Here is a 72,089-nt window from a genome sequence, read left to right on the forward strand (position 1 = left end):
CGGAACACTTGTCTCGAAGGCTGTAAGAGATGCTGGCTGGAACCAAGGTCACATTCCCAAAATGGAGGGGCAACATTGCTGGTATGCGGTGCGTGTGATCCAAGAAGGAAGGGAGCAGGATGAATCCTTGCAAAATGAATGGGCCTGGGAGAGTCTCCTCGAGGCAGCTTGAGACGGACTATCCTTGGGGTTCCCCACCTCTTATGTGGGAGCAGGCGATGGTGCAGGTGACACAGGGGGCTGTCGCCCATTTCTACATGTTAGGGGCTCCGGCACTACCCAAAGCCGGGGCACTTACAGCCCAGGCACCTGGGAATTGGGCTCTAGGAAGCAGGTGAGGCCACCCCCCCAGGCTCCTAAGGAAGCAGAAGAAGAAGCGGACACCTGGCGAGGATTACTGTATTACCCTCCTTATAATTTTTTCCTGGCACTGCACTTTGTGCAAAGCCTTTGAGTGTAGCAGTAAATCAACTATACTTACAAAATATCTACGTTCAAAGAATTTTCTGGATTCAATTAGTTATCCATACAGTTTAACGTGCTTTGTGTAAAATTACGGTGTAAAATTTTTAAAAACCACTAGGCATGGTGCAGTTCACAAAATATTTTTGTTCAAAAAATTTATTATTGTCTAACATACTGAATAACCTGCTTTGGTTGAAATTTCATTGGTTTGAAATAAAAACAAAAATTGGCCTCCTACAGGTGTACAGATTTGGTCCCTCGATACTCTGTCCCCAGCTGCCACTATTTCTTCCCGTGTGGCGTCCTCGGTTTATGCCAGCACATGCAGGAACATCACCTGTGCCCTTACCAATACGGTTACTATGATTGTCCACTTAACGACCCACACGTGGGCAAGCGCTTGTAGCCAGGGACGCTACATCTCTCTGACTAAACACTGCGTGAACATTCTGGAGGCCAAATCCCACCCTGGCATAGCACATGTGCCACCGACGACGCGGATGCCCTACTTCTATCAGGTTTTCCTCCACCCCCTACACCAGTGCCTGCATCCCCTCCTGCTCCTCTTCATCCTCCATCTCCAATGTGCTATTTCAAAGCAAGTCGTCCACAACAGCTGGAAGCTCTGCAGCACTGCCTGAGCGAGGCGGCAACAGGCTCTGCTGACGTTAATTTGTCTTGGAGATAAACTGCTCACTGCGTCAGTTATTGAAAGGAATAACATACCAGACAGATCTGTGGCTTTTGCTGCTGAACCTCCAAACAGGCATGGTCGTGTGTGATAATATCCGTAACCTGGTGGCTGTGAAGCTTGTTCATGGTTGGCCCACGTGTTCAACTTGGTAGTTCAGTGGTTTCTTAAAACCTACCCAGATTTGCCAGAGCTTTTGGTCAAGGTACATCACATCAGCACCCATTTACGCAAGTAAGCTACAGCTGCCACCACTGAGGCAGAGCTCCAGAAGCGCATGTAAGTGCTAGCTCACTGACTGGTGTGCGACGTCACCACAAACTGGAAAGCTTTGTGAGCAGCAGAGGCCAGTTGTAGAATACCAGCTCCAACACGCCCATCGGTATTCTGATCAGCCTCCACACATAACAGCTGTAGAGTGGGCATGGATCTCTGGATTTGTGCGGTTCTCCAAGACTTTGAGGACTCCACAAAAATGGTGAGCGGCAATGACACAATCATCAGTGCAACAATCCCACTTCTGTGCCTACTTAAACAGTCGCTGCTGAAAATTAAACATGAAGCTTTGCATGCAGTCCAGGTGGAGATTTAGGAAGGCATGAGACTGGGAGATACTACCCAGCCCAGCCTCATCTCGTCTGTTCAGCGTAGATTAAGTAACAATGAGGAGGTAGAGGTTGAGGAAGAGGAGGAGGAACAGGAGCTGGCTGATACCCACACAAGCTTCATCCCGTCTCTCCAAAATGGATGGGCTGAGGAGGGGAATGAGGAGGAAGAGATGGAGGAGGAGATGGAGAGTACTCATTTTAGTGGAGACAGGGAAGTGTTGGCTGTAGGGACTTTGGCACATGTGGCAGACTTTATGTACCATTGCCTTTCCCGTGACCATCACGTTACATTCATCTTGGCCAAAAAAGATAACTGGTTGTTTACCCTGCTAGATCCTTGCATCTCTCCTTCCTGAGGCGGAGAGATGCTTCCTGAGGCTAAAATGGTGTTATACCAGAAGGCCATTGTGGAACATATGTTGAAAAAATTCCGATCAGACCACGCTGTCGGCAGGGGTCAAGCTTCCTTGCCTGACCAAGGAGGAGAGGCGAGGGAGACACACACCAGGTAAAGCAGAGGCAGGGGTACACTGTCAAAGGCCTGGACCAATTTCGTGACACCCTCCCAGCGTCCAAGCCCTGATAAGCATTAAGAATTGCTCAGATCGATTAACGAGCGTCCAAGCATTTTAGTCCTCGCTCATCCCTAATAATGGCATCACATAATACCTTTGAGAAATCTGTCTTCCATGGCACAGTCTCAATGTTTCCACTATTGTGTCTTGCTTAGTGGTGGTTGGGCAAAAGCCTCCTCACCTCGGCTGTGTCTCTGAGCCCTGAACACCTTGTACTTCTGTGTCTTGCTCAGTGATGTTCGGGCTCAGCCTCCTCACCTCAGCCGTGTCTCTGAGCACTGAACAACTTGTACTTCTGTGTCTTGTTCAGTTATGTTCGGGCTCAGCCTCCTCACCTCGGCCATATCTCTGAGCACCTGGTACTTCTATGTCTTGCTCAGTGGTGGTTGGGCTTGGCTTCCTCACCTCGGCCGTGTCTCTGAGCACTAGACACCTTGTACTTCTGTGTCTTGCTCAGTGGTGGTTAGGTTCGGCCTCCTCACCTCGACTGTGAGCATTGAACACCTTGTACTTCTGGGAGTCAGCAGTTCTGCAATATTACAGCACTGGAGGATAATGGCTTCTTGGTCGCCAATGATTATTGCCAGTAAAGCTTTTGATGGTTCTGTGATCAACCCAATATCTGAACAATTTCAGGAGCTGTGTCCTCTGCAAGACTTGTAATAATTTGTGACTTTTCAAAGTCAGATAAATCTCTTATTTGGCCCATTTTGCCTGAGAAAAACAAGCTGCCTAATAATTCTGCACACCTTGATAAAGTTTGTTGATTTTCTTAGGCCACAACCTCCTCATCACACAAATACACATCACTTGATCTGCTTCATCCAATAAGCATTCAAGTTTATACAGCTTGGCATTGGAAATTTTGCATTAACCCCATTCCGACGTAAGGCGTAATAATACGTACTTGGGCCTTATTGACCAGGTACGTATTATTACGCCCCATGTTTAATGCGGGACCGCGACTGTCGCGGTGATCAAATTACATTTCCAACGCCATCTTACCTCAGGGTAGATGGCGTCGTCATCCTGGGGGGTGTCACTGCCCCCCCGCAACCACGATCGCTGTGATTGGCTGTTCAATTCTGAACAGCCAATCACAGCATTTCTGAGTGTTTCAGGCAATCAGATTGCCCGAAACACTGATGTCCAGCCTAGAATCGTTTCTCTAAGAGCAGCGATCCTAGGCTGGTGCCTGCCAACGCCAGGCCTAGCCCCAGCCCGCTCCGATTACACCAATCAGAATGTGTGACCGCGCTGTGACCGCCCTATGACCCACCTGTAACCACCCTGCAGATCCTCACAGTTGCTGAGGATTTGTACATGGAGGTCACGCTGCTGATCTTTCCTGTGCTGGGCCTTGTGGTGCCACAGAAGCTTGTGCACATCGTACAAATGGCAATGTACAACGCTTTCCAGCTATCACGATATGCAGGCCAGACATCTACTTCGTACCTTCAGTTCCAGGAGGTAGTGATCAAGGCGGGCCCCAGTACTTCCCGACATGAAGGACCTCAAATCGTACCAGGCCAGCATTTTTCGGTGGAGGTCCCTCAAAGCAGAAAAAAAGGTAAGTCACAAAAGAAGTGCTGAGTGTGTTACAAAAGGGGAATACGCAAGGACACCGTTTAGTTTTCTCCCACACATGGGGGTATCAGCGTACTCAGGCGAAATCGTACAACAACTTTTGGGGTCCAATTTCTCCTGTTACCCTCGTGAAAATAGAAAAATTGCAGCTAACAGATCGTTTTTGTGGAAGAAAAAAAATTTTTTTTTTCACAGCTCTACATTATAAACTTTTGCAAAACACTTGCGGGTTCAAAGTGCTCACCACACATCTAAATAAGTTCCTTAAGGGGCTTAGTTTCCAAAATGGGGGGTTTCCACTGTTTAGGCACATCAGGGGCTCTCCAAACATGACATGGCGTCCGCTCTCAATTCCAGCAGGTTTTGCGTTGAAACAGTCAAAGGGTGTTTCTTCCCTTCCGAACCCTGCTGTGCACCCAAACAACAGCTTTCCCCCACATATGGGGCATAAAAATAAAAAATTTAAAAATTGTGAAATTTTCAAAATTTTCTCCAAATTTTTGATTTTTTTCACAAATAAACGCAAGTGATATCGAAGAAATTTTACCACTATCATAAAGTACAATATGTCATGAAAAAAACATTCTCAGAATCAGGGGGATCCGTTGAAGCGTTCCAGAGTAATTACCTCATAAAATGACAGTGGTCAGAACTGTAAAAATTGGCCCGGTCATTAACGTGCAAACCACCTTCTGGGGTTAAGGGGTTAAAATGATGATCTGGTCAAAATACTCATTGCCTAATAATTCTGTATTCAAATATTTTTTTATTACATTTTCAAGTAGAATGAAAAAATAAAATATATATATAGATTTCATACAAACAGTACATATATCGTGAAATTGAGGTACACAAGTAAACAAGGTGAATACCGTCGTAAACCTGAAATTATTCGGTTGGTGATATGATTCATAGCTTTAGATACGTAAGCTATATCTTATAGGTGCATTTTATAGACAGGTAACTTGGTTGACTCGTTCATAACAATAAGTTGCCAAGGTATACAAAGATAACTATTTACATATTTGGAAGTACACAGAAATGTTTCAGGAAAACAAGGGGGAAGGGAAAATCGGATGGTGATATTAAGACACGATATGCCCGCTATGACTATCCTGTAAGTTAGATACAATTAGATGAATGAGGATGATGAGTCAAGTTAGATTGAGAAGACTAATATAGTCTTAAACAACGCTAAGGTCTCTATGGTGAATGTTTTGGAATCATAATAGAGTTCCAATCCTCCCATTTTCTGAAGTAATTTTTAAAAGATTGTTTCTAAGGGCGTATGTACAGTTATATGAAAAAGTTTGGGCACCCCTATTAATCTTAAGCTTAATGTTTTATAAAAATTGGTGTTTTTGCAACAGCTCTTTCAGTTTGATATATGTAATAACTGTTGGACACAGCAATGTTTCTGCCTTGAAATGAGGTTTATTGTACTAACAGAAAATGTGCAATCTGCATTCAAACAAAATTTGACAGGTGCATAAGTATGGGCACCCTTATCATTTTCTTGTTTTAAATACTCCTACCTACTTTTTACGGACTTACTAAAGCACTTTTTTTGGTTTTGTAACCTCATTGAGCTTTGAACTTCAGAGCCAGGTGTATGCAATCATGAGAAAAGCTACTTAAAGTGGCCACTTGCAAGTTGTTCTCCTGTTTGAATTTCCTCTGAAGAGTGGCATCACTGTGACCAGTTTTCCAGAAAAGGGGAGTTTGTGGGTATTTGAACATCTGAGCTAGATTTTGAGGGAGAAAAAAGTTTAGGTTGTGAGAGTTGAGGATGTTTTGAATCTTCTTCCATGATTTTCTTCTAGAATGTTGAGTTTGAATTTATCTCTAGGAGATTGAAAAGGTATGAGCTGTTTCTTGTCATCCATTATATCTGAGATAAATTTAATGCCTAACTTCTTCCATGAATCTAGTTTGATTCTTGAGGATAACAGTTCAAGAATATCTACAACTATCCAGGTTGGAGAAACCGTGGGGTAGCTTTTGTGAGATAGTTTTAGTAGTAATCTCCAAGAGAGAATTGCAGATTTAACTGTGATTTCTTCTGGAAGTCTCTTAGTTTTGTCGCATAAGTAGGAGAGGGTTATTAGGCTAAGTCTGCCACTGGGTTTCAAAGGTTCTTCTACGGCTATCCAGGTCGGCTTTTCTTTTTCTGCCCACCAATTCTGGCTAAGTTTGACTAAGGTGGCGTGGTAGTAGGCAGTTAAGTTGGGCAAGGCGAGTCCACCTCTTTTTTTGTTCTTTTCTAGGACAGACCTAGCTACCCTAGGTTTCTTTTTAGCCCAGGTAAAGGTGATCAGCTGTGTATGAAATTTTTGTAGCCACTGAGTTTTGGTAAAAGGCTCATTTTGTAGACATTAATTTTGCCAAGCCAGGAGACTTCTAGTTTAGCTATATGCATAATGTCGATCTGTATGGTTTTGTAAATCTCATTTAAATTTGTGTCTATGATTGATGTTAATGGTTTGGTGAGTTTTATTCCAAGATAGCTGATATTATTATTTTCCCAGGACAGTTCAAACTCCATTTTAAGAGTTTCCAAGATTTGTGGATCAAGGTTTAGGTGGAGGACTTGGGTTTTAGTCAAATTTATTTTGTAATATGAAATTTTGGAGAAGTGTTTATTTGTGTCCAGTAGATTTCTAATTGAGTTAAGTGGGTTTGAAAGAGTTATAAGAATATCATCTGCGAACAATGAAATTTTGTATTGTCTCTGATGTATCTGGATACCACTTATTAGGGGATTTGCTCGAATTTTCTCAGCCAGAGGTTCTATATAGAGATCGAAAAGGGTGGGAGAAAGGGGACAACCTTGCCTCGTGCCATTGGTAAGTGCAATTCCATCTGACAGAACATTGTTGGTCAGAATTTTTGCTGAGGGGCAAGAATAGAGAGATGTGATAGCATTTAAGATGTTTCCCTCAAATCCAAATTTTTTTAGAGTTTGAAAGAGGAAGCCCCAGTGGACTCTGTAGAACGCTTTTTCTGCGTCGACAGCGACCACTAGGGCGGGAGTTTTAGTTTTTTCAATATAGGATAGAAGATTAATGGCACGTCTAGTAGCATCAGACGTTCCCCTTCCAAGGATAAATCCCACTTGAAATTGAGGTAATAGTTTTGGCGATGATTTTTAGGTCTGTATTTAGAAGTGAGATAGGGCGGTAGTTGCTGACATTCTCGGTGTCACCCTTGTTTTTGGATATCACCGTGATTATTGCCTCCTGCATTTCTGCTGGGAAGGCGTCTTGGCATGTAGTGGAGGAGTTGATAAGTTTAGTAAGGAAGGGAGCAAGAGAGTTTTTAAAGTTTAGGTAATATTCATTCTGTAGGCCGTCTGGGCCGGGAGATTTGCATTTTGCTAATGAATTGATTGTCGCCAAAATTTCTGTTTCAGTAAAGGGGGAATTGAGAAAGTTCAAGTCTTCGTTTGAAAGAGAGGGGAGTTGGATAGAGTCTAGGAATTTGTCTATGTCAGACTTTGAGGAAGAGATTTCTGTTGGGTCTTTTTTCAGATTATAGAGCTTTCTATAGAAACTGGCAAAAACATTCGAGATGTCTTTCGGGCTTTTATGTATTGAGTTTTGCTTATCTTTGATTTTGAGGATTCTAGTTTTGTGTCTATGAATCTTAATTTTGTTGGCAAAGAGTTTAGATGGTTTGTCCATGCAGTTGTGGAAATTGCTTTTGATAGTACGGATGTATTTGTCATATTCAGATGTTAGCAGATTCTTTAGTTGAACTCACAGTTGAAGGATTTCTGTGTGAGTTTTATCATTAGGGGACATTTCTAGTTGGATCTCTAAGTTTTTGATTTTTTTAATAATGTTTTCAGAATTTTTAATGTTGTCGCATTTTAGTCTAGAGTTGAGTTGAATTAGGTGGCCTCTTATTACCTCTTTATGAGCAGCCCAGAGGGTTGAAATTGCGATGTTTTCTAAATCGTTCTCCTGAAAATAAAGATTTATAGAATTTTGTATTGCTTCTCTATATTGTGGGTGGTGGAATAGGTAAGAGTTTGCTCGCCAGAGCTTTTTTACAGAGTGGGTGGGGCCATGGGTGACTTCGAAAATGATTGGCGACTGGTCAGACCACGACCTGGAAAGGATATTAACAGATTTAATGTTTTGAAGTGTATGGATATGAGTTAAGAGTAGGTCAATTCGGGCAAATGATTTATGGGTATCAGAGTAGTGGGTGTACTCAATTGAGGAAGAATTAATGCAGCGAAAGGCGTCAAAAAGTTCCTCTCTATTTAACCAGGGATCGAGTGAAGTGTTTAAATTCCTAGATTTGTTGGAAGAATCCAAGGAAGGGTTAGGTACTGCATTAAAGTCTCCGAATATGAGTAACTGTCCTTTTTGTGATTCATGTATAATTTTGATTAGTCTTTTTAGGAAAGTAATTGGTCCCTTGTTAGGGGCATACACGTTGACTAGGGTGTAGCATGTATCATTTATTTTGCAGATGAGAATTAGAAAGCGGCCATCTTCATCTTTAATTAAGTTGATTTTTTCAAATTTAACAGTGTCTTTGACAATGATAGCTACCCCTGCCCTTTTCTTTTTATTAGAAGATAAAAAAATATTTGGGTAGTTTTTGTTCATGAATTGAGGTGGATTATCAATTGAAAACGTAGTTTCCTGTATGCCTGCAATGTCAATATTTAATTTTGTAAGTTCTTTCCATATTAGGAATCGTTTCTGGGGTGAATTTAGACCTTTAATGTTGTAGGATAAGAATTTGTTAGCCATAGTCTGAGTCAGGTGCTTGGGTATTGCCTAATAATTCTGAACACAGTGTCTTCCAAAAATTCTACCTTTGATTCATCAGCTCATAGAATAGTATATCAAAATTCTTAGGGGAGGGCATCTAGATATTTTTTTCACAAGTATGTGATTGCTACGTAAGGATCGTGTACACGCGGTTCTGCTTTGTAGACCAGGGGCAGCCATATCATTGGTAAAATCTGTGCGAGAGCCCATTTCTACCTCCAAAGCAGGTGCACTTTTGCATTTTTAGAAGCTCTCGGGCTGCAAAGGGCCCATATATGGTTATTGCACTGGGGCCCTTTTCTGTGTTACCCAGTGCTGTACACACTCCGCTCCCTACATACACCTTGCACATGCACGGCTCCACTCCGTACACCTCGTACACGCATGGCTCCACTCCGTACACCTCGTACACGCATGGCTCCACTCCGTACACCTTGCACACGCTCGGCTCCGCTTCGTACACCTCGCACACGCACGGCTCCGCTCCGTACACCTCGCACACACACAGCTCCGCTCTGTACACCTCGCACGGCTCCGCTCCGTACGCCTCGCACACGCGCAGCTCCGCTCCTTATGCCTCGCACACACACGGCTCTGCTCTGTACACCTCACACGGCTCCGCTCCGTACACCACGCACGGCGCTCCGTACGCCTCGTACACACGCGGCTCCGCTCCGTACACCTCGTACACACGCGGCTCCACTCCGTACACCTCGTACACACGCGGCTCTGCTCCGTACGCCTCGTACACGCACGGCTCTGCTCTGTACACCTCGTACACACGCGGCTCCGCTCTGTACACCTCGTACACACACGGCTCTGCTCCGTACACCTCGTACACACACGGCTCTGCTCCGTACACCTCGTACACACGCGGCTTCGCTCCGTACACATTATACACGCGCGACTCCGCTTCGTACACCTCGTACACGCGCGGCTCCGCTCCGTACACCTCGTACACGCGCGGCTCTGCTCCGTACACCTCGTACACACGCAGCTCTGCTCCGTACACCTCGTACACGCGCGGCTCCGCTCCGTACACCTCGTACACACGCGCCTCCGCTCCGTACACCTCGTACACACACGGCTCCGCTCCGTACACCTCGTACACACAGGTCTGCTCTTTGCACGCTTTTATGGAATCCCCTGACTCCTCCCCCTTCATGTGACTGATCACATGACTGTGACCTCATCACAGGTCCTGTGCGCACAGAGCAGCCATATATGTGGTGGCGGCTCTGCAGGTGGAGGTATGTGGAGAGTCCCCGTTATTCTCTCTGTGTATTATTTATTCCTTTCCCTTCTATATCGCCGCCATACTCCGCAGTGCTGTACACATTATTATAGCACTCACTACAGTCCTTATTCACACCTGTGATTCCATTTTGCGTCTGTGAAGTGATTGCCTTTTCTTCTGTGCGGTGATCTATATTTCATGCATTTTTCTATTCGATTAACCCCATTGGACCCAACAATTTTCATTTTTGCCCTTTTGTTTTCCATTGACATATTGTGCGGACGCTCGTTTTATGCCGGATGAGTTGTAGTTTTAAAAGATACTGTTCATTGTACCACAATATGTACTGATACATGGGAAGAAATTCCAAGTGCAGTGAAACGGTGAAAATCCCCCCAGAGTTTTGCAGTTGTTTACGTTTTTGGGCTTCAATCGTCTAGTAAAAGTGACACGGCAGCATATTTCGCCTCGTTTGTACGTTATTTCTCTAAACTCCTCAAAATTTAAATTGCAACACCAAGAAGGAAAAGTGGTGGAATTATGGAAATATCATGACGTGCAGATATGTTACTGATATGATGAAAAAATGGAAGCAAAATTTTCAAAACATCTCAAATTATTCAGTATCAAGTATGAGCCACACACAGAAGTCCCAGCATTTACAACTTCGTCTCAACGCACTTGGGCAAATCATCAGGATCCGCTGCTGGCAGCTCCCTTTACAATTGTCAATCAACGACGTCCCCGATGTGCTCGATGGGCGATAAGTTGGGAGACGCTGCAGGCTGTGGTAGTACGTTTAGGCCATGCAGGCTTTTGGCCTGCTGTTGTACCATTGAAAATTGTCTCCTAAGACACTTTGGAAATATAGCCACACCACTGGTTACACAACCAACTCAATGTTACGCCGAGCTGTTAAGTGTACGTAGAATGAAAACTAAAGGGGTTGGTTATCGTATATTATGCCACCCCACACCAGAATCCCAGGAGTAGGACTAGTGTGACATTCCTTTGTGAAGGCCTCTTCATGGAATTGCCGAACTGGTGTCGTCAGATTCAAAGAATGGTGCGTAGTGAACTATTTTGTACTGAAAGTGAAATTAGACATCACACACCAAGCCTAAGATATCAAACAAGATCTACAAAAACCATCAAAAAGGGGTTTGTATGACCTTGGGCTACGAGCTATATGTCGAGCTAGATGCCCATTGACCTCAGACAACCGCTCTGAAAGGCTATCATGGTGCAGGGCAACACAAAAGTGGAGGTCTATCCTCTTCAGTGATGAGTCTGATAATTGTCTCGGATGCAATGAGAGCTGGAGATTAGTTTGGAGAACATGTAACAATGCCATGAAGAGGCCTCAATGATTGATCGTGAAAGTGCCCTAGAAACCTTTATAGAACATGACAATGCGAGGACACATGTTGCTCATACTACCATGAAGCAGCTTGCATTACTTAAATTTGCTACCATGACCTGCAGTACGTCCAAACTTGTCTCACTTCTAGCACATCTGTGACTTCATTGGTTGGTAATTACATCGGTAGCTGCCAGTAGTGGATCTTGAGGACTTACCTGCCCAAGTACATTCAGCGAGGCAGAACCTTTGGACCTTCAATGGTTCTTATTACCACCAGCTCGGGTACGGCTATGGGTAGCCCATGTGCGCCCTCATATGCCAACCTGCGCCTGGGCTGTTGGGAAGAGACTGTTGTTTATGGTGAGAATTACATTGAGGATACCAACAAAATCGTCCTGTGGTCACGCTACATTGATGATGTTTTGGTCATTTGGAGAGGTGACTCGGCTTCACCAATTTTGTCACTAAGCTTAACAACCTTACTCTTGGTCTGTTTTTTACATTTAAGAGTCACCATTCTGAACTTCAACCCTACAAACCAAAACCTACAGAAAAATCATATCTTCATATGCCCTCTTATGTTGGGATGTCACCACCCTACTCCTCTGTTAAGAGGAATTCCTAAGGGCCAGTATTTAACCCCTTCACTCCCCAAGCCTGTTTGCAATGTCATGACCAGGCCAAATTTTACAATTTCCATCAGTGTCACTTTATGAGGTAATAACTCTGGAAAGCTTCCACTGATTCTGAGATTGTACTTCATGAAAGTGGTAACATTTCTTCAATATGACTTGCGTTTTATATGTAAAAAAAAAACAGAAATTTGGCAAATTTTGCAATTTTCAAGCTTTTAATTTTTATGCCGTTAAATCAGAGAGTTATGTCACACATTTAACTCTTTTTCACAAAAAAATTACTTTGGACCCAAATGTATTTTTTTTTTTGCAAGGGTAACAGGAAAAAATAGATCTCAAAATTTGTTGTGCAATTTCTTCTGAGCATGCTGATACCCCATATGTGGGGGGAAAACTACTGTTTGGGCTCACGGCAGAACTTGGAAGGGAAAGAGCTCCATTTGACTTTTTGAATGTAAAATTTGGTAGAATAATTAGCGGACGTCAACGCCATGTTGCATTTGGAGAGTCCCGGATGTGCTTAAACAGTGGAAACCACCACACAAGTGACAGCATTTTGGAAACTAGACCCCCTCAGGGAACTTATCTACATGTATGTTGAACACCTTGAACCTCCAGGTGCTTCACAGAAGTTACTAACATTGAGCCATGAAAATAAAAAAAATCTAATTTTTCACACAAAAATGTTTTTTAGCCCCAAATTTTGCTTTTTCACAAGGGTAAAAGGAAAAATTGCACCATACAATTTGTTGTGCAATTTCTCCTGAATCTGCTGATATTCCATATGAGAAGGAAAACTAATGTTTGAGCGCACAGCAGGGCTCGGAAGGGAAGGAGCGCAATTTGACTTTTAGAATGCAAAATTTTCTGGAACAATTAGTGAATACCATGTCGCATTTGGAGAGCCCCTGATCTGCCTAAACAATGGAAATCCCCCACAAGTGACATCATTTTGGAAACTAAACCCCTCAGGGAACTTATCTAGATGTGTGGTGAGCACCTTGAACCACCAGGTGCTTCACAAAAGTTTGTAACGTTGAGCTGTGAAAATAAAATAAATCAATTTTTTTCCACAAAAATATTGTTTTAGCCCCAATTTTTTTTATTTTCACAAGGTTAACAGGAGAAATTGCACCATACAATTTGAGGTGCAGTTTCTCCTGAGTATGCAAATATGCAATATGTGGGGGAATAATACTGTTTGGATGCACGGCAGGGCTCCGGAAGGAAGGAGTGACATTTTGGAGCGCAGACTTTGATGAAATGGTCTGTGGGTGTCATGTCACATTTGGACAGCCCCTGATTTGCCTAAACAGTGGAAACTACCTACAAGTGACCCCCTTTTGCAAACTAGATCCCACAAGAAATTTATCTAGACATGTGGTGAGCACCTTGAATGAACCCCCAGGTGCTTCACAGAATTTTACAAATTTGGTCTGTGAAAATGAAAAAAATATACATTTTTCCTTCAAAAATGTTGTTTTAGCCGCAATTTTTTTATTTTCTCAAGGTTACATGGATATACCATCTGTGGTCGAAAACTACTTTTGTGGCACAGTGCAAAGCTCAGAAGGGAAGAAGCGCCATATTGGAGTTTCAGTTTTACTGGAATTGTTTGAGAATACCATGTCTCATTGGCAGAGCCCCTGAGGTGCCAGAACAACAGAAAACCCATATGTGACCTCATTTTACAAACTACATACCCTAATGAATTCACCTGGGGTTACAGTGATCATATTGACACCACATGTGCCTCATAGAATTTTATAGCAATGGGTGGTGAATAAATTACATTTTTACCACTAGAATGTTGTTTTAGCCCCAAGTTTTTATTTTTTCTAAGGGCTAATAAGAGAAATTTTTACAATAAACTGAGGTCCATTCTTTCCGGAGTGCGCTAATACCCTAAATGTAATCGGGAAATACTTTTTAGTCACAGTGCAAAGCTCAGAAGGTAAGGAGCGCTATATTATGGTGCAGAGTTTACTGTTATGGTTTGCGGGTGCCATGACCCACTGTGAGAGCCCCTGAAGTGCCAGAACAGTAGAACCCCTTCAAAAGTGACCCCATTTTACACACTACACCTCTCAAAGAATTCATCTAGGGGTGCAATGATCATATTGACACCATGGGTGTGTCACAGAATTTTATACCATTGGGCAGTGAAGAAAAAATAATTTCATTTTTACCACCAAAATTTTGTTTTAGCCTTAAATTTTATATTTTCACATAGGAAAGTGGGTAAAAATGGTACCAAAATTTGTCCCACAATTTCTGCTGAATGTGGAAATGCCCCATATTTGGCTGCACAGTACTACTTAACCACTCGGCGAGACTCGGGATTTTCCTAGAATAGTTTGTGAACTCCATATACAGAGCCCCTAAGTGCTAGAAGAGCAGAATCTGCCCTCATGTGACCCCATTTTTGGAAATTACACCCCTTTGAGAATTTATCTACAGGTGTAGTGACGATTTTGACTCCATGGGTGTTTTCCAGAAACAAGCAGCAGTGGATGTTGCTGAGTGAAAATTGCAAAACTGCCATTGTAGTGACCAGTACATTTCAGTGCCCAGCTCGTGCTTCTGGAAACATGCACCCGTAAAGTAGGTGGGCTCTCATTGCTACAGAAATGTCAAACATGTAGACACTAAATGTGGTTTAGGCACACTGTGGGGCTCAGAAGGGAGGAGGGCATTTGGATTTGGAAGCGTAGAATTTGTTGGATTTATTTCGGGTTGTAAAGAGCTGTAACGCTTTTCCAGATCCTTTATACTAGCAGTAACGTCAAAGCGCCCTACATTTCCATTATCAGATGACGGATCTGAGTGGGGATTTTTATGGTGGATTGAGTTGAAGCTTTTGTTGGGAACATTTTATATAAGATTTGAAATCACATTTATCCGGCACTGTATGCTGAGCACGTACTTCGGGGTTTCTATCTAAATCTCTAATTTACATGATTCAGATAAAAGCCCCGGGGGATCCATTCCCTATAATGAAGCAGCAAAGTTACTCTGGACTCCGTCTGGCCTCTATTCAGCGGTGTTCTTCTTTTCAGAAGTGCACAAAATTGTGGGCGATGGCACTTTTATGCATGCCTCCATTTGTCTCATAGGGAATATTCCACCGGGGGTTCCGTCTGAATCACGTACAATATTTCAGAGATTTACTCGGAAACCCTGGTGTAAGCGCTCAGCCCAGACCGCAGGATAAATGTGAGCCGACCCTTACTGTGATCTTTGGGAGGCGCAATGAACAAATCAAGAACAGGTGAAGAATTGGTTATTTAATTTTTTATTATTTATTTATATAGCGCCTTTGATTCCATAATGCTGTACATAAGAAAGGGTTATATACCAAATACAGATATCACTTACAGTAAACAAACTAACAGTGATAGACTGGTACGGAGGGAAGAGGACCCTGCCCTTGCGGGCTTACATTCTACAGGAAGGGGAAAGGAGACAGTAGGTTGAGGGGTTGCAATAGCTCCGGTGTTGTTGAGGTGGCAGCAAGCAAGGTCATGGCAGGCTGTAAGCTTGTTTGAAGAGATGGGTTTTCAGGTTTCGTCTGAAGGATCCAAATGTGAAGGCTAATTGGACTTGTTGAGGTACAGAATTCCATAGGATGGGAGATATTCGGGAGAAATCTTGGAGGCGATTGGGTGAGGAACGAATGAGTGTGGAGAAAAGAAGGAGGTCTTGGGAGGACCGAAGATTACGTAAGGGAATATATCGGGATGGCTTTGTAGGTCAGTGTTAGTAGTTTGAACTGAATACGCTGGGCAATTGGGAGCCAGTGAAGAGATTTGCAAAGGCGGGTAGCAAAGGAGTAGCGAGGTGAGAGATGAACCAGTCGCGCAGCCGAGTTGAGGATGCTGCGCCACTGGTTCATATGCTGTTATTCATGCGGCATAATTGAGTAGACAACTTTATTCTTCAGGTCAGTGCAATTACAGCGATATCAGATTTATATCGTTTTTTTTTATGATTGGCTGTTGTGACACACTAAAAGATGCTTTTTTTTTGCAAAAACAATATTTTCAGAGCTATAATTTTTCCATATTTTGGCAGAAAGAGTCTTGTGAGGGCTTGTGTCTTGCAGGACTTACTTGACTTTTTTTATTGGTATTATTTTTGGGCACATGACATTTTTTGATCACTTTCTATTGAGATTTTTGGGAGGCAGAATGAACAAAACCCAGCAATTCAGGAATTGGTTTTTTTTTTATGCCGTTCTGCGTGTGGTAAAATTGATAAGGGAGTTCATTCTTTGGGTCAGAACAATTACAGTGATGCAACATTTCTATCAATTTTATATGTTTTGGCACTTTTATACGATAAAAACTACTTTATAGAAAAGACAATTATTTTTGCATCGCTGTATTCAGAGGCCTATAACTTTTTTATTTTTCCACTGATTGAGCTGTATGGCAGCTTGTTTTTTGCTGGACAAGATGACGTTTTCTGCATGACCATTTTCATTTACATTCATCTTTTTGATCACATTTTATTCTACATTTTGTTTGGCTGTGTGATGAAAAAGCATCGTTTTCTTGGCCTGTTTTTTTTTTATATGGTGTTCACTGAAGGGGTTAACTACTGGGACAGTTTTATGGGGCAGGTCGTTCTGGATGCGGCGATACATGTGCCGTCTATGTAAGCCTGATAACAATGGTCAACTTCCCGGAAGAAGTTTTGGTGAAACGGCGTCTGGGTGGATAGGATACTGCTCCACATTCTCACAGGTGGCCGGCTGATCCTCATAGGATTAATTATTTGGATAGTTGGCCATTGTTATCAGGCTTACATAGATGGCACATACAGTACAGACCAAAAGTTTGGACACACCTTCTCATTTAAAGATTTTTCTGTATTTTCATAACTATGAAAATTGTACATTCACACTGAAGGCATCAAAACTATGAATTAACACATGTGGAATTATATAATTAACAAAAAAGTGTGAAACAACTGAAAATATGTCTTATATTCTAGGTTCTTCAAAGTAGCCACCTTTTGCTTTGATGACTGCTTTGCACACTCTTGGCATTCTCTTGATGAGCTTCAAGAGGTAGTCACCGGAAATGGTTTTCACTTCACAGGTGTGCCCTGTCAGGTTTAATAAGTGGGATTTCTTGCCTTATAAATGGGGTTGGGACCATCAGTTGTGTTGTGCAGAAGTCTGGTGGATACACAGCTGATAGTCCTACTGAATAGACTGTTAGCTGCTTTTTTCTTGCCGCCATAATACAAATTCTAAGTAAAGAAAAACGAGTGGCCATCATTACTTTAAGAAATGAAGGTCAGTAAGTGCGAAAAATTGGGCAAACTTTGAAAGTGTCCCCTAGTGCAGTTGCAAAATCCATCAAGCGCTACAAAGAAACTGGCTCACATGAGGACCGCCCCAGGAAAGGAAGACCAAGAGTCACCTCTGCTTCGGAGGATAAGTTTATCCGAGTCACCAGCCTCAGAAATCACAGGTTAACAGCAGCTCAGATTAGAGACGAGGTCAATGCCACATAGAGTTCTAGCAGCAGACACATCTCTTCAACAACTGTTAAGAGGAGACTTTGTGCAGCAGGCCTTCATGGTAAAATAGCTGCTAGGAAACCACTGCTGAGATCAGGCAACAAGCAGAAGAGACTTGTTTGTGCTAGAGAACACAAGGAATGGACCTTAGATCAGTGGAAATCTGTGCTTTGGTCTGATGAGTCCAAATTTGAGATCTTTGGTTCCAACCACCTTGTCTTTGCGCAATGCAGAAAAGGTGTACGGATGGACTCTACATGCCTGGTTCCCACCGTGAAGCATGGAGGAGGAGGTGTGATGGTGTGGGGGTGCTTTGCTGGTGACACTGTTAGGGATTTATTCAAAATTGAAGGCATACTGAACCAGCATGGCTACCACAGCATCTTGCAGCGGCATGCTATTCCATCCGGTTTGCATTTAGTTGGACCATCATTTATTTTTCAACAGGACAATGACCCCAAACACACCTCCAGGCTGTGTAAGGGCTATTTGACCAAGAAGGAGAATGATGGGGTGCTACGCCAGATGACCTGGCCTCCACAGTCACCAGACCTGAACCCAATCAAGATGGTTTGAGGTGAGCTGGAACGCAGAGTGAAGGCAAAAGGGCCAACAAGTGCTAAGCATCTCTGGGAACTCCTTCAAGATTGTTTGAAGACCATTTCCGGTGACTACCTCTTGAAGCTCATCAAGAGAATGCCAAGAGTGTGCAAAGCAGTCATCAAAGCAAAAGGTGGCTACTTTGAAGAACCTAGAATATAAGACATATTTTCAGTTGTTTCACACTTTTTTGTTAAGTATATAATTCCACATGTGTTAATTCATAGTTTTGATGCCTTCAGTGTGAATGTACAATTTTCATAGTCATGAAAATACAGAAAAATCTTTAAATGAGAAGGTGTGTCCAAACTTTTGGTCTGTACTGTATATATCGTGCTGATTTAGATGCTGGTTGTGAATGGTTAGTACCTAGTAGCACCCTCTTTTGCAAGTATCACAGCCTGTAAACACTTTTTGTAGCCAGCCAAGAATCTTTCAATTCCTTGGTCATCTTGCATGCACTGCTATTTTGAGGTCTAGCCACAGATTTTCAATGATATTCAGATCAGATGACTGTCAGGGCAATTGTAAAACCTTCAACTTGCGCCTTTTGAGGTCGTCTATTGTGAATTTTGACTTGTGTTTGCGATCAATATCCTGTAGAAGCAATCCTCTTTTCAACTTCAGCTTTTTTACAGATGATGTTATATTTGCATCAAGAATTTGTTGAAACTTCATTGAATCCATTATTCCCTCTACCCATGAAATGTTCCCTGTGCCATTGGCGGCAACACAACCCCAAAGCATGATTAATCCACCCCCATGCTTAATGGTTGGTGAGATGTTCTTTTCCTGAAATTCTGTGCCCTTTTTCCTCCACACATACACTGCTCAAAAAAATAAAGGGAACACTAAAATAACACATCCTAGATCTGAATGAATGAAATATTCTCATTAAAAACTTTGTTCTGTACAAAGTTGAATGTGCTGACAACAAAATCACACAAAAATCATCAATGGAAATCAAATTTATTAACCAATGGAGGCCTGGATTTGGAGTCACCCCCAAAATTAAAGTGGAAAAACACACTACAGGCTGATCCAACTTTGATGTAATGTCCTTAAAACAAGTCAAAATGAGGCTCAGTATTGTGTGTGGCCTCCACGTGCCCTTATGACCTCTCTACAACACCTGGGCATGCTCCTGATGAGGTTGCGGATGGTCTCCTGTGGGATCTCCTCCCAGACCTAGACTAAAGCAACTCCTGGACAGTCTGTGGTGCAACGTGACGTTGGTGGATGGAACGAGACATGATGTCCCAGATGTGCTCAATCAGATTCAGGTCCGGGGCACGGGTGGGCCAGTCCATAACTTCAATGCCTTCATCTTGCAAGAACTGCTGACACACTCCAGCCACATGAGGTCTGGCATTGTCCTGCATTAGGAGGAACCCAGGGCCAACTGTACCAGCATATGGTCTCACAAGGGGTCTGAGGATGTCATCTCGATACCTAATGGCAGTCAGGCTACCTCTGGCGAGCACATGGAGGGCTGTGCGACCCTCCAAAGACATGCCACCCCACTCCATTACTGACTCACTGCCAAACCGGTCATGCTGAAGGATGTTGCAGGCAGCAGATCACTCTCCACGGTGTCTCCAGACTCTGTCACGTCTGTCACATGTGCTCAGTGTGAACCTGCTTTCATCTGTGAAGAGCACAGGGCGCCAGTGGCAACTTTGCCAATCCTGGTGTTCTGTGGCAAATGCCAAGCGTCCTGCACGGTATTGGGATGTGAGCACAACTCCCATCTGTGGACGTCGGGCCCTCATACCACCCTCATGGAGTTGGTTTCTAACCATTTGTGCAGACACATGCACATTTGTGGCCTGCTGGAGGTCATTTTGCAGGGCTCTGGCAGTGCTCCTCCTGTTCCTCCTTGCACAAAGGCGGAGGTAGCGGTCCTGCTGCTGGGTTGTTGCCCTCCTACAGCCCCCTCCACATCTCCTGGTGTACTGGCCTGTCTCCTGGTAGCGCTTCCAGCCTCTGGACACTACGCTGACAGACACAGCAAACCTTCTTGCCACAGCTCGCATTGATGTGCCATCCTGGATGAGCTGCACTACCTGAGCAACTTCTGTGGGTTGTATAGTCCGTCTTATGCTACCACGAGTGTGAAAGCACAACCAACATTCAAAAGTGACCAAAACATCAGCCAGAAAGCATTGGTTCTGAGATGTGGTCTGTGGTCTCCACCTGCAGAAGCACTCCTTTATTGAGTGTGTCTTGATAATTGCCAATAATTTCCATCTATTTTCTATTCCATTTGCACAACAGCATGTGAAATTGATTGTCAATCAGTGTTGCTTCCTAAGTGGACAGTTTGATTTCACAGAAGTTTGATTTACTTGGAGTTATATTCTGTTGTTTAAGTGTTCCCTTTATTTTTTTGAGCAGTGTACATACCTTCGATCATTGTGGCCAAAGAGTTCTATTTTAATCTCATCGGTCCACAGGACTTGTTTCCAAAATGCATCAGGCTTGTCTTGATGTTGTTTTGCATATTTCTGATACTGAATTTTATAGTGAAGAATAAATACCCCCTTCCGCTCATTCCGGAATTATTTGACCGTCTGAGGGGGGCTAGAATCTTCACCAAGCTGGACCTCCGTGGGGCGTATAACCTGGTCCGTATCCGTCAGGGGGATGAATGGAAGACGGCATTCAACACCCGGGACGGCCACTATGAATACCTGGTAATGCCCTTCGGTCTCTGTAACGCTCCCGCCGTCTTTCAAGAGTTGGTCAATGACATCTTCCGGGACCTTCTCTACTCCTGCGTAGTGGTGTACCTGGACGACATCTTGGTCTTCTCTCCGGATCTTCCCACACACCGGAGGGATGTTCGTCAGGTTCTGCTCAGGTTCAGGCAGAACCATCTCTACGCTAAATATGAGAAGTGCCTCTTTGAGCAGACCTCGCTTCCGTTTCTGGGCTACATAATCTCTCAGACCGGCCTACGAATGGACCCTGAGAAACTGTTTGCCATCCAGAAGTGGCCCCGACCGGAGGGGTTGAAAGCTATTCAGCGGTTCCTGGGTTTCGCCAACTACTACCGTCTCTTCATACCGCACTTCTCTTCCCGGACTGCCCCAATCTCTGCGCTCACCCGTAAGGGCACTAATCCCAGAGAATGGCCGCCCGAAGCAGAGGAAGCCTTTCTTTCCTTAAAACAGGCTTTCTCTTCCGCCCCGGTGCTGCATCGTCCGAACGGCAACAAACAATTCTTCCTGGAAGTTGACGCCTCCTCCTCTAGGGCCGGAGTGGTACTTACCCAAAAGTCGCCTTCCGGAAGAATGGTAACTTGCGGCTTCTCCTCCAAACTCTTCTCCTCTTCTGAGCGCAATTATTCTATAGGAGATCGAGAGTTCTTGGCCATTAAGCTGGCACTGGAGGAGTGGCGTTACCTGCTCGAGAGGGCTCTTCACCCGGTAATAATTTACACGGACCACAAGAACTTGGCTTACCTCCAGAGCGCCCAGAGACTTAACCCGCGCCAAGCCCGGTGGTCCTTGTCTTTTGCCCGCTTTGATTTCGTTCTTCATTTTCGCCCGGCAGACAAAAACATCAAAGCTGACGCCTTGTCCCGATCCTTCCTGGTGTCTGATCTAGAGGAGGAACCGAAGCACATCATTGATCCCGCCAGAGTAATGCAGGTGGCTCCCGTGAATCTAAATCGTCTCCCTCCCGGTAAGACGTTCGTAACAGTACCTGATCGGAAGAAGGTCCTACTCTGGGGTCACTCGTCTAAACTAGCTGGCCACGCCGGTCAGAAAAAGACCCTCCAGCTTATTACCCGGCATTACTGGTGGCCTACCCTGCACAAGGATGTAATAGACTTTGTTTCAGCCTGTGTATCCTGCGCCCGCAACAAAGTTCCGAGACACCTGGCAGCCGGTCGCCTCCTTCCTCTTCCAGTACCTGCTGCCCCTTGGCAGCATATAGCTATGGACTTTATAACGGATCTCCCTGTCTCTGCCGGTTGTACGGTCATTTGGGTGGTCGCTGACCGCTTTTCCAAGATGGCGCACTTCATTCCCCTGCCGGGTCTCCCGTCTGCACCCGAACTGGCTAAAGACTTTATCCGCCACATCTTCCGTCTCCATGGCCTGCCCCTCCACATCGTGTCGGATCGTGGGGTTCAGTTCACCTCACGCTTCTGGAGAGCCACATGTAAGCTGCTTGACGTCACCCTGGACTTCTCCTCCGCTTACCACCCACAGTCCAATGGTCAAGTGGAGCGGATCAATCAGATCCTGACCAGTTACATCCGGCACTTCGTTAATGCCCACCATTCGGACTGGGTGGATCTCCTACCATGGGCCGAATTCTCTTACAATAATCACGAGAGCGAATCTTCCTCCAAATCCCCTTTTTTTGTAGTCTTCGGTCAGCATCCTCGGATCCCATTTCCCGTCTCCACCTCGGTGGACAATCCGGCTGCGGAATCTCTCATTAGCGAATTCTCCTCCATTTGGGAGAGTACCCGATCCGCACTCCTTCAGTCGTCCGAGCGGATGAAAAAACACGCTGACAAAAAACACCTGGATCCTCCACAATTCCGTCCTGGAGATAAAGTCTGGCTCTCGTCCAAGTATGTCCGGCTCAAGATTCCCTCCTACAAGTTAGGGCCTCGGTTCATCGGCCCACTGGAAGTTATCAAACAAATCAATCCGGTGGCCTATAAATTGAAACTCCTGGCCAACTTACAGATCCCTAACTCCTTCCATGTATCTCTCCTCAAACCCGTGGTACTTAACTCTTTTTCCAAGTCTACAGGTACGCCCCCTGCTCCGGTTTCCACTGAGAACGAGTTTGAGGTAGAGAACATTCTGGCCACCAAAAGGGTAAGAGGAAAGACCTTTTTTCTGGTAGATTGGAAGGGGTTTGGTCCTGAGGAGAGAACGTGGGAGCCCCGGGAGAACATCCATGCCCCTCTCATCCTTGATAAATTTCTCTCTGGCCTAAAAAAGGGGGGGCCTAAAGGGGGGGGTACTGTAGCGTCGGCGTCCCTGCCTCCTGCTAGGCAGGGACGCTGTTCCCCTCACCTCTCCGCTCCGTGCCCGGCGTCCTCCTCTCGCTCTGCTGGCAGCGCGCGCTGCTTCCCGGCCACGGTGCTTAGGGCGCGCGCGCTCCCCCTCTCTTAAAGTGGCCGCGCGCGTCGTCCTAAGGAGTCCCCGGCCAATGGCCGGAGGACTTCACCATATATAAGGCACCTCCTCCAAAATGGAGGTGCCCGAGCAATGCTGTTGCAAAGTCTTCACTCTGCTTCAGTCCTCAGGTTCCGCTACCAGTTATCTGCCAGTCACCTGCCAGATTCCTGCCTGTTACCTGCCAGTCACCTGCCAGATTCCTGCTTGATACCTGCCTGATATCCGCTTACCTGCTTGCAAGCCTGCGGTCCGACGGTCTGCCTTCCGGCACCTGTCAGTCTGTCTATGGACCAGCCTGCCCGCTCACCTGGGAGCGCTCACCTGCTACCTGCCTGCTAGACTACCTGGAGGCTCTGCCGTCACTTGCCGTGACCACCTGCCCGTCCAGAGACTCTTGCCCGCTCACCTGGGAGCGTCCACCTGCTACCTGTCTGCTAGCCTACCTGGAGGCTCTGCCGTCACTTGCCGTGACCACCTGCCTGTCCAGAGACTCTCGCCCGCTCACCTGGGAGCGCTCACCAGCCACCTGCCTGCTGTCCTTCTACCCAGAGACTGTCCCTGTCACTTGCCGTGACTACCTGCCCTTCTACCCAGAGACTGTCCCTGTCACTTGCCGTGACTACCTGCCCTTCTACCCAGAGACTGTCCCTGTCACTTGCCGTGACTTCCTGCCCGTCTTCCCTGGGAGCCACCCGCTTCCTTACAAGGACCGCCCCCTTGTATAGTTGCTCAGAGGTTCCACCTCCCAGACCCGTTACAGAGGTCTAGTGTGATGTTTCCACAACCAGCCAGTGATGGTTTTGGGGAGCCATGTCATCTGCTGGTGTAGGTCCATTGTGTTTCATCAAGAACAAAGTCAGCGCAGCCGTCTACCATGAAATCTTATAGCACTTCACGCTCCCCTCTGCCGACAAGCTTTTTGGAGATGGAAATTTCATTCTCCAGCAGGGCTTGGCACCTGTCCACACTGCCAAAAGTACCAATACCTGGTTTCAAAACAACAGTATCACTGTGCTTGATTGGCCAGCGAACTCGCCTGACCTTAACCCCATAGAGAATCTATGAGGTATTGTCAAGAGGAAGATGAGAGACACTAGACCCAACAATGCAGACGAGCTGAAGGCTGCTATCAAAGCAACCTGGGCTTCCATAACACCTCAGCAGTGCCACAGGCTGATCACCTCCATGCCACGCCGCATTGATGCAGTAATTGATGCAAAAGGAGCCCTGACCAAGTATTGAGTGCATTTACTGAACATACATTTCAGTAGGCCAACATTTCGGATTTTAAAATAATTTTTCAATCTGTTATAAAATATTCTAATTTACTGAGATAATGACTTTTGTGTTTTCGTTGTCTGTAAGCCATAATCATCAACATTAACAGAAATAAACACTTGAAATAGATCACTCTGTTTGTAATGACTCTATATAGTGTATGAGTTTCACTTTTTGTATTGAAGAACTGAAATAAATTTACTTTTTGATGATATTCTAATTTTGTGAGAAGCACCTGTATGTGCAAATGAGAATAAGGCTGATACTGATCAACACTGATATGCCTTTAGATATTTCTAGACCGCTAAGAAAGTTTGGCCTGTTTGATGCCACCAAGAAAAAAAGCACTATTCTTAAAGACATCGAAAAGTAGAAACTAGAGTGATAAAGACTTTGACTTACCAGAAAATGTCATGTAGAGTAGGTGTATACAAATATACCGTTACCATATTTTATTGGCTGTAGAAAGACTATTGAGTTATATTGTGAAGTATCCCCAAAATTATCTGAATTTATTTATAACTCCTGTAATCCCAAATAGCACTTACAGCGAGTTAAGTATTGAACATGTCACAAATTTTCTAAGTAAATATATTTCTAAAGGTGCTATTGACATGAAATTCTCACCAGCTGTCTGTAGCAACCCTTCCAATCCACACAGGAAAAGAAATCAAATAAATCAAACCACAGATGTCCATAAATTTAGATATGTGTAACAATGAAAAATGACGCAGGGAAAAAGTATTGAACTTGCTTACTGAAATTTGTTTAATACTTCATACAAAAACCTTTGTTGGTGATGACAGCTTCAAGATGCCTCCTGTATGGAGAAACTAGTCACGTGCATTGCTCAGATGTGATTTTGGCTTATTCTTCCACACAAATACTCTTCAAATACTGAATGTCCTGTAGGCTTCTTCTATGAACTCTGAGGTTTAGTCAGATGATTGGCTGGGTCATTCTAGCAGCTTTATAACGACGGCCGTTACGCGAAACGGCTGTCTTCCTGGTCTCCCTGCATGTCTCCCCTGCACTATCGATAGACCGCTGCACCTTATTGTCCAGAATGATATGAAATAAAGGACTTTTAGCCGAAGGACTTGGTGAGTGCTGATATTCGATATTCTACTACTCTTCGTTAAATCTCTAGATGTATGAAGTGCTTTACCACATTATTGCTTTAAAACTCTAGTAATTGTATTTTTTGCATGGTGTTTTGTATGTTTTTACACCGGCTCATCTTCTTTCCATTTAGGTTCTTACTATATTGGATACTTATAATTGATCTATATAATTTTCCTGACCCATCAAGGATGGATGGGGACAGAGACAAGATGGCGGAGAGGATATTACACCTCACCCTAGAGATCCTCTTCCGGCTTACTGGAGAGGTGAGAGATTCTGATGACGTCACATTACATCATTCTTATCTATGGGAATAACAGATGGACAGAACTGGAGAGGTGAGGACTCTGGAAATGTTTGTTGTGAGATTTATTAATGTGTCTCTCCATAACCAGGATTACACAGTAGTAAAGAAGACCTCTAGTGAGCACTGTCAGGATCCTGTGTCTGAGGGATGGGGAATAACTATGAACCCAATCACAGGGCCTCCACCTCTCCCCCTGATACACGAGGACTTTAATGACCAGAAGATCCTAGAACTCATCTACAAGATGATTGAATTGCTGACTGGAGAGGTGACACTGCTGGGAATGCTGGGACATTATACAGTAATGCTTTGAAGGGATCAGGGGGTGACTGTATTATTGTATGTGTCAGGTTCCTATAAGGTGTCAGGATGTCGCTGTCTATTTCTCCATGGAGGAGTGGAAGTATTTAGAAGGACACAAAGATCTATACAAGAACGTCATGATGGAGAATCCCCAGCCCCTTACGTCAACAGGTAATAGACAGGACAAAATACACACCACAGCCTATAATTATCTGTATGTAAAGAATGAATTCAGTCCCTGTATATGTTTCCTCCAGTTCTATCCAGTAAGAGGACAACACCAGAGAGATGTCCCAGTCCTCTTCCACAGGACTGTAAACAAGAAGATCCCAATGTTCCTCAGGATCATCAGGTAGATTGAGAGAAAGTGACGTGAGATCTCCCCTATGATGTGTAGACGGCTGTGAAGGTCTTGTGCTCAGTCTTGTTTTATCCACCAGTATTATATGATTTATACTTGTGTAATGAGAATGGTGGAGATGGCAGGATTAGAGCTGATCATAGATGTGACTTCTTCATCTTTCTGTGACTTATACAATATTTGTTTCAGGGTGAAGATCTGACCCATATTGACGCTACAGAGACATATGTGAGGGGTGATGAGTGGTGTAAAGAGGAGATTATTACATATGACTACCCAGGTGAGTAGTGACCATTAAATACAGAGAAGTCACAGATTCTTTTAATGAGAATATATATATATGTATGTTCTGAATCATCACTAATTATTATTATTTATTTTTATAGCACCATTGATTCCATGGTGCTGTACATCTGAGAGGGATTACATACAAAATAGAAATATAAATTTAAATGAACAAACTAACAACGACAGACTGGAACAGAGAGGATAGGAATTTGCCCTTGTGGTCTTTCAGTCTACAGGGTAATGGCGAAGGAGACAGTCGGTTGGAGGTTTCAGCAGCTCTGGTGGTGGTGAGGAGGCAGCAGGGTCATTGCAGGCTGTAAACTTTCTTGAAGACATAGGTTATCAAGTTCCGTCTGAAAGTTTCAAATGTGGTGTACAATTGGAAATGTTGGTGCACAGAATTTCAGAGGAAGGGGGATACTCGGTATAAGTCTTGGATGCGATTGGTTGCAGAACGTACTAGTGTGGTGTAGATAAGAAGGTTTGGCAGGACCGGAGACTACAGTACAGACCAAAAGTTTGGACACACCTCATTTAAATTTTAATTAAATTTAAATATTTTTCTATATTTTCATGACTATGAAAATTGTACATTCACACTGAAGGCATCAAAACTATGAATTAACACATGTGGAATTATATACTTAACAAAAAAGTGTGAAACAACTGAAAATACGTCTTATATTCTAGGTTCTTCAAAATAGCCACCTTTTGCTTTGATGACTGCTTTGCACACTTTTGGCATTCTCTTGATGAGCTTCAAGAGGTAGTCACCGGAAATGGTCTTCCAACAATCTTGAAGGAGTTCCCAGAGATGCTTAGCACTTGTTGGCCCTTTTGCCTTCACTCTGTGGTCCAGCTCACCCCAAACCATCTCGATTGGGTTCAGGTCTGGTGACTGTGGAGGCCAGGTCATCTGGCGTAGCACCCCATCACTCTCCTTCTTGGTCAAATAGCCCTTACACAGCCTGGAGGTGTGTTTGGGGTCATTGTCCTGTTGAAAAATAAATGATGGTCCAACTAAACGCAAACCGGATGGAATAGCATGCCGCTGCAAGATGTTGTGGTAGCCATGCTGGTTCAGTATGACTTCAATTTTGAATAAATCCCCAACAGTGTCACCAGCAAAACACCCCCACACCATCACACCTCCTCCTCCATGCTTCACGGTAGGAACCAGGCATGTAGAGTTCATCCGTTCACCTTTTCTGCGTCGCACAAAGACACGGTGGTTGGAACCAAAGATCTCAAATTTGGACTCATCAGACCAAAGCACAGATTTCCACTGGTCTAATGTCCATTCCTTGTGTTCTTTAGCCCAAACAAGTCTCTTCTGCTTGTTGCCTGTCCTTAGCAGTGGTTTCCTAGCAGCTATTTTACCATGAAGGCCTTTTGCACAAAGTCTCCTCTTAACAGTTGTTGAAAAGAGGTGTCTGCTGCTAGAACTCTGTGTGGCATTGACCTGGTCTCTAATCTGAGCTGCTGTTAACCTGCGATTTCTGAGGCTGGTGACTCGGATAAACTTATCCTCAGAAGCAGAGGTGACTCTTGGTCTTCCTTTCCTGGGGCGGTCCTCATGTGAGCCAGTTTCTTTGTAGTGCTTGATGGTTTTTGCAACTGCACTTGGGGACACTTTCAAAGTTTTCCCAATTTTTCGCACTGACTGACCTTTATTTCTTAAAGTAATGATGGCCACTCGTTTTTCTTTACTTAGCTGCTTTTTTCTTGCCATAATACAAATTCTAACAGTCTACTCAGTAGGACTATCAGCTGTGTATCCACCTGACTTCTGCACAACACAACTGATGGTCCCAACCCCATTAATAAGGCAAGAAATCCCACTTATTAAACCTGACAGGGCATACTTGTGAAGTGAAAACCATTTCCGGTGACTACCTTTTGAAGCTCATCAAGAGAATGCCAAGAGTGTGCAAAGCAGTCATCAAAGCAAAAGGTGGCTACTTTGAAGAGCCTAGAATATAAGACATATTTTCAGTTGTTTCACACTTTTTTGTTAAGTATATAATTCCACATGTGTTAATTCATAGTTTTGATGCCTTCAGTGTGAATGTACAATTTTCATAGTCATGAAAATACAGAAAAATCTTTAAATGAGAATGTGTGTCCAAACTTTTGGTCTGTACTGTATGTGTTGGAAGATTAGTTTGGAGCAGGGCTGTGGAGTCGGTAAGCCAAACCTCCAACTCAGACTCCTCAATGTCCATGACTCCGACTCCCTCATACATGGCTCATGTTTAAGTGATAAATTTACTGTAGCACAGATTAATCTCAGCTAAAAGTCTAGACCCTTAGATCAGGAATAGGACAGACATTAATAGGACATTTCATAATTTTCCCAAATTCTTATGAAAAAATATTCTCCACAAACGGCATTTAACTACTGTACCCAATTTATTATATATTTTAGGAGTCTGAGTTGGTCCATTTTATACCGACTCCGACTCCCACCAAAATGGGCTACAACTCCGACTCCACAGCCCTGGTTTGGAGATATATATATTTATATCTGATTTTTCCCATCTCACTCTAGGGACAGTAATCGGGGTAAGCTGTCTCCATGGCATTCCAAATGAGTTCTTGTCACATGACACAGTTTACTCTTTATTATAACACAGAAACAACAAATAATAAATTGAAGACTAGCAGAAATTCTTTTTAAATTCTTCCCGACATCCGTCATACATGTATAGCACAGCAGGCGACAAGCAAATCACTAAACTGTACATGTACTTTTCAGTGATGGAGGCAGCTCAGGAGAAGAAGACTGTACTTGTCAACTGTATATTTTGGGCTCATACTCATCTGCGTTTAAATCACGGACGAGTGCAATTCGACAAAAAATCAGGTTGCACTCTGACTAATGTTATTGAATGATTGTGTATCTGTGATTTTTTTCTCAGCTCGGATCGGACTGAGAAAAAAATTACAGCATACTGTGAGTGGCCGCGTATATCGGACGAGACTCGACAATGCAAGTCAATGGGTGCGAGAGAAAAAAAATCACACTGCACATGGGCCATGTGTGTGCCGTCTGATTTTTAGGCACCCATCTCATAGGAAACCCGACATTTCATCAGCTAAGTACAGTAAATTCACATCTCGAACTGTCCGAATAGAATAGATTAAAATAGATATATACATAGAATAGATATAAAGATGTCAGTGACATATAATTAGTGCAGTGCATGTGTACATTACTATACATGTATTTAGCTAATAAATAAATTAAAGAAAAAAATGGCATGGGATTCCCCTTACTTTTACTAACCAGCTAGGGGCTGGTGTTCTTATTTTGGGACGGGGCCACTATCCATGGATTTTCCCAGCTTATTAATAACAGCTCCCAGCTGTCTGCGTAGCCTTTACTGATTATAAAAAAGGGGGAACCCAAAAAAAAATGACATTGGGCGCCCCCTATTTTTAATAACCATCAAAGGCTAAACAGACAACTGCGGGCTGATATTAATAGGCTGGGAAGGGGCCATGGATATTGGACCCCCTCGAAGATTTATAACATCTACCCTCAGCTGCCCCAGAAATGTATTAGATGCGCCAATTCTTGCGCTTAGTCTCAGCTCTTCTCACTTGCCCTGGTGCTTTGGCATATGGGGTAACCGTTTTAGGGTGGATGTCCGCTGACATCAAGCCCAGGGGTTAGTAACCCCGTAGTCAAAATGAATAGACTCACACACAGAAAAGTCCTTTAATTGAAAAAAAAACCACTCCCTGACCATTTTTTACCCATTTATTAACCTAAAAATAAAAAAGCAAAGTAATCCTCACCTGTTCGCTGTTAATCCATAATAATGATGTCCCAAGATGATCCCCAACTCTGCTACATCCGGATGGTGTGCTGAGCGGAGACGTGAGAAATGTGACCGATCAGCACGCGGGCTGGAACACAGTGAGAGTAGCGTGTGAACCTTGCTGGAATGATGAGCGGTGACCTAATTAATGTTACCGCCGGTAACAGGCAGCGGTTCTTATGGTAAGCTCTGTGTGAGCCGGCCTGAGAACTGCTTTAACCTTACTGACGTCACCGCTTGCAGCTTGAGAACGTTCTCAAAACTATTACCCCACTTGACAACGCACCAGGGCAAGTGGGAAGAGCTGAGGGTTAGCGCCAGAATTGGCGTATCTAATAGATGCACCATTTCTGGGGCGCCTGAGGGCTGTTATTAGTAGTCTGGGAGGGGACCAATATCTATTGCCCCTTCCCAGCCTTTAAATATCAGCCCGCAGCTGTCTGTTTAGCATTTAACGGTTATTAAGAATAGGGAAGACTCCCACATCATTTTTTTTTTTTTGGTCCCCTTTTTTTTTTTTTTTTTAGAACCAGTAAAGGCTATGCAGGCAGCTTGCAGCAGTTATTAAGAAGCTGGGAAGATCCATGGGTATTTTCCCTTTCCCAGAATAAGAACACCAGCCACCAGCTGTCTGCTTTCCCTCAGCTGGTTAGTAAAAATAAAGGAGATCTGATGCCATTTTTCATTCAAAAAGTATTTATTTAATATGTTTTAAAAGGGTAAACATCCTTTAGTGCCACATGAATGGCAACAAGGGGTGCTAGTTTATTATATGACATTTAATATCTACAGGACATCTCTCATATTTATTCTATTTATCCTATCTATATATAAGATTGTTTTATTACTTAAAAAACTAGCTTTAAATAACAAAGAATGCCAGTATGTAAAAGCTAATGTTAAAAACGAATTGCATACGCATGTCACACGGAAGCTACTTGATAAAAATCATATTGTACTCGCATGACACTCGTCCTACTTTTCAGGAACAACATCAGAGTAATTTTATTTACGCTGAGGAGTGCGAGCCCTTAAGCTGACACTTTTCTGCAACCACCACTATCGATGCTACTGATAATAGTAACAGTGGCATCTTATTGTTTGAAAGAAAATGGGGACCCCTTTTTTTTAATTCCATCAGTGACCCACTCACAGGGGGCTGACTGCTGCTCTGGCTATCCTGCCAGTTACAGTGGCCTGTTATGACCTGCTAGACCCTTCTTATAACAGGCCCTATCTCAGTGTAAAACAAACAGGTATAATGCAATGCAAATATTTTAGGCCAGTGATCAGCCTATTCACTGTTCAAGTCCTGTGCTGAGACTGAGAAAAAAGTTAACCACTTCGCACCAGAGCCTGTTTTTGCCTTCGTGACCAGGCCAATTTTTTCAATTCTGACCACTGTCACTTTATGAGGTAATTACTCTGGAACGCTTCAACGGATCCCCCTGATTCTGAGATTGTTTTTTCGTGCCATATTGTACTTCATGATAGTGGTAAAAATTTCTTCGATATCACTTGCGCTTATTTGTGAAAAGAACGGAAATTTGGCGAAAATGTTGAAAATTTTGCAATTTTCAAACTTTGAATTTTCATGCCATTAAATCAGAGCGATATATCACACAAAATAGTTAATAAATAACATTTCCCACATGTCTACTTCACATCAGCACAATTTTGGAACCAAAATTTTTTTTTGTTAGGAAGCTATAAGGGTTAAAAGTTGACCAGCGATTTCTCATTTTTACAACAAAATTTACAAAAACATTTTTTTAGGGACCACATCTTATTTGAAGTGACTTTGAGGGGCCTTTATGACAGAAAATACCCAAAAGTGATACCATTCTAAAAACTGCACCCCTCAAGGTGCTCAAAACCACATTCAAGAAGTTTATTAACCCTTCAGGTGCTTCACAGGAATTTTTGGAATGTGGAAGAAAACAATGAACATTTAACTTTTTTTCACAAAACTGCTACTTTAACCTCAAATTTTTAATTTTCACAAGGGCAGCCAGAAAAAATGGACCCCAAAATGTGTTGTGCAATTTCTCCTGTGCATGCTGATACCCCATATGTGGTGCAAAGCCACTGTTTGGGCGCACGGCATGGCTCAGAAGGTAAGGAGCGCCATTTGACTTTTGGAATGGAAATTTGACTGGAATTGATAGCGGACGCCATGTTGCATTTGGAGAGCCCCTGAGGTGCCTAAACAGAGGAAACCCCCAACAAGTGACCCCATTTTGGAAACTAGACCCCTCAAGGAACTTATCTAGATGTGTGGTGAGCACACTGAACCCCCAGGGGCTTCACAGAATTTTATAATGTTGAAGTGTGAAAATAAAAAAACACATTTTTAACACAAAACTGCTACTTTAGCCTCAAATTTTTAATTTTCACAAGGGCAGCCAGAAAAAATGGACCCCAAAATGTGTTGTGCAATTTCTCCTGAGCACGCTGATACCCCATATGTGGTGCAAAGCCACTGTTTGGGCGCACGGCATGGCTCGGAAGGTAAGGAGCGCCATTTGACTTTTGGAATGGAAATTTCACTGGAATCGATAGCGGACGCCATGTTGCATTTGGAGAGCCCCTGAGGTGCCTAAACAGAGGAAACCCCCAACAAGTGACCCCATTTTGGAAACTAGACCCCTCAAGGAACTTATCTAGATGTGTGGTGAGCACATTGAACCCCCAGGGGCTTCACAGAATTTTATAATGTTGAAGTGTGAAAATAAAAAAACACATTTTTAACACAAAACTGCTACTTTAGCCTCAAATTTTTAATTTTCACAAGGGCAGCCAGAAAAAATGGACCCCAAAATGTGTTGTGCAATTTCTCCTGAGCACGCTGATACCCCATATGTGGTGCAAAGCCACTGTTTGGGCGCACGGCATGGCTCGGAAGGTAAGGAACGCCATTTGACTTTTGGAATGGAAATTTCACTGGAATCGATAGCGGACGCCATGTTGCATTTGGAGAGCCCCTGAGGTGCCTAAACAGAGGAAACCCCCAACAAGTGACCGAATTTTACAATCTACTCCTCTGTATAAATTAATCTAGTGGTGGGAAAATAAGTAGATAGGTAAATGGTCACTAAACCCATAGATGAATTCCCAGAGAGGTGCCATTTCCAAAATGGGGTCACTTCAGGGGGGATTCTGCTATTCTGGCACTTTTCAGAGGCGCTAAGTACCAGAATTAAAGAATCCCCCCTGAAGTGACCCCATTTTGGAAATGACACCCCTCTGGGAATTCATCTATGGGTTTAGTGACCATTTTAACTCAATGGATGATTTCCAGAAACAAGCACGCAATGGAAGGTTTAGATTCTGGAGAACCCCACCCACCCACCCCTGGAAATTAAGTGAGCTCTACTCGAATGTGTCATTCACTAAATGAACCAAATGTTTGAATGACAAATTGGTATACATTTTTACAGTTTAAAAACGTGGTTCTGTGTGGAAGATTTTAAAGCAGTCAGTGACGCATAAGGCTGGCAATGATGGGTATTGTGGGCAATAGTAGCGGGTATCACGCCTCATTCCTCTCTTACATACACGACATCTTTTCTGGGGGTTCCTTCTTGTTTCCGCTGCTGGAATAAGTGCAATAAAATGTCGCTCAGTGAGTCTTTTCACATCCTCAGATTCTAATGGATGAGCGGGGCTAACACTTTGAAAAACAAGATTTTCAATTACCTTTTCTTGATAGTCAAGAAAAGGATCTGAATTTCCTGCTTTTTTGTACAACACAAAAGAATTGTATGTGGCCACCTGAAACAAATAAATAACCAACTTTTCATACCAGGTATAGGACTTTCTTGATACCTGGTATGGCTGTAGAACCTGGTCTGCAAGGTCCACACCCCCCATGTGTTTGTTGTAGTCAATGACTGACACAGGTTTTTGCTTCGGAGTGGTGGATCCTAGTTCTACAGTGGCCCTTGTGGAATCTGTGTGGATCGAGCTGAGGACAAAAATATCCCTCTTATCCCTATACTTCAGGGCAAGCAGCTCTCCGTTGCGTACAGCCCGACTGCCCCTTTTGAAACTTTTGGTTGACCAATGGTTGTGGAAACCCCTGACGGTTTTTACGGATGGTCCCACAAGCCCCGATGTTGTGTTCAACCAGACTTTTAAATAGGGGTATACTGGTGTAATAATTGTCCACGTACAGATTGTAGCCTTTTTGAAAAAAATGGACTTATCAGCTCCCAAACTATTTTTCCAGATGTCCCCAGATAAGTAGGGCATCCTGGTGGGTTTAGTTGGCTATCTTTCCCCTCATATATGCGGAAAGCGGATGTGTATCCGGTTGAACTTTCGCACATTTTATAGAGCTTTATTCCAAACCTTGCCCTTTTAGATGGGATAAATTGCCTGAAGTGCAGTCTTCCTTTGAATTTTCCAAGGGACTCATCTATAGAAATATTTTGTGTTGGGGTGTAGAGCCTTAAGAATTTTTCTGACAAATTTTCAATGATGGGTCTAATTTTATATAACCTGTCATGTTCTGGGGCATTTCTGGGCAGGCATTGACTATTGTCGTTAAAATGCCAAAACCGCATGAGCATTTCATAACGGGTCCTAGTAAGAACAACTGAAAACATAGGGGTGGCTTGAACAGGGTGGTTGGACCAGTAGGATCGAATGCTCAGTTTTTTAACAAGCCCCATGGCAAATGTAAGTCCTAAAAAATTTTTTATTTCCGGGACATTAGTTGGTGTCCATAAATTTGCCCTAGCATAGTAACATCTGGGATTCTGGCTTATGAATTGGGACGCATATAAATTTGTTTGCACGACAATATGCTCTAGCAAGCTGTCTGTAAAAAACAAATTAAAAAAATGAATTGGTCCAAAATCTTCCACCTCCACATTTATACCAGGAGTGGCGTTGAAATCAGGGCTGAATGGAGCAGCCGAATCCGAAGCCTCCCATCTGGGAAATGCTAGATCATGTGGCAACGCCCCTTGTACACTGGCGTGCGCCAATTCACTGGTAGCAGGGACAGCGCTTGTACTGGGCAGTGTTCCCTGATTTGGAGACGTTTCTCCAGTAGCGCTATTTGCCCCTATTGCTGTACTGGTCCTTGGGCTTGAGGATGGACCAGAATCACTGCTCATTTCTGAGCTCTCAGTGTCGCCGCTACTAAAGCCCTCAAAATCCACATCTCCATCTGAGATTGCGCTGTCATCAGTGTCAGAACATAGCAGGGCATACACCTCCTCTGCGGTATAAGTCTGACGGGCCATTTTATTTTTAAATTTTTTGACTGGACTGAACGGACGGGACTGAACGGACTGACTGACTGACTGACAGGACTGACTGACTGATCTGACAGGACTGACTGACTGATCTGACAGGACTGACTGACCTGACAGGACTGACTGACTGATCTGACAGGACTGACTGATCTGACAGGACTGACTGACTGACAGATCTGACAGGACTGACTGACTGATCTGACAGGACTGACTGACTGATCTGACAGGACTGACTGACTGATCTGACAGGACTGACTGACTGATCTGACAGGACTGACTGACTGATCTGACAGGACTGACTGACAGGACTGACTGACCTGACAGGACTGACTGACTGACTGACTGATCTGACAGGACTGACTGACTGACAGATCTGACAGGACTGACTGACTGATCTGACAGGACTGACTGATCTGACAGGACTGACTGACTGATCTGACAGGACTGACTGACTGATCTGACAGGACTGACTGACTGACTGACCCTAACTCTTACTTTCTTTTTTATTTTATTTTTTCACTTTTACTGTGGCAAGGCTGACAGCTCTTGTCACACTGTTTCTCCTCTGCTCTCTCACTGAGATCGGAGGAGAAACAGTGTATTTATCAGCCAGATCGCCCGGGAAAGTTTGTTGCTAAAACAAACTTCCCTAGTGATCTCTCTGATTGGCTGGTGTGACGCTGACATCATCGAGACCTGAGCCAATCAGGTCTCGATGATGTCAGAGGTCACAGCACCGGGATCCCCGCCGCTACTAAGGTATGTGGGGGGTCCCGATCGCCGACCACCGGCTGTCACTATCTTTTAAATGCCGCGATCGCTTTGGATCGCGGCATCTAGAAGATAGGAACAGGTTAACATCATGGGGACCACCCACCGTTTTTAAACGTCGGCACTGCACAGAGCCCAGCAAGCGCCGACGTTTATATACAGTGGGGCGTCGCAAAGCGGTTAACTAAAATTTGTAAAAATTAAAAATAAAGTAATAAAACAATTGTGGAAAATGTGTTTAAATTTTTAAAACACAGTTTTTTTGGAAATTCAAAAATAAACAAAACAAAGTAAAACATAGCTGGTGTTACCGCCTTCAGAACAACCTGAACTAATAAAATGTCACACTATTTAACCTGTCTGGTGAAAACAGAAAAAAAAAAAAAAAAAAAATTGTCAAAATGCTGTTGTTTCATCATACTGCTACACAAAAAGTGTGTGTGGGGGGGTTATGTAATAAATAGTGGTATCACTGAAAATGTCAACTCATCCGGCAAATGCAAGCAAATATGGCTCTGTTGGCTAAAAAAAAAAAAATAGATTTTACTGTAAAAAGTAGAAAGACAAAAAAAAATCCCAACAATAAAGTTTTCTTATCACTTTTACTGTGATTTTTGTTCATTTTGCTTCCCAAGTTGAAATAAAAAAATTATATGCCTCAAAATCTTCCAATAAAGCCTCGAGCTCATCTTGCCGAAGACAAGCCCCAACTTCATTCTGTAATCTGCTGGTGGAACAATAGGGGATTCCAATGTTGCTAGTAGCAGAAAGGTTCTGGAGAAGTAATAATTTCCAAAAACCATTCCAGCCAAATTGGCATCCCCAACAGCACATGCTTCGCGCTTCTGAGCCCTACATGGTGCCCAAATAGCAGTTAGTGTTTATATATATATTGGCACTGCTGTCTTGGGTGGGGAGAACCCACTTAACAATTAACTGTAAGATTGTGATCTATTTCACATCACTGTCTTAGTTAAAATTCAAATTTTGCTTCATGCCTTATAATTTTATGGGTATTTTTAAATAATAAGGATGTAAAATATCTATATAAATTACAGTTAATAATATTATTCAAGAATAATAAAATAATTTTCACTCTTGGCAGATGGCTGTCCCAGGAGCTCAGAGGGACATTGGATATCTTTAGATTGTAAAGAAGATAATTGTGGTGTCACACAAGATGCATATGAAGAACATGTCACAATTCCAAATACAGCCCATCACAGCAAAGATCTATCATCTGATCCTTTTGAACAGGTCCTATTTTCTGATTCATCACAGAATATTAAGAAAAGTAAATGTCACAGAAAACGTGTCCTAAATCAAAGAAGTCCCACAGGGCAGAAGCCGTTTTCCTGTTCAGATTGTGGAAAATGTTTTAACCGGAAATGGAGCCTTGTAGTACATCAGATAATTCATACAGGCGCAATGCCATATTCATGTTCAGAATGTGGGAAACTTTTTAATAATAAATCAAGTCTTGTTAGACATCAGTGGGTTCACACAGGGGTGAAGCCGTATTCATGTTCTGATTGTGGAAAATGTTTTAAACTGAAATGGTGTCTTGTAGCACATCAGAGAATTCATACAGGTGCAATGCCATATTCATGTTCAGTGTGTGGGAAAGCTTTTAATAATAAATCAAATCTTGTGAGTCATCAGTGGGTTCACACAGGGGTGAAGCCATTTTCATGTTCAGAATGTGGGGCGCTTTTTACTGACAAATCATCTCTTATTAAACATTTAAATATTCACACAGGGGTGAAGCCATATTCATGTTCAGAATGTGGGAAATGTTTTAACCAGAAAGGAAATCTTATTACACATGAGAAAAGTCACATAGGCTTGAAACCATTTTCTTGTGAAGAATGTGGAAAATGTTTTAGTGAGAAATCTATTCTTCATAGACATCAGAGAATTCACACAAGTTCAAAACAATACTCATGTTCAGAATGTGGAAAGTGTTTCAATCGGAAATCATGTCTTGCTACACATCAGAGAATTCACACAGGGGGAAAGCTGTATTCATGCTCAGAATGTGGGAAATGTTATACGACTAACTCAAGTCTTGTAAGACATCAATGGGCTCACTCAGGGGTGAAGCCGTTTTCATGTTCAGAGTGTGGGAAAAGTTTTAGCCAGAATTCAGATCTTGTTAGACATCAAAGAACTCACACAGGGAAAAAAACATTTTTATGCCCATAATGTAAGATATGTTTTACCAAGAGATCAAGTCTTATAGACTATCCAAAAACTCACACAGGGCAGAAGCCACTTCAATGTACTATATGCGGAAAGTGAGACCATGAATAAGGCTTACTGCCAAAACCCATAGGTCCTTTCCTGATACCTTCTTTCTTGCTACTTTACCAGTTACCATTCCTGGAAGTTTTTAATGAATTAATAAATGCTACTTTTTTATATACTTACCTGGGATGATATATTCCACGCTGTATGCTTCCCTTTACCTTTCTTATGCGGAAAGTGTTTTAACCAAAAGCAATCTCTAAATTGCCATTAAGAATCTCACACAGGGTTCCAGCCAGAGCTCATCAAACTTCAGTTTCAAACTCTAAACTTTGGCCCCCAAAATAGTAGCTCAAGTATGGGTAGTAATTAGCACCCATTCAGATGTCACTGAAATCTCCCCCTACACTCCCTTGTTGTACAGTAGCCAATTACCTCAGCTAGTGGACCATACCATTCATGAGTTTTGGACATGGAAGGGTCTCAAGTATTTAGTCCAACTTTTTGTTAAATTCTCTTTCCCTACTTTTGATATCTTAAAATATAAATATGACCTGCCTAATTTTACCTTCTTTCAGTTTCTCCGGTTCAGACACTCCTATGGTGTGCAGTTTGGCTCCCTTCAAGTGTAATTGGGACTCTCTAATTTGGAGTCGTTACCAATATCAATTGATCTGGCTAAACCCTAAACATGTACAGTATACGTAGTATCCTATCTACGTCTGCTACTGAACCTTTCGATAGTGTGCTAGTGAAATGGAGGGGAGGCTCTGGTTAGTCTTGAGGGCAGCAATTTGGGGAAATTAGTGGATTATTTCCTGCCCTTTGGGATAAACTCCAGAGATGTTTATTATATTACAGATTTGTACATATTGTAAAGTATACTACACCAAATTCAACTGCAAAAAAATGGGAAGCTTTGACTTGGATCTTTGTGGATCTTTGTTTTCCCATGTAGAGGAGTACAGTGAATTTTCATTTATGCTGCCTGGTCCTACCATAAATCGACCTGGTCAGAAATGGTCCTGTTTCTGCACACTTTGAGTTCCCTAAGGTCCTCTCTCCACAAGTATGCTTTCATAGGCACCTTGGATGAAATTGTCCAGGGTTCGTATGAAAGGCTTTCGTATACTTTTTTTCTGTGCCTGAAAAGTGGTTATAATGCACTGAAAATTGACATACTCCACCATTATTATTATGCTTTGCTTTTATAGTGCCATCATATTCTGCAGCGCTTTACATATATTATCATTGTCCCCATTGGGGCACACAGTCTGAATTCCCTTTCAGTATGTCTTTGGAGTGTGGGAGGAAAGCGGTGTACCCAGCAGGAAACCCACGCAAACACAGGGAAAACATACAAACTCCTTGCAGATGTTATCTCTGGTTGGATTTGAACCCAGGACCACAGCACTGCAAAGCAACAGTGCTGCCCATTATCCCACTGCGTCCTGCGTCAATTTGGTTAACAAATCTTTCTATAGACTACGCTAAATGTCCAGAAAATAGGCAAATAAATTTGAGAAAATCTGGTTGTTTTGGCTAGAGTCAGTGACTACGGATGTTTCTGAGACATCTTCCCCAACCGTCAATTAACTAGGTTTATTGTTGTCGTTTAATCTATTCTCTACACTACTTCTTTGGGTTTGGAGGGGGAACTGTGTATGTGTGAATGTGGTATTATTGTCATGTAAGTCATACAGATCATTTGGTCCTGGGCTGTTGAGGCCTTTCCTATACACCTGAGCCTGAGCTACGACCAGTCCTCCTACTAAATTGTGACGTTAATTTTCTAAGTGTTCTACGCTATCATCTGTCTGTCCATCATTATGATGATCGTGTTCTCATTTTTACATGTCTGTTAAAAAGAACAAACACTTTATTTGCTTTATATACATGTTCTTGTTCTTTATTGTTATAAATGAAAAAAAAAACTTTTAATTAAAAAATCTCACACAGGAAAACATTTTCATGTCCAGAATGTTTGAAATGTTTTGTGAACATATCACATCTACTTAACTATGAAATGCATCAAAGTGTTTTGGCCAGAAAACTGGCGTAAAACAGTTTCAAAAGTCACAACATCATTGTGAGTTTTGGTGTTTTCACGCCAGTTTCAAGCATCTCGTTCAATATCGGCTGAGAATGAAGGAGCTGGGATGTGGCATTTTCAGAAAAGCGCTGACGTTTTGTATGCAGGAAATGCTCCTCCACTCCTTGACAGGAATAACATTTCTGGCTAGGTGCACGGAAGCGCATGCCACTGACAAGATGTGTCGAATTCAATAAGCTGTGTACAACACTTAATTAATTCGGTGCATCCTATTCCTGTATAGTCCTCATTAATACTGGAGTACGAGTAATTCACATTATGCTTTTTAGAAGAAGCCTGAAGGTTTTGTTGCAAAATTGGCAGATATTCGGAACTGTTCATATTTCCTTTTACCTTAACTAAAGCACTAGTTGCAGCAGCAGAAAAGCAGCTCCAAAGCATAATACAGCCTCTACCATGCTTCACTATGGGTATGATGTTGCTTTAGTGATGCAGTGTTGGTTTGCGCAAACATATTTGGAAATTATGGCCAAAAAATGTAACCATGGTCTCATCAGACCGTAACACAAAACATAGTCAAGCTTGGATGTTTTCCTTTGTAAGAAAAGGCTTCAATTTTTGCCACCCTACCCTCACAGGCCAGACATTAAGAATTCGGGAGCTTGTTGTCACATTCACTGCACAGCCAGTACTTGCCAGAAATTTCTGCAGCGCCTGTGCTGTAGGAATCTTGGCAGCCTTCTGGACCAATTTTCCTTGTCTTTTCATCAATTTGAGGGTTGTCCAGTTCTAGATAATGCCGCTGTTGTGTCAAATTTAAGCCACTGCTTGATATCTGCTCAATGTTCTATGGTATATCTAATGCCTTTTTTGTGTCTTTCCCCTGACTGATGTGAGCAAAATCCACTCTCTTCTATACCTTTTGAACTCCAAATTAATAAGATTTGTTTTACGAGTGCTCAGGAAAGCAATACAGGACAGCCTTGCACAGTGTACTCAGGACTTCTGCTTTATGAGCACATTTAGGCACTTTAAATAGTGTCACAGACAAAGGAAAAATTAATTCCGAACTATGAGCCAATAGGAACTTTAGGGGCGTGAATAGAAATGTTAAATTTTGACGCCCATCAGTGTTACTTTATCACCATTAGACGGGTTACAAGAGTAAATGAATACCACAGCCACAAAATAGATCCTGTACTCTAACATTCCCCCTTTAGTGACCAATTATGGGTATCTCAGGAGGGTATATAGGTGCTACCCACATCCACTTTCCTACGTGCTTGACCCCAGTTCCCTACCTGAACACCTATAATTATATATGTGTCAACAATGGATCTCTTCACGTCTGAGGTTCGTAATTTATAACCAGGGGATCTTTGACAAGGTTTATATTATACATGTACCTTGATCACCTTGGGTATAACATAGATTAGAGATTTTATGGCTACTGTACCAACAAAGAAAACAATACCAGCTGCATATTATTTATTATTATGGCGCCATTTATTCCATGGCGCTTTACATGTGAAAAAGGGGGTATACATAGCAAAAACAATTACAAAAATCTTGAACAAAAACACAACAGCAAACTGGTACAGGAGAAGAGCGGACCCTGCCCATGAGTTCTCATATAGGTTTTTGTGATCCCTGAGAGTCACCGGCTTACACCTTTTGAAGTATTCAAATTCACAGGACTGTGAGTGCAAATCCAACAGTCCCTAGGTGACGTATTAGTGTCTATGTCTTTTAAGAGTACCTTGTGATGTCTGAAAAAACTTGTTATCCCAGCCATCATTCAATCATCTTTAAGAACCTAATTCAATGTCCTTTCTAGGGGCAATAATGCTGCTACCCACATAAGAACAGGCAAAAATATCATCATTCTGCTGGTGGTGTGACTCTTTAGAGTAGCTGCGTAAATCCAAGTGTGTTTTCCCTCAAGCGTCACCAAAATTGCTGTGGATAGAAGAACCTGGAATGACATAAAATTTTGGCCCACAGCTCTTTCTCACATGTCCTTTGAGGACCACCCAGTCTCCTTGCTTGAGGTCATGTGTTCCTGACTCTAATTCAGGGTCTGGAATGGAAGAATACACCTGTTTATCACATTGTTTAATCCATTATGCAAGGCTTGTACATTGCTGTTCAGGCTATCATGCTGTATCTGCAGTAACTGTGGGATATATAATGTTCTAGGTGCTGTTGTTGGCTGTTGTTTTTGGCACAAGGTTAGACGAGGCTTGATTTTTATAAAGCTGGGAAATTTGCATCACCCGACCTTTCCTAACGATGACACGAAGAAAAAAGAAAAAAATAATCAGGTCACCTGATTGCTGTAGGCTTTAGATGCAAGGAATCACGGATACGTGTGGCCTCACGTGTTTGAGTAGAAAAAAGGAAAAAGGGAACCAGCTTCCAAAATAGCAAAATTTATTGAGATAAATCCATGCAGTTTAAAATTTCCATATCATGTCGGGGAATCTCACATGAAAAATCGCAACGCGTTTCGAACACAGTCCTGTGTTCTTTGTCAAAGCTCACCTAACGATGATCGTGAACAAGCCATAACTCTAACAGGCTAATTAAAGTTATGTAAGCACACAAATCTCCAAGGGTGCCCAAACTTATGCATTGGCCCATTTTCCTTTTTGTAATTTTTAAAATGTAAAAGATAACAAAATACATTTTTTCTTTGCCTAAAATATAAAGGAAATTTGTCATCTTTAACTTTAGGCCTTTCAGAGATCATTTCATCTTCAACTTGCTTAACTGTTCACAATAACAGTAATTTTGACCAGGGGTGCCCAAAAGTTTACATGCCACTGTATGCATGTCTGATGGGTCCTATAGGTCTGCATTTTTCCCCCTATTTTAAATTCAGTGACAAGAGCGTAGCAGGATTCAAAACTGTGTATCACTTGAGTTCTACATTTGGGCCATGAAAAGGACGCATGTATCTAGGTTGTACCTGACTGAGAACACCATAAATGTAATGTTAAGTGTAACTTTGTAATCAAGAACCATTTTTGTGGCTCTTTTAAGCATGAACTGCAGAAATGGCTCTGACACAAGAGGGTGCACCCCTGGTGACTGGGTCCGATCTGGCTGATTAATAAGCCACAGTTCTCTATTGTAGACAATATTTTTGGGGCAATTTTAAGTGGCTATATTTCTTTCCTCTGTGAGATGCTTGGTGCATTTTGACAGGCAGTGTCCTAAAAAACACAAAAGGAAAATAGATGACTCCTGACACTATCCCCATACTATAAAGCAACCCAACCTCAGGATATGGAAGAGCCCCTTTTTGCAAAACGGTGGACTTTACAGCAGTAAACATTATCGGTGAATTTTGGCCACCGTGTGGTAACACTAGCTGTGTATGCTGTTTATAGCCATGAAAAAAAAAAACATAAATACTGGCAACCTGGGTGCAGAGACATGGAAAAGAATGAGTTATCAAAGTAAATTACCATAAAACGCTTTGATGATCTCCTAAAGAAAAACATTATTTGTATACATGACAGACTTCCCGGCCCCAGTATTTATTAAGAAATCTAAAATTCAGTCCACCGTTCATTTCAGTCATTGTGGTAGGACCAGTAAAATTATAAATTTTTGCTGTTTTTGCCAAAATTTTAGGGTGAGGAAAAATCAATCATTATGTGACTCTGCCTTCCGCAGTTGCTACAGACAATGGGACCACGCTTCCTGCCATGTGAATGGGTGGGGACTGCTGCTTCATTCCCCCCATCACTCCTTGCTTTCTGGTAAGGCAAAACTTATTCCTGTTATTCTACAAGTTTGAATAAACTCCCGCTCCTCCCATTTAGCTCACTACAAAAGGTCTTTTAAATCATTCACTCTCTTCAAGACACATGTTCACAAGTCCCTCCCTAATGGACTCAATGCACTCATTTATTTCATTCACAAAAGCAGTTACCAATATGAATCCTCGAGTCCATTCAATTCATCTACAAATCTACAATAAAATCAATCCTTAAGCTATAGCACAAATGGCTCTTTTGGATCCTGAATGGATCCCTATTAAATATGTGTTCACCGCAGGTGAATACACATTTAAGATGACGACGATGCCACCAAAACTATGCCCACTAGCAATTAGCAGGAGGACCTGCGATCAATTAAGTGTTATGACCTTCTGAACCCAGATCCCCCAGGGGTCACATCAGGATCGGACACACTCGGACACACTCGTGACAACAGCTTCAACCATTGTGTATTAAGCCACCACATTGCTTTCATGAACAGCTATCTGCTTGAACACATACTGCCCGCCCTCCCCACTTACCATGGGGGAATTTCAGCTCTTTCAACATTCTTTTACAATCCATTATGGCATCAGGCTATCTGGACACTCTTCTAGAGGTCTTTCCTTGAGGTGTATATTTCATCCATCTACTATTTAGCAAGTTTCCCATACTTGCTTCCCTAAGTCCCCAGGTCTGGCTCTAGGCCTTTTAACACCCTGAATGCTTGATTCGGTGTGTCGGCACATTTTCCTTGTGCGTATGTCTGGGACTAGCCACTTCACATCCTACATAAACACAAAATCCAGTAGACAGACTACAACATACCCCCTCCTCTTGAGTTGATTATTCTCGATTTCACACTCATACACTGATCACATCACAAGCATACAGTTCACAAACGCATAAGTAATTCTAAATAACTCACCCGGAATGGAGGTAGACCAACTCTCAGTAAAAGTGAAATAGAAGTGTAAGAGTAAACTTCTTACCTTATACTGCAAATTTAGACTTTACCTTTACAGGAAGTTCATTCTCACTTGAGATCTCGATGGTATAATGCAGGTCTGTTCCCGGAAGTTCGAAACCAAATTCTGTGAGCGGAATACATTCCCTTCTATGCCTTTCAAACATCTAATTAATAAGGTTTTACGAGCGCTTGGGAAATCAATAAAGCACAGCCTTTTTATGGTCTACTCAGTACTAGGGATAAGCAGACCTGTGGAAGTTTGGTTCTGGTACCCAACCCGAACTTTAGTCCAAAGTTCGGTTCAGGTACCCGAACTTGAACCTGAATATCTCTCTCACTTTCTATATCTATCTCTCTAACCAGAATTCCGATCATTTCAACGGACTTCCGGGAGAAGTCTGTGTTCGGTGTTTAGAATCGGACACTAACTGTCCTGGTTTGCTCATTTCTACTCAGGACTTCTGCTTTATTAGCACATGTAGGCACTTTCAATAGTGTCACAGACAAAGGAAACGTTCCCTCCGAACTATGAGCCAATAGAAATATTAGGGGTGTGAATAGGAATGTGAAACTTCCCGCCAATCAGTGTTAGTTCATCACCATTACAAATGGGTTACAAGACAAGATTGATTCCAAAGACACAAAATGGATTCTGTTCTCTCACACTGATAATTTTAAACAAGATCCCTTTGCTGTGTTGGAAGATGTTTTTTCCCCCCCTTCAAAATGATTTCAGTTTCTCACTGGATTTGTACAGGTGATGGGCAGCATTAAATGTGGAAAAGCTTCTGAAATGATTTCTTGCTGGGATTTTTTTACATGACAAAAACCTGACACCTTGTACACACATGGCTCCGCTCCGTACACCTCGTACATGCAAGGCTCCGCTCCGTACACCTCGTACCTGCATGGCTCCGCTCCACTCCCTATGCCTTGTACACAAGCGGCTCCGCTCCATACACCTCACACACGCACAATTCCGCTCACCTCGTACACACTCGGCTCCGTTCTGTACACCTCGTACACGCCCGGCTCCACACAACTTGTACACACTCTGCTCAGCTCCGTACACTTCGTACACGCGCAGATCCACTCCGTACACCTCGACCACGCATGGATCCACTCCATACACCTCGTACATGCCCGGATCTGCTCCGTAAACTTCGTACACGCGTGGATTCGCTACGTACACCTCATACACGCATGGCTCCGCTACATACACATTTGGCTCAGCTCCGTACACCCCCAGGGTGCAGCCAGGCCCATCAGTGCGGGCATTGTAAACTGGGGTGTCTGTTCCCAGGGGGTGCATTTGGATAGTACCGTGCAGCCCGCCTAATCTAATAGTATGTGGGGTAAGCCGAATACTGTGCGCTATCCTAGGGTGAACAGCACCCTATACAAGCCTTTTTGTGTGCAATTCAAATACTAAGCAGTCACCCCCTCCATGAAATGGTAGGTTGTGAGTGGTTATCTCATCAGTATTTTGCACCTGTGTAGCCGCCATCTTTATGTGGGTTTGCTGCACCCTGGTAGTGCATTTGGCTTTGAAGATCTGGACAGGTGAACACTGCTGCCCTTTTTTGCTGTGTTTTTTTCCGTACACCTCGTACACACGCGGCTCTGCTCCGTACACCTCGTACACACACGGCTCTGCTCCGTACACCTCGTACACACGCGGCTCCACTCCGTACACCTCGTACACGCGCGGCTCCGCTCCGTACACCTCGTACACATGTGGCTCGGCTCCGTACACCTCGTACACACGCGGCTCCGCTCCGTACACCTCGGACACTCGCGGCTCCGCTCCGTACACCTCGGACACTCGCGGCACCGCTCCGTACACCTCGTACACACGCGGCACCGCTCCGTACACCTCATACACACGCGGCTCTGCTCCGTACACCTCATACACACGCGGCTCCGCTCCGTACACCTCGTACACACGCGGCTCCGCTCCGTACACCTCGTACACACGCGGCTCTGCTCCGTACACCTCGTACACACGCGGCTCTGCTCCGTACACCTCGTACACACGCGGCTCTGCTCCGTACACCTCGTACACGCGGCTCTGCTCCGTACACCTCGTACACACGCGGCTCCGCTCCGTACACCTTGTACACACACGGCTCCGCTCCGTACACCTCGTACACACGCGGCTCTGCTACATCCACACTGTAAACCCCTCCTGACCCCACACATAAACTTCCCCTCATCCAGCACCATGACAACCAGCACAGCAGAGTCCTGCATCCACTGAGGCCCCTGATCATGTGACCCCTGACTCCTCCCCTCCTGTGACCTCATCACAGGTCCTTTAAGCACAGAACCAGCCAGCTATCTAGAGTTGCATCTAGAATGGAGTTAGTGTAGTGAAGGGTTATACATTGAGGCTCAGGAATAATGCATAGCTCCCAACCATCCCGGGTTCAGAGAGACAGTCCAGTCATGTGAGATCTTTCTCCTGGCTTCTAAATCTTCATCGCTCCTCCACCTGGGGGAGGGGCCTCATCTCTGCTTAGTGCATAAATTATACTATATATTCACTTCTTCTCCTGTGATTCCCCGGGAATCTAACTCGCATCTCAATGTTCGTAGGCAGCAGCTAAATTCTCATAAGAGAATGTAGTAATCTTGAGCTGTTTTGCAGGCAGGGACCACAGATTATGTACAGTTAGGTCCATATATATTTGGACAGAGACAACATTTTTCTAATTTTGGTTCTAGACATTACCACAATGAATTTTAAACAAAACAATTCAGATGCAGTTGAAGTTCAGACTTTCAGCTTTCATTTGAGGGTATCCACATTAAAATTGGATGAAGGGTTTAGGAGTTTCAGCTCCTTAACATGTGCCACCCTGTTTTTAAAGGGACCAAAAGTAATTGGACAATTGACTCCAAGGCTATTTCATGTACAGGTGTGGGCAATCCCTTTGTTATGTTATTCTCAATTAAGCAGATAAAAGGCCTGGAGTTGATTTGAGGTGTGGTCCTTGCATTTGGAAGGTTTTGCTGTGAAGTAAACATGCGGTCAAAGGAGCGCTCCATGCAGGTGAAACAAGCCATCCTTAAGCTGCAGAAACAGAAAAAAAACATCCGAGAAATTGCTACAATATTAGGAATGGCAAAATCTACAGTTTGGTACATCCTGAGAAAGCAAGAAAGCACTGGTGAACTCATCAATGCAAAAAGACCTGGGCGCCCACGGAAGACAACAGTGGTGGATGATCGCAGTATAATCTCCATGGTGAAGAGAAACCCCTTCACAACAGCCAACCAAGTGAACAACACTCTCCAGGAGGTAGGCATATCAATATCCAAATCTACCATAAAGAGAAGACTGCATGAAAGTAAATACAGAGGGTTCACTGCACGGTGCAAGCCACTCATAAGCATCAAGAATAAAAAGGCTAGACTGGACTTTGCTAAAAATACATCTAAAAAAGCCAGCACAGTTCTGGAAGAACATTCTTTGGACAGATGAAACCAAGATCAACCTCTACCAGAATGATGGAAAGAGAAAAGTATGGCGAAGGCGTGGTACAGCTCATAATCCAAAGCATACCACATCATCTGTAAAACACGGCGGAGGCAGTGTGATGGCTTGGGCATGCATGGCTGCCAGTGGCACTGGGTCACTAGTGTTTATTGATGATGTGACACAGGACAGAAGCAGCCGAATGAATTCTGATGTATTCAGAGCCATACTGTGTGCTCAGATCCAGCCAAATGCAGCCAAACTGATTGATCATCGTTTCATACTACAGATGGACAATGACCCAAAACATAAAGCCAAAGCAACCCAGGAGTTTATTAAAGCAAAGAAGTGGAATATTCTTGAATGGCCAAGTCAGTCACCTGATCTCAACCCAATTGAGCATGCATTTCACTTGTTAAAGACTAAACTTCAGACAGAAAGGCCCAAAAACAAACAGCAACTGAAAACCACCACAGTGAAGGCCTGGCAGAGCATCAAAAAGGAGGAAACACAGCGTCTGGTGATGTCCATGAGATCAAGACTTCAGGCAGTCATTGCCAACAAAGGGTTTTCAACCAAGTACTAGAATGAACATTTTATTTACAATTATTTAATCTGTCCAATTACTTTTGGTCCCTTTAAAAACAGGGTGGCACATGTTAAGGAGCTGAAACTCCAATTTTAATGTGGATACCCTCAAATGAAAGCTGAAAGTCTGAACTTCAACTGCATCTGCTGCATCTGAATTGTTTTGTTTAAAATTTATTGTGGTAATGTCTAGAACCAAAATTAGAAAAATGTTGTCTCTGTCCAAATATATATGGACCTAACTGTATGTACAGGGCCGGACTGCGACAAAAAAGCAGCCCTGCACCAGAAACCCCACGTACTATAACACTCCCCACCCCTGATCCGTGAATTCTCCTATACTTTCTCATGCCCCTCATCACTCTCTAAAAGAAGTTATTTGAAGAGCCACATGTGATCGGCCACAGCTCCATTTACATGCTGCTCTTCAGAGCTCCAGTTCTCAGGATCATGCGGTCACACCAGGGTCGGTGTCAGAACCCGGGCAGGTGCCGGGGCCCTGAGCAGGCGGGGGGCCCACTCATGGTCAGGCACCCCACCGGGCTGTGGGCGGAGGAGGGCGGTGTCAGCGCCCTTCTCCCCCGCTTGCTCAGGGCCCCGGCCATAGGCGAATTATAATTAGGGCAATCTGGGCTACCGCCCGGGGCTCCGGAGGGTCCATGGCCAGATTGCCCTCATTATAATATGTGCGGCGCCGCGGCACATACCGGCAGTAAGAGGCGGGGTGCCCCCAGACCGCTCCCCCAGCAGCGGCACACGGCCACTGCTTCTTCGACTGGGCCAGCACGGCACCTGTTAACTTCCCTGTGCACGGCCGTGTCTGCTAGTGTGACGTCACGCAGTGCGCGCCCTGCACTGCTACTTACCACCGGAGAGGATCTGGACGACGTGAGCTGGGGGATGGTGTGTGAGTGTGTGAGTCTATGTGCAGATATCATTGTGTGATGTCTGTTTATATGGATTTTTGTGTTTCAAATGTGTTCATGCGTGTATGTATGTATATGTTTGTGTGTGTGTGCGTGACTGCATGCGGCCTCCCGCTGTCTCTGGGGGGGGCGCCGCGCGGCCTCCCGCTGTCTCTGGGAGGGCGCCGTGCCGCCCCCTGCTGTGTATAGATGGCACCGTGCAGCCCCCTACTGTGTACAGATGGTGCCGTGCGCCCCCCTGCTGTGTATAGATGGCTACGTGTGGCCCGCTGCTGTGTATAGATGGCTACGTGCGGCCTCCCGCTGTGTACAGATGGCGCTGTGCGGCCTCCCACTGTGTATAGATGGCACCGTGCGGCCTCCCACTGTGTATAGATGGCGCCGTGCGGCTTCCTGCTGTGTATAGATGGCGCTGTGCGGCCTCCTGCTGTGTATAGATGGCGCCGTGCGGACTCCTGTGTATAGATGGCATCGTGCGGACTCCTGCTGTATATAGATGGCATCGTGCGGCCTCCCGCTGTGTATAGATGGCACTGTGCGGCCTCCCGCTGTGTATAGATGGCTACGTGCGGCCTCCCACAGTGTATAGATGGCTACGTGTGGCCTCCTGCTGTGTATAATTGGCACCGTGCGGCCTCCTGCTGTCTATAGATGGCACCGTGTGGCCACCTGCTGTGCATAGATGGCTACAGGCGGCCCCCTGCTGTGTATTGATGGTGCCGTGCGGCCTCCCGCTGTCTCTGGGGGGGCGCCGCGTGGCCTCCCGCTGTCTCTGGGGGGGTGCCATACGGCATCCCGCTGTATCTGGGGGGGCGCCGTGCGGCCTCCTGCTATATCTGGGGGGGCGCCGTGTGGCCCCTCGCTATGTATAGATGGTGCCATGTGGCCCCCTGCTGTGTATAGATGGCTACGTGCGGCCTCCTGCTGTGTATAGTTGGCACCGTGCGGCCTCCTGCTGTCTATAGATGGCACCGTGCGGCCACCTGCTGTGTATAGATGGCTACGTGTGGCCTCCTGCTGTGCATAGATGGCTACGTGCGGCCCCCTGCTGTGTATAGATGGTGCCGTGCGGCCTCCCGCTGTGTATAAATGGCTACATGCGGCCCCCTGCTGTGTATAGATGGCACCATGCGGCCTCCCGCTGTGTATAGATGGCTACATGCGGCCTCCTGCTGTGCATAGATGGCTATGTGCGGTCCCTTGTTGTGTATAGATGACGCCGTGCGGCCTCCCGCTGTCTCTGGGGGGTCGCTCTGCAGTCTCCCGCTGTCTCTGGGGGGGCGCCATGCGGCCTCCTGCTGTATCTAGGGGGGCGCTGTGCAGCCTCCCGCTATGTATAGATGGTGCCGTGTGGCCCCCTGCTGTGTATAGATGGCTATGTGCGGCCTCCTGCTGTGTATAGATGGCTATGTGCGGCCTACCGCTGTGTATAGATGGCTACATGCGGCCCCCTGCTGTGTACAGATGGCTAAGTGCGGCCTCCTGTTGTGTATAGATGGCTGCGTGCAGCCTCCCATTGTGTATAGATGGCTACGTGCGGCCCCCTGCTGTGTATAGATGACTATGTGCGGCCTCCCGCTGTGTATAGATGGCACCGTGCGGCCTCCCGCTGTCTATAGATGGCACCGTGCAGCCTCCTGCTGCATATAGATGGCTACGTGCGGCCTCCTGCTGTGCATAGATGGCTACGTGCGGCCCCCTGCTGTGTATAGATGGTGCCGTGCGGCCTCCCGCTGTCTCTAGGGGGGTGCCATACGGCCTCCCGCAGTCTCTGGGGGGGTACCATGCGGCCTCCCGCAGTCTCTGGGGGGCGCCATGCGGCCTGCTTCTGTATCTGGGGGGCGCCGTGCGGCCTCCCGCTATGTATAGATGGTGCCGTGTGGCCCCCTGCTGTGTATAGATGGCTACGTGTGGCCTCCTGCTGTGTATAGATGGCACCATGCGGCATCCTGCTGTCTGTAGATGGCACCGTGTGGCCTCCTGCTGTGTATAGATGGCTACATGCGGCCTCCTGCTGTGCATAGATGGCTATGTGCGGCCCCTTGCTGTGTATAGATGACGCCGTGCGGCCTCCCGCTGTCTCTGGGGGGCACCGTGCGGCCTCCCGCTGTCTCTGGGGGGGCGCTCTGCGGCCTCCCGCTGTCTCTGGGGGGGCGCCGTGCAGCCTCCTGCTGTATCTAGGGGGGCGCTGTGCAGCCTCCCGCTATGTATAGATGGTGCCATGTGGCCCCCTGCTGTGTATAGATGGCTATGTGAGGCCTCCTGCTGTGTATAGATGGCACCGTGCGGCCTCCTGCTGTGTATAGATTGCACCATGCGGCCTCCCGCTGTGTATAAATGGCTACGTGCGGCCTCCTGCTGTGTATAGATGGCACCGTGCGGCCTCCCGCTGTGTATAGATGGCGCCGTGCGGCCCCCTGCTGTGTGTAGATGGTGCCGTGTGGCCCCTGCTGTGTATAGATGGTGCCGTGGGGCCCCTGCTATGTATAGATGGCTACATGCGGCCTCCTGCTGTGTATAGATGGCTACGTGCGGCCTCCTGCTGTGTATAGATGGCTACGTGCGACCTTCCGCTGCGTATAGATGGCTCCGTGCGGCCTCCCGCTGTGTATAAATGGCTCCGTGCGGCCTCCCGCTGTGTATAGATGGCTCCGTGCGGCCTCCCGCTGTGTATAGATGGCTACGTGCGGCCTCACGCTGTGTATAGATGGCTACGTGCGACCTTCCGCTGTGTATAGATGGCTACTTGCGGCCTCCCGCTGTGTATAGATGGCTACGTGCGGCCTCCTTCTGTTTATGGGAGGATTGTGGCAGCTCATATTGTGCGTAGGGTCTCATACTGTATATAGGGGATGTCAGTATACTTAATTGTGCTCAATATTAAGTCATACAATTAATGTAAATAAAATTATTATAATTAATATATTCATATTGTGCCAAATTAATTTCCCGTGAACTATCACATGATCTATCACAGGGGATCATGTGACATGTCACGTGATACATCAGGTGTGTGTGTGGGGGGGTGGGCCCGCACCTTCTATACTGCCCGGGGCCCTTGCTACTCTTAATCCACCCCTGGCCCCGGCACCCGGATACTTACCTCTCCCCATGCCTCCGCAGATCCGCTGTCTTCCTGCTGTGCGCTCCCTGTGACGTCTCAGGTCAGAGGGTGCGGTGACATCTTTCCACTGCGCCCTCCCATGAGCCGTCACAAGCAGCGCAAAGCAGGAAGACGCCGGTGATTCTGGAGTCCGGACCTGAGCAGGAGTGAGGTGACTATTTGATTTTTTCTTTTCATGTATGGAGGGGTGACATCCTGCATATGGCATTATATGGGGGGTGACATCCTGCATGGGGCATTACATGGGGGGGTGACATCCTGCATGGGGCATTACATGGGGGGGGTGATGACATCCTATATGGGGCATTATATGGGGGGAGATGACATACTGTATGGGGCATTATATGGGGAGGGGATGATGACATCCTGCATGGGGCATTATATGGGGGGGGTGACATCCTGCATGGGGCATTATATGGAGGGGTGACATCCTGCATGGGGCATTATATGGGGGGGTGACATCCTGCATGGGGCATTATATGGGGGGGTGGCATCCTGCATGAGGCATTATATGGGGGGGTGACATCCTGCATGGGGCATTATAAAGACTGGGGGTGACATCCTGCATGGGGCATTGTAAAGAGAGGGGGTGATATATGGGGGGTGACATCCTGCATGGTGCATTATAAAGAGAGGGGGGTGACATCCTGAATGGGGCATTTTAAAGAGAGGGGGGTGATATCCTGCATGGGGCATTATATGGTGGGGGAAAGGGACATCCTGCATGGGGCATTATATGATGGGGGAAAGGGACATCCTGCATGGGGAATTATATGATGGGGGAAAGGGACATCCTGCATGGGGCATTATATGGTGGGGGAAAGGGACATCGTGCATGGGGCATTATATGGTGGGGAAAAGGGACATCGTGCATGGGGCATTATATGGTGGGGAAAAGGGACATCCTGCATGGGGCATTATATGGTGGGGAAAAGGGACATCCTGCATGGGGCATTATATGGTGGGGAAAAGGGACATCCTGCATGGGGCATTATATGGTGGGGGAAAGGGACATCCTGCATGGGGCATTATATGGTGGGGGAAAGGGACATCCTGCATGGGGCATTATATGGAGGGGGGGAGGGACATCCTGCATGGGGCATTATATGGGGGGAAAGGGACATCCTGCATGGAGCATTATATGGGGGGGAAGGGACATCCTGCACAGGGCATTATATGGGGGGGAAAGGGACATCCTACATGGGGCATTATATGGGGGGGGAGGGACATCCTGCACGGGGCATTATATGGGGGGGAAAGGGACATCCTACATGGGCATCATATGGGAGAAAAAGGGACATCCTGCATGGGGCATTATATGGGGGGAAAGGGACATCCTGCATGGGGCATTATATGGGGGGGACATCCTGCATGGGGCATTATATGGGGGAAAAGGGACATTCCGCATAGGGCATTATATGGGGGGGGGAACATCCTGAATGGGGCATTATATGGGGGGAAGGGACATCCTGCATGGGGCATTATATAGGGGGGAGGGACGTCCTGCATGGGACATTATATGGGGGGAGAAGTGACATCCTGCATGAGGCATTATATGAGGGGTGACATCCTGCATGGGGCATTATATGAGGGGGTAGGGATATCCTGCATGGGGCATTATATGGGGGAAAAAGGGATATCCTGCATGGGGCATTATATGGGGGGGAGAACATCCTGCATGGGGCATTATATGGTGGGAAAGCGACATCCTGTATCAGGCATTATATGGGGGGACAGGGACATCCTGCATGGGGCATTATATGGGGGGGGGAGTATAGATGTGCTGTGTATAGATGGCTACGTGCGGCCTCCCACTGTGTATAGATGGCTACGTGCGGCCTCCCGCTGTGTATAGATGGCTACGTGTGGCCTCCCGCTGTGTATAGCAATCACAGTATCACATACATAATGTATACACAGCAGTCGCAATATCACCTATATATTGTATATACAGCAGTTGAAGTATCACCTATATAATGTATATAGACTGCTGTATATACATTATGTATGTGATACTGTGACAGCTGTATATAATCATAGTATCTTCACCTATGTAATATATACACAGCAGTTTCAGTATCATCTGTATAATGTATGTAGACCGCTGAATATATAATGTCATGCTGTGATTATATTCAGCACTTGCAGTATCACCTATATATTGTATATACAGTGGTCTATATACATTATACAGGTGATACTGTGACTACTGTATATATATTACGTAGGCGATGATACTGTGATTATAAATAGCAGTCACAGTATCATCTATATATTGTATATACAGCAGTCTACATACATTATACAGATGCTGATAATATTGCATCTGCTGTATATATAAAAAAAGTTTGCATCTTGGGACTCACCCAGATCCCTGAGATGGGGGGAGGATGAAGAGCTGCAGCGGGTCCAGCGTCAGACCTGCAGAGGAGAGGAATCAGATCCATGGGATTGGTGAGTAGAGCACCATGGTCTGAGAGCCCTATGCGCGCCGCCGCGGCCCTTTCTAACTTCTGAATGAAGGCCCTGTGTGAGCACCCGCTCTCAAGCATGCACGCTCTGACAAGGGCCGCATGCAGACGCTGACAAGAGCTGTAGCCACATGCACACTCTGACAAGGCCGCGCTCACACGCTGACAAGGGCCGCAGCTGCGAGCACACTCTGACAATGGCCGCGCTCACACGCTGACAAGGGCCGCAGCCACAAGCATGCTCTGACAAGGGCCGCCGTGGCCCTTGTCAGCGTGTGCAAGCGAGAGAGCGTGCGCACACAGGGCCTCCATTGAGAAGTTTTAAAGGGCCGGCGGCCCACTTCGTAGTCCTGAGCGGTCGGCCCACCATGCATCTGCCCGCCTTGGCAGATAACCAGTCTGGGCCTGTGTATGTACATAGAGATATATTGTATATTTAAATTTATTTTTATGTTCCCTGTATACTGAGGTGAAGAAAAAGTCTGTTTTTTTTGTTCATATAAAACTGCTAAAAAAAGCAATTACAAAACGTTTTTTTTTTTTTGGGGGGGGGGGGGAGTCTCCCCTGTAATTGAACCACCAAACCTCAACATTACAGGCAGGGGCTAAAGCTACTGATCCACATGCTCTGGGGTGATGTAATGAGGAGAATTTTATGTACTTGATCTGTATTGCAGACTTTGATTCCTCCGACAGATTGTACTGATACATTGTACTCTGCTGTGTACAATGTATCAGTACAATCTAGAGGGAGAATAAAAAGAGATTTTTTTTATCCTATAAAATTACTAAAAAATAATGTAAACCACTTAAAATATTGTCATTTTGAATGCACTTTTTAAAAAAGTAATGTACATCACAAGTAACCAAATAACATGGACATACAGTTATATGAAAAAGTTTGGGCACCCGTATTAATCGTAAGCTTAATGTTTTATAAAAATTGGTGTTTTTGCAACAGCTATTTCAGTTTGATATATGTAATAACTGTTGGACACAGTAATGTTTCTGCCTTGAAATGAGGTCTATTGTACTAACAGAAAATGTGCAACCTGCATTCAAACAAAATTTGACAGGTGCATAAGTATGGGCACCCTTATCATTTTCTTGTTTTAAATACTCCTAACTACTTTTTACTGACTTACTAAAGCACTTTTTTTGGTTTTGTAACCTCATTGAGCTTTGAACTTCATAGCCAGGTGTATGCAATCATGAGAAAAGCTACTTAAAGTGGCCACTTGCAAGTTGTTCTCCTGTTTGAATCTCCTCTGAAGAGTGGCATCATGGGCTCCTCAAAACAACTGTCAAATGATCTGAAAACAAAGATTATTCAACATAGTTGTTCAGGGGAAGGATACAAAAAGCTGTCTCAGAGATTTAACCTGTCAGTTTCCACTGTGAGGAACATAGTAAGGAAATGGAAGAACACAGGGACAGTTCTTGTTAAGGCCAGAAGTGGCAGGACAAGAAAAACATCAGAAAGGCAGAGAAGAAGAATGGTGAGATCAGTCAAGGACAATCCTCAGACCACCTCCAGAGAGCTGCAGCATCAATTTGCTGCAGATGGTGTCACTGTGCATCGGTCAACTATACAACGCACTTTGCACAAGGAGAAGCTGTATGGGAGAGTGATGCGAAAGAAGCCGTTTCTGCAAGCACGCCACAAACTGAGTCGGCTGAGGTATGCAAAAGCACATTTGTAGAAGCCAATTTCTTTTTGGAAGAAGGTCCTGTGGACTGATGAAACCAAGATTGAGTTGTTTGGTTATACAAAAAGGCATTATGCATGGCGGCAAAAAAACACAGCATTCCAAGAAAAACACTTGCTACCCACAGTAAAATTTGGTGGAGGTTCCATCATGCTTTGAGGCTGTGTGGCCAATGCCGGCACTGGGAATCTTGTTAAAGTTGAGGGACGCATGGATTCCACTCAGTATCAGCAGATTCTTGACAATAATGTTCAAGAATCAGTGACAAAGTTGAAGTTACGCAGGGGATGGATCTTTCAGCAAGACAATGATCCAAAACACTGCTCCAAATCTACTCAGGCATTCATGCAGAGGAACAATTACAATGTTCTGGAATGGCCATCCCAGTCCCCAGACCTGAATATCATTGAACATCTGTGGGATCATTTGAAGAGGGCTGTCCATGCTCGGCGACCATCAAACTTAACTGAACTGGAATTGTTTTGTGAAGAGGAATGGTGAAAAATACCTTCATCCAGGATCCAGGAAATCATTAAAAGCTACAGGAAGCGACTAGAGGCTGTTATTTTTGCAAAAGGAGGATCTACTAAATATTAATGTCACTTTTCTGATGAGGTGCTCATACTTATGCACCTGTCAAATGAGAATGCCAAGAGTGTGCAAAGCAGTCATCAAAGCAAAAGGTGGCTACTTTGAAGAACCTAGAGTATAAGACATATTTTCAGTTGTTTCACACTTTTTTGTTAAGTATATAATTCCACATGTGTTAATTCATAGTTTTGATGCCTTCAGTGTGAATGTACAATTTTCAAAGTCATGAAAATACAGAAAAATCTTTAAATGAGAAGGTGTGTCCAAACTTTTGGTCTGTACTGTGTATATATATATATATATATATATATATATAGTTCAAAAAGAGGCCATCCATCATTATCTATTTAAATTGGCCTATAGCTCCTTGCTTAGTCATTAGTCACCACTAAGATAAAAATATTAATCAGACAGGATAGGAGGAAAACGGGGTGAAAAAATACAACACCATGTGCTCTATACACAACCGTGAATAAGGTTAGAGTCAGGGATATGGTCTATTAAATTGAAAGAGACCCAATGCTTGAACAACCCTCCGTAACCCTAGAAGCCTCTCACTCCGTTTCACATAAATGCAATACTAAATAAATCCCCAGCTGGGGTATGCGGATAAGTAACCATGATAGGTAAGAAAACAGAAGCAAGCATGGATTACAGTTCACTTCTCAAGATTAATAAATAATGAGTCGGGTTACTCATCTTGTATAATGAAAATCTCGCTCCCCCAGCAGCTTCTCAGCATATTTATCGTGTTTCTCTCGATGCGTTTCCCCATTTAATTTAAGTTCATCAGGAGAGAGTGGGACCCGTCAGTCATAGATATCCTGCAGTCTAGTGAGAGCTGCCAATCAAAATAGAATGCGTGGAGACTGAGGGAAGACAAGTAGGCGGGAAGGTGCACTGAACTGTTTGGCCATGCTAAGGGTGCACTGAGCGCCTGTGCTTGGTTTGATCAGTCATTCTGTGCTGACAGAGTCCCATTAAACTCAGAGTGATTACAGGCCAATCACCTATTCTATAGATAGGTGACAGAGTTTTACGAGACAGTGTCATGAAAGGTCAAATAGACATTTAACATTTTTTCCCACAGTCTAGTGCCTTTGTATCTTCAAGCAGATCAGTGGGTGTCCAGCTTCTGAGACCACCCTAAGCACACAAGTACCCACTTTCTTCCCGAGGGGTGCACAGTTCCTGTCTGAGCACACACACAGTCCGGAATATGGATTCAATAGAAGGCATAGGGGTTCTAGCAATCAATGCTGGTATTAGATTAGTGGGGGGTCCGGGTTCTGCTTGTAAGTATACGGGCACTCAAAAATGATAAACATATTATAAATTTTTACTTAATCCTTAAAATTAGATATTGGATGTAGTAGTGTGATAATTCTAATAGAAAAAAAGGGTTTATAACCATGAATTGACTTCATCATAGCAGAGATATACATCAACCTACCAGAATTCTGGGGTAAAAAGCTTTAAAAAGTTGCACAATTTTGGCAAAACTCAGGGCTGCGCTAAAATTTTGTGACACCATTTTTACCCAGCTACGACAAAGTTGTCGGGATTGGGGCAGGATGGCGACCACTGCTCAGAAAATCCATCTTGATCAGTGGCTTTCGCTACACCACAAATCTTACTCCATTGGAGTACTTACTGCAGTATGATTTGTGGTGTGGTGCTTGGTGGAAGTATCCACTTGTCGATCTGCTCCGTCTACTGATAGAGGCCGCAGCAGGGTATTACACATCCACCTCCTATTGATTTGCATAGGAGGCAGATGTGTAGTACCCTGCCGCGGCCTCTATCAGATGGAGCAGCTCAACAAGTGGATACTTCCACCAAGCACTACAGCTTCTGCTATGTTTCGCTTAATACATCCCAGAACTGTATTTGCCTTTTTTGCAGCTGCATCACACTGTTGACTCATGTGCATCCATTAGTATCCCCAAGTTTTTTCACAAGTGCTGTTGCTTAGTTCTATTCTTCCCATTATGTAGATGTAATTTTTGTTTTTCTTGCCTAGGTGAAGAATCTTGCATTTCTCCCTGTTAAATACCATTTTATTAAAAGTTGTTGCCCATTGTTCAAGCTTATAGTATATCCTTTTGATATATAGCTATACCTCCTAACTTTGATTTGTCTGCAAATTTTATTAGTTTACCTTTAGTTCCCTTGTCTAGATCATTTATAAAAATGTTTAAGAACACTGGGGCCAAGACAGAGCCTTGTGGTACCCCACTTGAAACACTCTTCCAATTGGATTTTCAACCATTTATTACCACTCTTTGAGTATAATCTCTGAGCCAGTTATAAATCCACCTAACCGCAACTTTGTCAGACCCATACGTGGTCATTTTTTCAAGAAGGATAGTATGAGATACTTGATCAAATGCTTTGCTGAAGTTGAAATATACTATATGTACTACATTTCCCTGATCCACCCAGTCAGTGATTCCATCATAGAAGGAAATTAGATTAGTCTGACATAACTTGATTGCTGCAAACCCATGGTGGCTCTGGTTAATTACTGTATTCTTATCCAACTACTTACATACAGGCTGTTTAATAATTTGTTCAAAGATCTTTCCTGGTGTAGAAGTAAGGCTCACTGGTCTGTAATTTCCTGGCTCCATCTTCTTTCCTTTTTGAAGATAGGGATAACATTTGCCCTTCTCCAATTTTCTGGGACTTCTTCTGTTCTCCTCTTATATATCACCACCATAGTCTGCAGCGCTGTACACACATTATTATATAAATATCATTAGTCTTTATAAACACATGCGATTCCTTTTTAGCACTTTTATTGTCTAGTAAAAATGGTATGGCAGCAAAATTCTCCAGGTTAGTACGATTTCAGCAAATGGAAACAACATTTTCAAAACATCTCAATTTCTTCAGTCTGGAGTATGGGTGTCACGCATCGAAATCCCAGCACTTCCAGCCTCGGCTGCCATCACTGAGGATATTTATGGTTGTATAAAGAATGTTCTTTGTGCTGAAAGCTAGCAGCTCTGTGTTCATTTGTGATCAATGATGTCCTAGATGTGCTCGACAAGTCTGGAGGTGCTGCAGCCATGAGAGGACATTGAGGCCACTCAGGTTGCTCACAGTAGAACCAGAAACATGGGGCCTGGTGTTGAAAATTGGCTCTTAGAACATTTTGGAAAAATGGCCATAAGGTTACCCAACCCAACACTGTGCTGTTTGTGTACTTGAAATAAGGACTAGAGCAGTCCAGCTGCCGGACATTATACCCTCCACACTATAATCCCATGAGTAGGATCATTGTGATGTTCCATTGTCAAGGTCTGCTCATAGCATTGCCCATCAGATGTGAGGAATGGCGTGTAGTGATCCATTCTGTTCTGTAAATTAAACTAGTTGTCACACAGCAAGCCTAAGGCATCAAACAATATCTACGTAAACCATCAGATGCCAGACGTCCAACTACAGGTGTTCCATTGACTTCACAGCATCAATCTAAAAGGCTATCAATGTGCAGATCAACATGGCAATGGACGCTTGAATGGAGGTCTATCCCTTCAGTGATGAGTTCTGCTTTAGTCTTGGATGCAATGAGAGCAAAAGATTGGCCTGTGGACCACATGATCTACGCCAAGAAGAGGCCGTTACATTGGAACATGAAAGTTGAGCCATTTTTAAACAGAACAATACCATACCGCATGTTGCTTGTATTACTGTGAGCAGCCTGCACGACCTAAACATGTTACCATGATCTGTAACGACTCCGGACTTGTCTCCCCTCAAGCACATTGGGGACATCATTGGTTGATAATTACACAGGAGCTGTGTCTACGGACTTTTTTCCACCAAGCACATCGGGGACGTCATTGGTCGGTGATTGCACAGCAGATTCCAGCAGCGGATCCAGATGATTTGCCCAAGCACAACAGAACATTCATTGTACAACCATTAATATCCTCAATCATAGCAGCCGAGGCTGGAAGCGCGGAGATGTTTGCACGTGACACTTATATTCAATACTAAATAAATTGAGAAATTTTGAGAATTTTGTTTCCATCTTTTCGTAGAACTTTTTCAGATCTTTGTAACAGTAAAAAAAAATTGGTTTGTGTCGCCATTTCTGACACCTTTAACTTTTTTTATTCTTCCATCTATTAACCTACTTGAGGGATTTTTTTTTCATATGCATCGAGCTGCAGTTTTGTTGATGCCATCTTTTGCTACCGATAATGTTTTGATCACTTTTAGGCCACGTTCACACATTTAGTATTTGGTCAGTATTTTACATCAGTATTTGTAAGCCAAAAACAGGAATGAAACAGAGGGAAAGTACAATGGGGAAAATAAATATTTGATTCATTTCCGATTTTGCAAGTTTGACATCTACAAAGAATGGAGAGGTCTGTAATTTTGTATTGTAGGTACACTTCAACTGTGAGAGATAGAATCTTTAAAAAAAATCAGAAAAATCACATTGTATGATTTTTACATAATTAATTAGCATTTTATTGCATGAAATACAGTTGAAACCAGAAGTTTACATACACTATATAAAAAGACACATATGCATGTTTTTCTCAATATCTGACATGAAATCAGAATAAACCTTTCCCATTTTAGGTCAATTAGGATTACCATAATTTTTAATATTTGCTAAATGCCAAAATAATGAGAGAGAGAGAATGTTTTAAGGCATTTTTATTATTTAGTGCGAAGTCAAAAGTTTACATACATTAAGATTACTATGCCTTTAAACAATTCTGGACTGCCCATATGATGATGTCATCAGTTTGGAAGCTTCTGATATTTTTTTTGGCAACATCTGAGTTAATTAGAGACACATCTGTGGAGGTATTTTAATGCACACCTGAAACACACTGCTTCTTTGTCTAGCATCATGGGAAAGTCTAAAGAAATCAGCCAAGATATCAGGAAGAGAATTGTGGACTTGCACAAGTTTGACTCATCTTTGGGTACAATTTCAAGATACCTGAAGGTGCCTCATTCATCTGTACAAACAATTATACACAAGTACAAACAAGATGGGAATGTCCAGCCATCATACCGCTCAGGAAGAAGACTGGTCCTATGTCCCAGAGATTATCGTACTTTGGTCCAACACGTGCATATCAACCCAAGGACAAAAGCAAAAGACCTTGTGAAGATGATGATGGAAGCTGGTAAGATTGTGTCAATAACCACAGTGAAATGAGTACTGTATCAATGTTATGATCTGCTACAGAGACTAAGGAAAGGCAGGAGATCTGTCCCTACAATAGAACTAAACTAGATCCCTACGATGTAACGGGGAACCTGATCCTGCGATCAGACCGGCTAAAGTCCTCGGCTAGTCTGAACGCAGACCTATAGATGTGGGGGAGGGATCCCTACAAGATCTAGGGACTGGGACAAGTTGGACACCTCCTAGCAGAAATAGTAGCAGTCAAAGACAAACACACAACAAAAAGCATAGAGGTCCGAAGACCTAGCAAAACTAACAGAGAACGGCAATAGAGCAACAAGCTAGCTCAACAGTAGTAAATACAAATGAAGTCCAGCAAAGCCAGGAGGGCGGAGCCGGATTAAATAGGCAAAATGGTCATGTGACCAGCAAACTAAAAAAACCTAACAGGAGAGTTGTAACAGTACCCCCTCTTCTAAGAGGATCCTCCGGATCCCCTAGGCCCAGGCTTACCAGGAAACCTCCTGTGAAACGCTCGGACAAGTCTGGGGGCAGAAACATCATCCGCCCTCACCCATGAGTTATCCTCAGGTCCGAAACCCTTCCAAGCGACGAGATACTGCAAACTCCCTCTATACCGTCTAGAATTTAGGATGCGGGAAATTTCATATTCCCCGTCCTCCACCACCGGAGGAACAGTGGCAGAGGCGTCACCATCCGACACATCAGCTTTTTTCAACAGAGAAACATGAAACACCGGATTAATCCTCCAGGACGTAGGAACCTCCAGCCTAACAGCAGATTGGTTAACTATCTGAAGTACCTTAAAGGGCCCTACGAACTTGGGACCCAATTTTTTAGAAGGAATCCTCAATCGCAGATTCTTAGAGGACAACCAAACCATGTCACCAACAGCAAACAAAACCTCTTGCCGTTTCCTATCAAAGTACCTCTTAGATTTTTTGTTAGCCTCCTGAAGATTACCACGCACATCCGTCCAAACTCTCTCCAAATCATCGGAAAAACTCTCCTCCTCAGGCACAGCCGAAACCAATTTGGAAAATGACCCAAAAGACGGATGTCTCCCAGAACAACAAAAAAAAGGCGAACACCCAGCAGAAGAGGATGTATGGTTGTTAAGAGCAAATTCAGCAAGTGGCAGAAACTCAGACCACCCCTCTTGATTGTCTGCCAGAAAACAACGCAAGAACTGCTCAACATCCTGGTTCTTACTTTCTGTCTGGCCATTAGACTCAGGATGATATCCGGATGAAAACGACAAATGAACTCCCAACCTGTCACAAAAGGCACGCCAAAAACGAGCCACGAACTGAGGTCCCCTATCAGAAACAATGTCAGTAGGAACACCATGTAGTCTGACAATTTCCTTGACAAAGGCCTTGGCGAGTGTCTTAGCGCAAGGTAGTTTGATGAAGGGAACCAAGTGACACATCTTGCTAAAACGGTCCACGACCACCCAGATGACCGTGAAACCTTCAGAGGAAGGAAGGTCAGTAATAAAGTCCATAGCCAGATGTGTCCAAGGTGCACTAGGAACCTCCAGAGGGCAAAGCAACCCCGCAGCAGGAGCATGCGAAGACTTGGATCTAGCACACACAGTACATTGGCGCACCCACTTAATGACTTCCTTCTGCCATCCAGGCCACCAAAAACTGCGACCCACAAGTCTCTTGGTCTCAGAAATTCCTGGATGACCTGCCAACCGAGACTCATGACACTCAACAAACAAATCTCTCCTAAAGGTCCTAGGCACAAACAACCTCCCATGGGGAGTGTTAGATGGGGCATTCTCCTGTGCTTTAAGAATCTCATCCTCCAAAACGGAGTCCAAAGCAGCAATCACAACACCTTCTTGTAAAATGGTCTCCTCTTCCTCCTCAACACCGACCATGGGAGAAAAGCTGCGAGACAAAGCATCCGCTTTAACATTCTTGGTACCCGGGATGTAAGTAACGGAAAAATTAAACCGCGAGAAAAAAAGTGCCCACCTAGCCTGACGGGCATTCAAGCGCTTGGCAGCATCAAGATAGATCAGATTTTTATGATCAGTGAAAACCTGAACGGGAAATTCAGCACCTTCCAAGAGATGACGCCAGTCTTCAAATGCGAGTTTAATCGCCAGCAATTCCCGATTACCAATATCGTAATTAAGTTCAGTCTCGGAAAATTTTTTTGAAAAAAAGGCACAGGGATGTACTCCATCCTTGTTTTCCTGAGACAACACCACACCAACCCCCACCGAAGAAGCATCAACCTCAACCAAAAACGGCTTAGTCACATCAGGCTGCATAAGGATGGGAGCAGAGGTGAACCTCTCCTTTAAAAACACAAAAGCTTCAATGGCCTCAGAAGTCCACTGAACCGCATTAGCACCTTTCCTGGTGAGATCGGTCAGCGGTTTGACAATAATAGAAATTTTTTTTATGAATTTTCTGTAATAATTGGCGAAACCCAAAAACCTCTGTATCGATTTCAAACCAATAGGCCTAGGCCATTCCTGCACAGCTTGAACTTTAACCGGGTCCATCTCAAAACCTTCACTGGAGATAATGTAGCCCAAAAAACTAATTCTCTGTACAGCGAACTCACATTTCTCCAGCTTAGCAAAAAGCGAATTGTCCATTAATAACTGTAATACCTCACGTACGCTCCGCCAATGAGACTCCAGATCCGGCGAATAAATCAAAATGTCATCCAAATACACAACCACATCTTTGCCGATTAAAGGTCTAAGGATATCATTAATAAGATTCTGAAAAAATGCTGGAGCATTGGTGAGACCAAAAGGCATAACCAGATTCTCAAAATGACCCACAGGTGTGTTAAAAGCAGTCTTCCATTCATCACCCTCCTTCATGCGCAATAAATTGTATGCCCCCCGGAGATCAATTTTAGAGAACCACTTGGCCCCCACTAACTGGTTAAATAAATCGGGAATCAATGGCAGTGGGTAAGGATTGCGTACAGTAATTTTATTAATCTCACGAAAGTCCAGACAAGGACGTAAACCGCCATCTTTTTTTTTTACAAAAAAAAAACCAACAGCCACAGGAGACTTGGAAGGCCTAATGTGACCAGCGGCCAAGCTTGTCTGTATGTATTCCTCCAAAGCCTTTCTCTCAGGAATAGTAAGATTAAATAAACGACTCTTAGGAAGAGTCGCTCCAGGGACAAATTCAATGGTACAATCATAGTCTCTATGGGGAGGCAAAACCTGCGACTCCTCCTCAGAAAAAACTCTCCAAAAATCCTGAATAGGTACAGGCAATTCCCCTCTATCCACAGCAGCAATGCATCCGTTACAACACTTGTCATAACACTTAGGGCTCCAGGACTTAATTTCATTGGTAGACCAATCCAGTACAGGATTGTGCAATTTTAACCAGGGTAACCCCAATATTACTGGAGAAGGCAAATTATCCAATACCACCAAATCCAACTTTTCTTGGTGAATACCATTAATAGTAAGGGGAAATTCACAGACCTTGTGAGTAACACTCTTCAAGGGAGAGCCATCGACAGAAACCACAGCAATAGGGGATGACAAAGTTTTAGGTTCTAATCTAAGTTTTTCCAAGAATCCCCCATCAATCACATTCAGAGTAGATCCACAATCCACAAATACCCGAAATTCAATTAATTCATCCTGAGCAGCAGTAGTGGCAGATAGGAATACCCCCTTAGAATTTAAACAGGCAATACGAGCATGACTGACCATTTTTTTTTCTTTCTTCTTACGAAGCACACAGTTCTTAATAAAATGACCAGAGCTTCCGCAATAGAAACACAAGCCTTCAGAAAGTCGGCGGTCTTTTTCCTGAGAGCGGGGTGCCATCGCCCCAATTTCCATCGGCTCTCCATTGTCAGCACAGAACCTCTCAGGACTCGAAGCTGACATAGCAGAGGATTTGCTCTCATTAACCCTTGCACGCAGTCTCCTGTCCACCCGTATAGCTAATTGCATTGCCTCCTGCAAGTTTCCAGGTGTGGGATAAGCAATCAGTAAATCCTTAACCCATTCACCTAGCCCTGCCAGAAACAAGCTTTTCAAAGCTGAATCGTTCCACCCTACCTGGGCAGACCACCGACAGAAGTGAGAACAATATTTTTCCACATTACCTGATCCCTGCCTCAAACGTCTTAATTCAGACTCAGCAGATGAGACACGATCAGGATCATCGTACAACAAACCCAAAGCAGAAAAAAAACTATCCACTGAACTAAAGCACGGATCACTAGGTTGGAGAGAGAAGGCCCATCCCTGAGGATCTTTGCGCAAAAGTGACATTATGAACCCTATGCGCTGTGATTCATCACCAGAGGATCCGGGTCTCAAACGAAAATATAATAGACAAGCATTTTTAAAAGAAAAAAAATCTTGTTGTTCGCCAAAAAATAGATCAGGCAGACGTACCTTTGGTTCCACAAAATGCGCTCCAGAACAGCTACTCACGTGTTGTTGGAGCTTGGTCACCTCCAGAGAGAGTCCCTGCAAGCGTTGAGCCAAATCTTGCACTGAGATCATGATGGAAAACTGGAGGTCTTTCCCCAGAGAAAATCCTTTCTTTTTTATTTTTTTTTTTTTATGGCTGGACTTACTGTTATGATCTGCTACAGAGACTAAGGAAAGGCAGGAGATCTGTCCCTACAATAGAACTAAACTAGATCCCTACGATGTAACGGGGAACCTGATCCTGCGATCAGACCCGCTAAAGTCCTCGGCTAGTCTGAACGCAGACCTATAGATGTGGGGGAGGGATCCCTACAAGATCTAGGGACTGGGACAAGTTGGACACCTCCTAGCAGAAATAGTAGCAGTCAAAGACAAACACACAACAAAAAGCATAGAGGTCCGAAGACCTAGCAAAACTAACAGAGAACGGCAATAGAGCAACAAGCTAGCTCAACAGTAGTAAATACAAATGAAGTCCAGCAAAGCCAGGAGGGCGGAGCCGGATTAAATAGACAAAATGGTCATGTGACCAGCAAACTAAAAAAAACCTAACAGGAGAGTTGTAACAATCAACATGGGCTGAAAGGCCACTCTGCCAGGAAGAAGCCATGACTCCAAAAGAAACATAAAAAAAACAGATTAATGTTTGCAAATGCACACAGGAACAAAGAACTTACTTTTTGGAGACATGTCCTGTGGTCTGATTAAACTAAAATTGAACTTTTTAGGCATAATGACCATCGTTATGTTTGGAGGAAAAAGGGAGAAGCTTGGAAGCCTAAAAATACCATCCCAACTGTGAAACACGGGGGTGGCAGCATCATGTTGTGGGATTGCCTTACTGCAGTAGGGACTGGTGCAGTTCACAAAATAGATGGCATCATGAGAAAAGAAGATTGTGTGGCAATACTGAAGCAACATCTCAAGACACCAGCCAGGAAGTTAAAGCTTGGGTGAAAATGGGTCTTCCAAATGGACAATGACCCGAATCATACTGCCAAAATGTTAACAAAGTAGCTTAAGGATGACAAAGTCAATGTTTTCGAGTGGCCATCACAAAACCCTGATCTCAATCCTTTTAAAAATGTACTGGCAAAGCTGAAAAGGCAGGTGTGAGCAAGGCAACCTACAAACCTGGATCAGTTACACCAGTTTTGTCAGGGGGAATGGGCCCAAATTCTGACCAACTATTGTGAGAAGCTTGTAGTAGGATATCCCAAATGTTTGACCCAAGTCATTCAGTTTAAGGGCAATAGTACCACATACTAATCAAATGTATGTAAACTTTTGACTTTTCAGTAAGTAATAAAAATGCCTTAAAGCGCACCTGTCAGCAGGATTGTGTTCAGTAAACTACATACACTGTCAGGTGGGCGACATTACACTGATTAAAATGATACCTTAGTTGATGAAGTCCATCCTGTGGTTCTTGTGTAATCTTTACTTTCAGTTTGGAGATAATGATATGCTCATGCTTCGGGATGGCCTGTGGGGTGGGCTCTATCTGGTGCTCTGCTTACATATTCATCTGTATGCTCACTGTGCCTTCACTGGCCTGCCTCCTATTTTTATAATGCATCTAATAGTACGGGGCTAGATAAAATAGGAAGCAAGTCAGTGAATGCACAGTGAGCTGTCATAAGAGCATATAGCTGAATATGTAAGCAGAGCACCAGATAGAGCCCACCCCACAGTCCCACCCTGAAGCACGAGAATATCATTATCTCCAAACTGAAAGTAAAGATTACACAAGAACCAAGGTATCATTTTAATTAGTGTAATGTCGCCCAACTGACAGTGTATGTAGTTTACTGAGCACAATCCTACTGACAGGTGCGCTTTAAAACATTCTCTCTCTCTCATTATTCTGGCATTTGGCAAATATTAAAAATTATGGTAATCCTAATTGACCTAAAATGGGAAAGTTTTATTCTGATTTCATGTCAGATATTGAGAAAAACATGCATATGTGTCTTTTTATATAGTGTATGTAAACTTCTGGTTTCAACTGTAAGTATTTGATCACACACCAACAAGCAAGAATTCTGGCTCTCACAGACCTGTAAGTTTTTCTTTAAAAAGCCCTCCTACTCTGCACTCATTACCTGTATTAATAGCACCTGTTTGACCTCATTGTATAATAGACACCTGTCCACACACACAATCAATCATACTCCAACCTCTCCACCATGGCCGAGACCAAAGAGCTGTTTTAGCACACCGTTGACTAAATTGTAGACCTGCACAAGGCTGGGATGGGCTACAGGACAATAGGCAAGCACCTTGATGAGAAGGCAACAACTGTTGGCTCAATTATTAGAAAATGAAAGAAACACAAGATGATTGTCAATCTTCCTCAGTCTGGGTCTCGCAAGATCTCGCCTCGTGGAGTAAGGATTATTCTGAGAAAGGTCAAGAATCAGCCCAGAACTACACGGGAGGACCTGGTCAATGACCTGAAGAGAGCTGGGGACACAGTCTCAAATATTACCATTAGTAACACACTACGTAATCATGGAGACAACATTTTCAGAGTTACAGTTTATACACTCTTTCATTTTGAATTGTCGTGACTCGTCATGATTTGTAAACATGCGTATGATATCAGAATGTTTACACATACGGCATATATTACTGCCACATTTAAAAAAAACAGGATGCTCCAGCCAAGTTTTATACCGTCGGTCAGCTTTAAAGTGACTAGGGGATAATATGTTGCCCAAGGTGATTGAACTTTTAGAAACAACCAAGCAGCCAGATCCTAAAATGGTAGATAAGTCAGAGTCCTCATAGAGGATGGTGGGAATGTGTTTAAGAAAAATAGATTTAATTTGATTGAATTGGGGGCTAAATGTCAAAAAATAAAACAGGTTTATTATCAGTCTGAGTGGTAGATTTTTTGTTGCAGCTGTTATGGATAATAAGATCTTGTCAGTTCTTGATTTTTACTATGTTGTTGGCTCTGTTTAATACCCAGTGTGGGTAACCCCTATTTTTTAGTTTATTGCAAGATTGTTCTGTTCATTACTGTTATTGCGTATGCAATGACTGCAAGGGTTGCCAAAAATTTGGATGCACCCCAATACCCCTTTGAAGAGACATAGAGGAGGGCCTCAGTAAAAAAATGTTTCCTATTATTAAGGAGTGGGTCTCCTATAGTGGTAATGCCCATGCGATGACTGCAAGGGCTGTCCAAAAATTGGACGCGCTCCAATACTCCTTTGAAGAGACGTAGAGGAGGTCCTCATTAAAAAAAACTGTTCCGATTATTAAGGAGTGAGTCTCCTATACTGGTAATGCCCATGCACTTATGGGCTGAAAAACATTTACCCCTGGGGGGTATACATGAACATATTGTATAACATACAGTATGTTCGAGGTAGGCCTCTAAAAAAAATTTCACACATGCATCATAAACACCCTTAAAAAAATTATGTAGTTGTTGCATCATGGTCACCCTGGTGATATAGTGGTGGAGGACAAGGAAAAGGAGGAGGGCAACAGAAAATTTACAAAATCTGAAAGTAGATACCTGTGTCTGGGTTTGAAGAGGTGCATGGAAATATACCCCCCAAAAAGCCACTGGATTTGACTTTATGTTCCGCTGCTATCATCCAATGGTGATGAGAAGTCTGGCCCAATCCAGCCTTTGTTCATTTTGATAAGAGTCAGCCTGTCAGAGTTTTCAGTTGGCAGGCGGATGCGCCTATCAGTTATAATGCCCCAGGCAGCACTAAAAACCCGCTCTGACAAAA

At 44.0% G+C, this 72,089-nt stretch overlaps 1 protein-coding gene across 1 annotated transcript; it reads left to right on the forward strand.

Moving 5' to 3' along the window:
- Positions 1–9,879: 9,879 nt before the first annotated feature.
- On the forward strand, positions 9,880–40,966 carry LOC141270536 (uncharacterized). The gene is made up of 7 exons (XM_073680584.1): positions 9,880–9,966; positions 25,770–25,905; positions 26,035–26,214; positions 26,297–26,420; positions 26,507–26,601; positions 26,800–26,890; positions 37,869–40,966. The coding sequence occupies exons 1-7, from the start codon at positions 9,941–9,943 to the stop codon at positions 38,966–38,968; spliced, it is 1,752 nt and encodes a 583-aa protein (XP_073536685.1). The 5' UTR covers positions 9,880–9,940; the 3' UTR covers positions 38,969–40,966.
- Positions 40,967–72,089: the final 31,123 nt, after the last annotated feature.

This window comes from Phyllobates terribilis, unplaced genomic scaffold (genome assembly GCF_046119375.1).
Source record: "Phyllobates terribilis strain yellow unplaced genomic scaffold, ASM4611937v1 Scaffold_5__5_contigs__length_657084704, whole genome shotgun sequence".
Lineage (NCBI taxonomy): Eukaryota > Metazoa > Chordata > Amphibia > Anura > Dendrobatidae > Phyllobates > Phyllobates terribilis.

What these genes read in the sequence shown, in the direction of transcription:
- LOC141270536 (XM_073680584.1), top strand. Translation starts at nt 9,941, where the DNA reads ATGTGGTGGCGGCTCTGCAGGTGGAG. An exon ending in TGGCGGCTCTGCAGGTGGAG is followed by an intron (nt 9,967 to 25,769) that starts GTATGTGGAGAG and finishes CTTTCCATTTAG; the next exon opens with GTTCTTACTATATTGGATAC. An exon ending in ATGTTCCTCAGGATCATCAG is followed by an intron (nt 26,602 to 26,799) that starts GTAGATTGAGAG and finishes TATTTGTTTCAG; the next exon opens with GGTGAAGATCTGACCCATAT.